The sequence below is a fragment of the Xyrauchen texanus genome, chromosome 38 (assembly GCF_025860055.1).
Source record: "Xyrauchen texanus isolate HMW12.3.18 chromosome 38, RBS_HiC_50CHRs, whole genome shotgun sequence".
Taxonomy (NCBI): domain Eukaryota; kingdom Metazoa; phylum Chordata; class Actinopteri; order Cypriniformes; family Catostomidae; genus Xyrauchen; species Xyrauchen texanus.
This window is the reverse complement of record NC_068313.1, coordinates 1,223,325-1,295,413: the sequence shown is the minus strand read 5'-3', so window position 1 is coordinate 1,295,413 and position 72,089 is coordinate 1,223,325. Positions and strand designations below refer to the sequence as shown.

Genomic DNA, 72,089 nt, shown 5'->3' with positions numbered 1-72,089 from the left:
TGGTTGGTTCCCAGTGAGCTGGTTTATCCGACCGGCGTTACCGACGCTGGCCGTATTTGAATCTCGGATTCTTCTGTCTCTTTTCATTGGTGCGGCACGCAACGACATCAGCAATTTGGCACTCCAAAGGAAAGTCAACCCCGTCAGTCGACACACACGGCAAGTTTGGAATAATTACCTAAACCAGGGCCTGAAGAGGGGCCACTCTTACGAGGGTTCTAGGGAAAATCCAATCTTGTTGTGCCGCCTGACAGTTGACACCTTGGTGTTGCCGGTTGTGTTTAAAGTCAAGTTGTTTGAGAGGGCGCACCGTGATAGTAACAGAGGGCCTGGGGACACTGCGGTCAAGTGTTTGGAACCGTTAGAAAGATTGACCACGCGCTGGTCCCCAGCAGAGTGACCTCGATTCACCCCAGGCAAACTAAAAGAAGGTAAAATCCATCCACCGGTATAGGCCACATAATAGTAGACATTCCCCCGGTCATTTAAGCATTTGGCCCATTTCCTTTCTTTCTCTCCCCTAAGCCACACCATCTTCCTAGGGTTTATACCTCGATAGCGCCCCACCCTGTTGGTCCTATCATAAACCCTAGCAGTGGTGGTAGACTTAGGCCCATTTTCTCCTGCCTATCTATTCCTAACATTAATTGTGTTCTACTTTATTCTGCTGTTCTGTTCTGTCGTAGTGTGTACTTCCAGTTCACATTAAGACAGAGCCCACAAGAGCCATCAAGGAAAACTGAATAAAGAGACAAACAGGCAGCCCACATCATCAGATGACCCTTGTGGGCTGCCGCCTTGTCAAATCCTTTATTTAGACCTGCACTGACCCGCGAAATTCGGCCCACCTAACTGTCTAACTGTCTACCCCAGTTAGTCAAAATTACGGCTTATAATAGCCACCTCATTGTAGCTTGCTAACCCTACGCATACTTGCATTGGCCTCTTTGTGTGTGCTGTTCTTTTCTCTCGCCTACAGTAAGCCAGTATGTCCCGTTCGTCCAGTCCCACAGCCCACTGGGATCACCTCGAGGCCTGGTTGAGCGCAATGACGGACACCGTCCTACCCAAGGACGCCAGGGACCTACAGCCCCTAGGTCGAGAGCAACTGGACGCCGAATTGGACAGCCTGATGGCCCACGATCCAACACAGAGCTACAACCACAAAGAATGGACCAAGATCATCGGAAGTCTTGCCCACAATCTCGTCGCCCAGGCACGGATAAGTGAGAAAAACAATCTCGACCTGGAGCAGGAGGCCGCAGCACTAAAACTCCAAGCTGAGGAGGCCCGTAGGAACCAAGCCAAAACTCAGAGTCGTCTAAATCAGCTACGCCTCGAGACCGAGGAACAGCGAAAGGAAGAGGATGAAACGGACCCAGAACAGAAAAAGGAAGTAGAAAGACTTCAAAATGCCCTGGAAAACCTTCGCCGAGACCCAGACCAAAGAGAAAAGGTCGGAGAGAAAAGCCAGAGAGGAACTCGACGAAAAGCTGCAACAAGCCGAGTCTCTCCTTGCAAGAGCAGAGACTGCACTAAAAGACAGAGATGCTAAAGCCAGAGCCTGTGAAAAGCACCTGAACATGGCCCGAGCTAAAATCCATGAACTTATTCAGCACAGAGACCATCTCCAATATGAACTTGACACTGTTCACAGAGAACTGAAACATTCTTATAGACTGCAAAGTAAACAGAAAAGGGAAACGCACAACACAGAGTTTCCCCTGACCAGTGGGCCCAAGCTTTTCAGCCAAGAGCTCAGGGCTGAAAAGGGGGGCGAAAGCCCACCGTTCAACATGTCACCAGCCAGCCTCCAAGAACCCCCGTCAGCAACAAAAGGGTGGGAGCCCGCACACAAAAGCCTGGTCACTAACCACGGCATGGCTCCCGAAGAACTTGACAAGCTGGCCAGAAACTTACTTTCACCACAAACCCTGCAGGAGGCCACGATGTGCACGCTTACCTGCAAGACATTGACTTTCACTTGCACACTGTTCCCCATGTGACCACGTGGGACAGATTGTACCTGCTCAGAATTACGTCTAGTCGTGACGTATGCAGCTTCCTAGACCGTCAACCAGAGACTGTCAAAACAGACTACCAACAGCTGCGGCAGGCTTTCATCAGAGAATTCTCTGATCCAGAAACTGATCAAGGACTCATCGCTGCCATGAACCTCAAGCAGGCTCGGCTGGAAATGCCACAGGCCTACTACGGACGAATCCGACGAGCCTACTTCGGAGCACGAAATGAACCGGGCATGGAAGAAGATGTCAACTTCAGAACCTTGGTTCTCCGAAATCTGCATCCCACAGTGATCCATCACTTAGGGGTCCTGGCCTGTCCTCACACCATGACTACCCAACAACTGCGAGACTTAGCCCATAAAGCTTTCACCAAGCAGAAGATTGCTTCTGAAAAACTGTGAAAAATCCCACCATTTGCCCTGTCACTGATCAGCGCTCAGAGCTGGCACTAGAGCGCACCCAACAGCACCACAGTAACAGAACTTTTAACAACGAGTCAAGACCGTTGCAAGCCGGCAGAGGGCAGCGCAGCTGTGATGGTGCTCATCCTAAGCACCAGAGCGGGTGCTTTGAAAGATCCTACGGCAGCCCACGGCCCCCCACAACCAAAAGGGTGGAGCCACGTGGGAAGCCAGCCGACGGCCCAGAAAGAGCCGAACCCCATCGACTAAAACGTCCAGCCCAGACAGCCCGCAGCGGAAACCCTTCCGGCATGCCCCAGCCAAGTCCAAGTCTGAGCCTCCCTCAAAGAAAAACAGTGAGGCCACGTCAGAGACTGCAGAGCTCTTAAAAATCCTGAAAGAGCTTCTCCATAAGAAACCTCACAAGGAAGACAAAGAGGACAGGTCAGACTCCTCATGACTAAGTGTAAGGCCTGAAACCAACACCCTTCCTGACTGCCCTCCTACTGAACCAAGCACCCAGAGCACCGCTCTTCAGACACAGACTACCGAACTAGCTATCACATCACCAAGTGACAGCGACACCCACTCACTGCAGTTGACAACCACACATCCTGCAGCGGACAACCCAATCCGTCACACCAGTGACCAAGCCCCTAAGATACCAGAAAGTGCGGTTTTGGTTGTGTGTCTCTGCACCGAGTCACCCGAGACCGACCCTAACTGCTTATCGATCACCACACAAGCCCCAACACCAAAACTCCTGGGGAATCTGATCGAAAAGGGGGTAGCACGAAAACTCTATCTCGCCATCACTGTGGAACATGAGGTGAGACTCGAAGCCCTGGTAGATACTGGAGCAGACCTCACTTTGATATCAGCTGAACTTTTTGAAAGACTCAAATTTGAAGCTAAGAGACAAAATCGAACTTTAAAATCTCAGAATTGCTTGCTAAATGTCCAGTCATACAGCCAAAATGACATCCGGCTTGAACAGGTAGCTCCCATTCACCTAACGATTGGTCCCATGAGCCTGGTACACCCTGTGTACATCTCACCAATGGACACATATCCCCTCCTTATCAGCAAAGATCTGCTAGACCGCTTCGAGCCCCTGCTGGACTTCAGACAGCTGAAGATTTGGGCTCAAGTGCGTGAACCTCACCCTCTTCAGCCACCCCTAACACCTGAACCAGACTGTCAGGTCACAGAGGTCACAGGAACTCTCACAGCCAGCCACAGGGACACAGCATCAGCACCAGAACGAGATTCAAGTTCGCTACTCTGCACATTTCAACTCACCCAAGACTTTGATTCCTTCTGCCCCAAGGTCACAGCTGACCTGCACTTGAATGGTGTAACTGCCACTGACATCATACTTGCACTATGGGCAGACAACTCAGCCATCAGTCTCTCACTATACAATGCTCTCATTGAAGACACACCAAACCTTCCATCTGCCAGCAAGCGCACCCGCTTTCCTTTGAACTCATGCCCATCAACAATGGTGACTGCCAAAAGGATCTGCGCTTTGAACTTGAAGTGGAACTACCGATGTCTGACCCACTACTTCCTGGTCCTTCCAGAACTGCCCCATGATTGGAGTCTACATTGGAGCAGACATTCTGATTCGCCTCAGCGCTCATGTAGACATTATTAATGAGGTCGTGTGGGCCCCACTGACTTTACAGCCTCCTGTGATTCCAACCAACACTGCGAACCTCCGGTCAGGCCAGACCATTCCAGAGGTCTGCACCTTGGTCAACGAACAGGAAACTGTAGTACCAGCCTACACCAAAGGGGTCACTGTTCGGCTCAACATGCGCTGTGGTCAAACCCTAAACCACACGCTGGGTTTCTTTCAACCTTCACCCGAATGCGTTGAACTTGGACTCACGCTGGAAGGCACGCCCCTCACTGAAGTGTCATCCCGTGCTGTTTACATCCTCTTCAACAACTGCATGGCAATGGACATCACAATTCCAAAAGCCTACCGGGCAGGATGGCTAGTGAGCCACGACTTTCATGACTTTGAACTAACATTACCAATCATTGGGCCCATCCCAGCTTCAATGATACCCGAAGGGTACACAGACAACACAGTGTTCACAACCCCCTTCAAGATCATCTCCATAACTTCAATCATGCCAGTGGACAAAGAACAGGTATGCAGAACAGAACTGACAAAGGACCAACACCTTGCAGTATACACAATCTCCAAACAGCCTACCTGCGAGATTGATGACACTGCCGCACCTCTGCCTGCCAACACGACAGACGACACACGACAGAGGAGCCGTATCCAGGGTTTGAGTCTCAAGTTCAGCAAATTCTAAAAGACGCTGATGCAATTAATAATGATGCAGATTGACAAGAACTCAGACAAGTCCTTTATAAGTTCAAAGCATCATTTGCCAAAGACTCTTTAGATTGTGGTCTCACCAAGCTCCACACCGTGCGCATCCCAACGCACCCTAATGCTCCTCCCACTTTTGTCAGGCAGTACAAGATCCCCATTGCGTCGCACGAACCGGTGCAAGAGATCATCGAATCCATGCTTGAAAAAGGTGTCATCCGGCCATGCAACAGCACCTATTCTGCCCCCATCTGGCCCATCCTCAAACCAAACGGCAAGTGGCAACCTACCATTGACTACAGGAAACTGAATCAACAGGTGCCACTGTCACGATGGCCCATGACTCAGCTGGAGCAGGAAATACCCAGAATCAGAGGAGCCACCATCTTCTCTACACTCGATGTGGCCTCTGGATTCTGGACCATACCAGTGCATCCAGAAGATTAGCACAAGCTAGCTTTCACGTTCGGCAACAGACAATTCACTTTCAACAGGTGTCCGTTCGGCTATGCCAACTCACCTGCTGAGTTCAACATTTTCCTGAACAAAGCATGCCCAGATGCCAGAACAAGAGGCAATCTTATCTACGTAGACGATATTCTCATGAAAAGCACAACAGTAGCTGACCACATGAAAGAAATAGACTATGTTTTGAACCAATTGTCAACTGCCGGCGCCAAGATCGCCCTCCACAAAGGACAGTGGTGCCAAACCAAGGTCAACTATGTGGGCCTACTCATAGGATCACAGGGCATCGAACCACAGTCCAGCCGTATTCAAGCCATTCAAAACATCAAGCCACCCACCAACATCTCAGAGCTGCAAAGTTTTCTAGGGGTGTGCAATTACTCGTGGCAGCTCATCGAGAGCTACTCAGACATTGCAAAATCTCTAACTGCCCTTCTGAAAAAAGACTGCCCATTTGTATGGACAGAGGTCCAAGAACATGCCATGGACGAACTGAAATGACACCTATGCACCGCTCCGTGCCTGGCCTACCCGGACCCACAAAAAGAGTTCTACTTAGAAGCTGGATTCTCCAGCCACTCTCTCAGTGCTGGCCTTTACCAACGGCATGACCAAGACAAAAGAGTAATCGCATATGCCAGCAAGACACTTCATCAAGCAGGAGCAGGTGTATTATGGGTAAATGACCTGCCGTGCCCACCACAACACTTCAAGCTGGGCCCGCAGTCATCACAGTATGTGGAGGTTGCAGCCATTCTCATAACTCTGCAAATCGCATCGACCCATAACATCAGAGAACTCCTGATCTGCACAGGCTCCAACTACGCCAGACTCAGTTTCACATGCCACCTTCCAAACTGGAAACATAATGGCTTTAAAACTTCGAACGGCAAGCCTATCAAACACCAACACCTGTTCCAAGAATGTGATGATATCACAAGAAATCACAACATGATTGTCTACTGGAAGAAGGTGAAAGGACACTCAAGGCAACCAGGCCTTGACAAAGACTTGAATGACCAAACCGATGCACTTGCCATGACTGGCGCACTGCACGGTACTCTGTGGTCACCTCCAACCCTCCCACCCACCTTGAACGTTGCAGTGATAACCCGTAGCAAAATAACTTTTCCTGCAACAGTGCCACCCTCACAGCCTCTAACGCTGGCTCCGCAAATGTCAAACAATGACATAGCGGACATGCAAGCCTCTGACACATCCATACAGACTTTCCTGAACCACCTCTTAGACCCCACCAACCACCCTCTAGCGCCGTCTGACCTCACTGACAACCCGTGCCTCAGAAGGCTGCATGGCATAAAGCACATGCTGCGTGTGATACACAACATTTTGTGGTATGCACCTGATGACATCACAGCGCCAAGGCTTGTGGTGCCACAGTGCCTAAGGGGGGTCATGCTAAGTTATGCCCACGACGCACCATGTGCCGGACACCACGGCGCCAGAGCCACTTATGAGACACTGAAGCAAGTGGCATACTGGCCCCGCATGCAGGAACATGTGACAGAATATGTCAGAGAATGCCTGGTTTGCTGCCAGTTTCAACCGGCAAACCCAAACCACATAGCTCCACTGCAACGCAGGAGAGTCACATTCCCATGGTCAGACCTCCAAATTGACTGGGTAGGACCTCTGCCCAGGTCGACAAGGGGCAACAAATACTTCCTCACAGTCGTGTGCCAGTTCACAAAATGGGTAGAGTGTCTTCCAGCACCCAACGACACTGCCCAGACCACGGCATACCTCCTGATGAACCACATCTTCTCCAGGTTTGACTGCCCCTGAGAGTCAACTCAGACAGAGGCACTCACTTTACGGCCGAGATTATGCAACAGATCTGGAGACTCCTGGGAGTCCAAGTTCAACTACATGTCAGTCATCATCCAATCTCATCTGGCCAAGTGGAACAATCGAATCGAACCGTGGTCAGTATGTCGAAAAAGTACGTGTCTGCCAATCAGAAGGACTGGGATGTAAAACTCCCGCTGGTGCTAATGGCTCTCAGAGCCACCCCGCTGGACTCGACTCGCGTGTCTCCCTTCGAAGACACTGCATCTGCTGTATCAGCCAGGAGACTCCAGCCTCGTCACAGCCTACGCCACTCACCAGTACCTCGACGAGCTACACCGGTACCTGAAAGCAACATTTGCTTTTACCCAACAACAGCTAAAAGAGCAACTCACCACACAAAGTGCATCCCTGCAGACCATCGGCAAGACCTTGAGAGGAACTGTGGTAATCCTCAACACTCACAGCGTTCTACTGAACCAGACAGTGAACTCCATGAAACAGCTGTTTACTGTCTTCCAGAATGACTTTGCTCAAACGCAGCTGGTCACAGCCCTGATGACAGACATGCTGCGGGAGGTGAGCTCCTCATTGACAGCCTAGCCATGGGTAGAATTCCACCATACCTGATACCCTTAAGCCTTGTACAAAACGTGCTGGCTTCTGCCATCACCACGACAACTGACCCGTTACAACTACACCTTGCCTACTCTCTGGGTAGCGCCATCCCACTCTACATCGACCCCTAGCAGAGGGAAGTGGGTTTTCTCCTGAACCTACCCATCATAGAGTCAAGCCAAATCTACCGGCTCAAGGACATCGTCAATATCGGGTTTTGGAAAAGTAACACGCACATCAAAATCCACACCCCAGACGTGGTGGCCTACCACGACAGCGACCCACGGCTGTACCTGGCCCCGAATCTGCACATGTGCACATTGACCAAAGACATTCACTACCTCTGCCCCAGTAAACCCTTCCTCAGAGACAACACTGACGGAATCTGTGGGCTGCAACACCTGGGCAGCGATACCCGCTGCCCCGCCGATGCCAAGCCTCGCACTCAAGTCACCGAGACACAAGCCGAGATCGTAGGCGACAGGTGGCTCTTTAACACTCCTGTGCGCACAGCTACACTCACCTACGACCAGCATGACACCACCACCCGTCTCACCTTGCCCAACCAGAGCATGTGGATTCAAGTCCCGAAAGGTGCCATCCTCCACCTCGATGACCTGGCACTATACCATCTCCCAGGCGAAGAGTACGAAACAGAACTGGAAATCCCATCTTTTTCCCAGAATCAAAACCTCACCCTAGATCCAGAACTGGAACTGTGGATCGAAAGGGGGGGCTCCCAGTTAATTGACATTGCTCCTATCGACACAGCCCTCCAAGCCTTGTCTCGAATGCCCATCTTGACCACCTCACCTGTTGTCCAAGCCTGGACCACAGCTGACACTGCGCTGTGTATCTCTATGGGAATCAGCCACCTCCTGACACTAGGCCTGGCTTTCATCCTGTACAGGAGGCTCAACGAGATGCAAACATCCACAGCCAAGCTCACGAAAGCCATGTCTGTAGGTTTCCGATGGAACCCCCGGAAAGAGGGGACCACGACAGAGACCACTTTGAACCTCATCGAATTGAGCCCTCCGTCCGAATAACCACCTGCTACAAAACCCTCATGATTCACCTGCCATCCGCCATTGTGATGATTGTCGTCCGATGATGTCTCCAACAGGGACTTCACCTGACGAAAAGGGGGACTGTAGCGTATGAAGGATAATCATTAACCCATCAGATTCTGAATAACAAAGAACCCACTGTTAAAACTCCTAATCACGGAAATAGCGCCAACTAGTCTCCACGAGCACAATGCTCGGAATATTTCCTAGTTTCTTCATTGGCTACCACCCTTCCAGGGTGCACACCAAGGAGCACCCTTAGAACAAAGAGCAATAAACCAAATTCCCGCCTGGAACTTCCACCCTTCTTATTGGTCGAGCCAATGAGAGGTGGGACACGTTTTCTAAGGTTTTAAATTGCATCCACACTGGCCCTTCGCTCTCTTATTTCTTCTCCTCTTCTTGGCTGCTCCCAACTCCCAACTTCATCTCTCCTCCCTTCCCCTTGGACTCCCCCGGCACCCCTCTCTCTTCTCTTCTGCTGAACATTGCAACTTCTCGGAACAACCCTTCAACTCTCTCTTCAAGTGAGTTTCAACTCCACGCGCTGGAAACACCAAACCAAGATCCTCCATCTCAAGGACGCCGCGAAGACACGACATACACGCAGTCTTGCTCAGCTACACACAAAGGTTTATTGTGCAAGTATTATTTCATCTGAAATTCAAACGTGTTAAAGTGTGTAATTCCATTTGCTGGCTCTTAAGGGTTAATTGTTGTAATAAGTTGGCTATCCTTATAATAATCTCTTTATTTTCCTTATTGCTTCTACTCTGTTTATTTTATGTTTATTCTATGTTACATGTTAAGTGTCTGTTTGTCAAGTGTAGTGATATATTCTAGTTCCTTGTATTAAATCCAATTATATGCTTGATTGTCTGTGTTTGTTGGTCATAAAGCAAAGCCTCTTTAATGTGCGATTTTAAGCTACAAGCTGATATTATCAAAGTTAACGTGCTTTGATGAGTTAGCTTATAACTAAGAATAAACCTTCAAGGGAATTGATCAGAAATATTTAGCAAAGCGGTTCGCTGGACAAACTGACTGATTGCGGTAGCCTACGGGTCAATTCCATTGAGGGTTTAATTAAATTAATATAGCCTGTCTGCATATAATGTATATTCCTAATTAATTATAATTCATTGTGTTTAATTATCTATATATATTTGAAGCAGACTCTTGGACTATATAAGCCCTTTTTGGGGCGTTTTTGTATGTATTGGTATCCGGGTCAACCCGTATGATTAATCATTGATTACGATCATTGAAATTAATTGTACATTCCCCAAACCTGACCTGGATACTCAACATAATTTATCATTCACAAACTCACGCAGATCATTTGTGATAGCATGTCAAAACATTTGAAAGATCGGCTTGCACTTATTTGCCAAGGATATATTTAAGGCCATTCCTTATTGCCGGTCATTTGCTTGTCAGTGCGCACACCTGATGACAAGACGACTAGATATCAAGCTGGTTTGAAATCCATCGTAGCATCTGTGAGTTATGTGGGCATGTTGCAGGAGTGCGTACACTACATGACAGTTCATTGTAAGATCAGAGATTTCTCATCGCAGACCAGTCGCAAACTCAAAACTTCAAAGGAGATGAGCTTGAGTCGTGTAGGTGCACTAGGCTTAAGTGATCATTTTTTAAATCATTGTGATTTGATTTATTATTGATAGATATATGTTTAGAAAAAAATAGCCTTTTGCAGATTAGTAATCAGACAAGGCCATGTTGCCATTTCAATCTTAATTCAATCAATCATACATTCTTAATTGACAACATACAATGTCTCAGAGGTCAAAGTCTGCAGGCTTCAAAGCAATTTAAATGTTTTTCCCTTATTTCACAACTGTCACATCCATAGCAAAGTGATTCCAAAAAAAATTTGAACACACATGTGTATTTATGAATCATATTTTGTGAAATTGTTAATTTTATTTTGTGAATGTGAAATATGTTATGAATTGAATTTTGTGAATACAGCTGGTGTTCAGTGGGAGCAAAACTTGCAGGAGCACCTGTTATTTACCTTTTTTTCCTGTATGGATTCTTTATGGAAGTTCAATTAATTAGCAAGCAGGTCATCTAAGCATAAACTCTTAAACTGGCATTTTTCTGTGTGGTCAGAGCCAATTATATACTGTAACTCTTTTAGTAAAATCCACAGCAACTTCGATAGATGCTTTTTGGTAAAATACAGAGCAACTGTGACATTCCATACTTTTGTAAATGCACTGCACTTTTATTAAACCTATGACTGATAAAAGATTTTGTAAAATGCACCATGCATGTAATATATGCTCTCTTTTTTTAACATGCATTTTTTTAAATGCACTGCACCTATGATCTATGCTCTCCTTTTCTGATGCACTCTTTTTTTTAAGTGGACTGCACCCATGATTGAAAATCATTCCTGCGATGAGTCCTCTGCTCTTGACACTAGATGGTGTCTTTTCAACCTTGGGGAAGAAAAAGCAAGTCAATTTCTGACTGTCTTCAGTCAGTCTGCCAAGTCTTTCATCATATTTACAGTCAGTCAGTACTTCATGAAAGGTTTCAGGCAGAAACTCTGACTGTCAGTTAACCAGAACATTAATAATCACCTCCATTCAATATATTCTATATTTTGATGCATATTTGAAAATCTCACTACACATTCAGTAATTCATAATGGAATACATATGAAAAGAACGATTGTAAATTATCCTCACGTCTGACGCTTTTGATAAACAGAATCGCCTGTCTTCCTTAATCATGATCTTTAAACCATTCATGCTGTAAGAGCTGGTCTAGTGTTGGCCGTCTCATTTGGTCTTTGTTCATGCACTGGTAAATCACATCACGGCATGCTGTAAAGAGAGAGCTGGTTAGTTATAGTGACACACTAACGCTGACATGAAATAGCTTCTGAAATATGTGATTTATAGTAAACATTCATTAGTGAAATGCATTGTTTCTATTGAGTCATGAACATGTTTTTTGTGATCAATGTTTCTGTCAATACTGCTATTCTCTCACCGCTGGTTACGTTGAGGTTCCAAAACTTCAGAGCGCAAATAACATCGAGGACATTCTCAAATGGCAAACACCCATTGACCATTTCATACAGCACAGAACCTAGGGACCAGACCGTTGATGGGACGGCGTAATATTTGAGCTGTGTGAGGACCTCAGGTGTGCAGCAAGCAAGTGGTCCTGTAAGCAAGACAGGAACGGTGTTGTGAAAAAGAGTCACTGCACGTAGGTTTTCCATTTGATAACACAAAACACCTACTCACCTTTCCATGTCTGGGAACTGTAGCCAGCAGTGTCAAGGAGCTTTCCGCACCCAAAGTCAATCAGTTTGAGCTCCAAACTCTGCGTGTTCACCAGGATGTTTAAGGAATGGATGTCATTGTGGAACACGCCGCGGTCAAGACAGTGCTGTGCTGCTTGTATTGCCTGACGTATTAATCTGCATGCCATCGCTTCATTCAATCGACCATGACATTTGAGGAAATCAACCAAGTTCTGGCACGGATGAGGGTTCTCCATAATGAGGATGAATTCGTTGGGCTCCTCAAACCACTCGTACAGTTGAATGACGTGAGGGCTTATGGGAGGTTGTCTCATCATAAGCATCAATGCCACTTCTGCATTGAGAGGTTTGGAATGTCCAGGCTAGACAACAAACACAGAGAGAAAATCTGAAGTTTAGGTTTGAAGAACACGTATTATTGTATTTCTTTCATCTTTAGTTATTTCAGCTTGAAGTTATCTGGTGCTTCTAGCCTTATTTGTCTATTTCGGTTGTACTTCATGTTTCCTAAATATGAATTACATTAATCGGCACTTTAACATCCAAATATAGATTTACTGAGTTCTGCCAACTTACAATAACAAGACAACGGTCATTTTCCTTCTTTCCCATACATTTGATGGCAACTTTTTCGCCATCAAGTTTGCAAGTGCCCTCATGGACCGTTCCATACGATCCAGATCCAATGATCCTTCCCTGGACATACTGATGATGCAGTATTTGTGCTGGTTATAGCAGAAATAGTCAATATCAAAAATGTGGATCTGTTTTGTTTATATTCAGATCTGTTGCTAATCTGGTTATTGTATGTGGTTACTTAAAGTGAATTCAGAATTACAACTGACAGTAAAACACCAAAATCCTCATCGCATCGGTCACAAATACACACACTCACTACATTAGTTAGACATAGGTGTGAAGTTGACAAGCATAACAAATACAATAAAAACTACTAGAAAGTAAGTACAAATCAAAAACAGGGCAGAAGTAACATGAACCAGAATAATAATGACAGCAGACTCACCATCACTCGGCTCGATACCGGACAGAACTGGGACAGACAAATCAGTGTCAGGCGTTTTCGCTGGAATGGCTGGGTCATCATCAAGTGTTTGTTCGAGGCTGGCTGAAGACGGGTCAGAGGTTAGTTCTGGATCGGCCGGCTGTGCTGGAAGCACTTTATTCCGGCGGAAGCAGATGAAGGGGCGCTTTATGGCCTTCCATGTTCTCTGGAAGAAAGCACAAATTGCTTTCTTCTTCCACCCATTTGTGGGGTTTCCTACAATGAAGAATCACAAATATTAAACTATCTCTGACCAGCGATTAAATGTCAATGATTATTACAGCAACAACACAAACAAATGCATAATTACAATAGCTATCAGTGAATGTCATTATCAATTATTTGGCTGCAAAAACCTTCCTCAGCAGTGAAAAGAAATGCATTTCTTTGGGAAAGAACTAAACATGAAGAACTTTAAAGACTTTAAGGCCAGATCACAGTGATGTATGTTTAACAGAGTCCTTGTGCTGTTTAATGTGATGGCGAGTTGTTTTTCACTTGGATATAACTTACATTTTATTCTAATTTGTAATGTTATAAATTCTGAGTAATTTGTATATTTCCATTTTTGCAACTTCAATATATTAAAATTCAATAAACACATTAACATAAAATGGCTTATTTTATCTGATAAATTGATGAAATGCTAAAAAAGTTAGTAACACTTTATTTTAGTGTCCATGTTTCACATTACGTTACAATTATTATTATAATAATAATACCAATATGTATGTACAAAATAATTGCACAGCAAATACATTACATAGTTGATTATTAGTCAGTAATTACCTGAAAATACACATTAACATGAACACTGTCAAATAAAGTGTGACCAAAAAGTTATTTATAATTACATAACATTTAAGACAATCCTCATGCAGCCTTTACATTGCTGACTTTTGTTCACATGAATTATGTGCAGTTATTTCAATTCATATATTTCTGGAAGATTTCTTATGAAAATGACAAAAACTAATACTGAGGTGGATAATATAATATTGCTAGAACACAAATTAGAAAAATACTACAGTATTATTCTGATGCTGTGCTAGATTGTCTTAAATGTAATTCAAATTAAAATATGATCTTTATGTGTTATATTAATAAATGTCCAGTAAGTGACCTGTTGGGCTCTTCAAAGTGCTGACAACAGCAGAAGCTTCAATGTCAGTCTGACCTTCTGAACTCATAATGTTTCATGTAATAATATCAGAAGACTCGTGCGAGCGATTATATAATGTGTCTGCTGTCGCGTGGCGTCACTACAGCCATCGAACGGCAGTATTATGACGTCATAGAAGTAGAGTTGCTGGCGTTCTTCTGACGCACGTGTAAATTGAGCAATAAAATACTGCAGATGCAGCTGAAGAATCTTGTGAAATTAGCGGAATGGAATTATAATATAATTTCACAATATTAATACAGTCATTTCAGTAATACATTTTGCCGTTTGTGCCACTTTTTTTTTTTTAAATTGAGAAGATTATATTTGCGATTTATTTCAAATCTTACCCACGTCAATGAAATCTCAAATTCATTCGCATGTCTCGTGTATTTGGATAATTCTACAAAGTATATATTTCAATGCTTTTTAAGATTAATTTAAAATATTTATGTCATGTTATGGTGTTAATAAATATTTGTGGACATCTCAGTAGAAGCATTAGATCACACTGGTTTAAATGCTGTTGATAGAAAGGAAAAGTCACATGATGCCATTCAAACTTCAGCATTGTCTTTGACATTTTTATGAACTTTAATAATAATATGTATGATTATAATTATTTTTAACTTCATTTTTAGTCTCTAAATTGGCTAATACAGTATAAACCCACTGATATTAATCTAAAAAAAAGGGGGGTAGGGGGTATTTATTACAGTGTTTTTTGCTCACACATAATGATAAATATATATCCTGTATAACGATCCATTAAATAAATGCATAGTAAATCTGTCCTAACTTGAACTTTACTGATAAATAATAAATGTGTTCTCTTGTGTTGTTGTATTTCTCATCTGTAAGTTGCATTTGATGAAAGTAAAAATGAATAGGCTGCATGTAAATTCTCTCAAGTACAGTGTACATAAAGGTTTTTTACAGGAAAACAATAAAAACGTATTATCAAGAATATGATTTTTGCCCTAATATCAAAGGTCTTACTAGAAAAAAGAAATTATGATCAAACGTGAATTTTCTTGATAATAAATATGATGGTGTCTGGTCACATGTGCATGTAAAATGGCTAGAAATATCATTTTAGTTTAGTGTAAAGCTACAATTTACACAAGGTTTATTTCTATTTCTTCTGCTCCAAACTTACTTCAAACGTACTTCTCTGTCTGCTCGTATGAATGAACACATCATAAGAAAGTGTTTCACCGCTGTTCAAATGCACTTTGGATCATTTATATGTTTAAAGGACTCAATATTGAATGAATCAAATGACAATAAAATTCAAAGTAATCTCTTCAGTAATAAAAATAAATTTTGAATGTAACTGTTTTCTAAAAATCAATGATTTAAATTGTAACTGTAGTAGAATACAGTTACTTATATCTTGTATTTTAAATATGTAATCCCATTACATGTATTTAGTTACTCCCCAACCCTGTATATATATATATATATATATATATATATATATATATATATATATATATACACATCACACACACACACAAACAACAGTTATTTTCGGTCCTCGAATCTGATTGGACGAGAGATGTACCATGAGCACTGATGGTCTGACACTATCATCACACTGACACTTCACTGTGTGTGTTTCATTCCGCTTGTGTTCGTTCTACACTAAAGTGTAAGAGCAGTGCAGATGTGTTAAGAGACATCTGTCTATTTACATGTAACTTTGTGGCATTACATATGTTAGCCAGCAGGTGGAGGCAAAATAAAATTTTTGTGTGTAATATGAGCCATTTGGTGACGTGAAGTAAGTCAGCATCAGTCAGTTTTTATATTCAACACTCTATGATCGCTCGTATTACTACTACACTACTAAAGCTAGGAAACAGCTGAGAGACACCGCAGACTGATTAATTACACAAACTCAAGGCACTTACTTCTTACCGGAGTTTTCACATCAGAGAGGACACACTGTTCAAAATGGCGGAGGAGATGACGGTTTCTATAGTGAAAGACTCTTGCGCACCAGCTACCGCGACATGTGGAGAAATACCCCCGCTTGGCTATTTTCCCACTAAGAAATTAGGATGCATTTCACCAAAATGACATTATCTTCAGAAAGATGATTAACAGACTACAGCAGGGGTCGGCAAGAGTGCCAGTTTGAATTTTTCTGGTCAATGGCTGACCATTTTAATAGTTTATTTCTCATTACAAATGATATTATCAGCATAACAGTTTGAGTGAAAAATGTGTGCAAAACCCATATAAATTATTCTATAATCATGATCCTGCATGTGAATTTTCATAGAGCGTCTTGTGAAAGTGCTTTAATAAAAGAAAACCTGTCCTGTCCAGTTAATGTCTCTTATTTGATTACTGATCACGAAAATGTGTGGAATCTCAAATATTTCCTAAATGATGTCATTGTAATCATATAATCACGAGCATGCGAGCAACAGCGAGAGAGGTGCAGGCTATTTTATTTAAATGCAGTTTTTGGCACCTGTATTCCAATCTACATCTTGATGTAATCCTTCAGATGAATGGGAGGATAAACACTTTTAAAGTGTGACGAGATACAAGCCGATCAACTATTTAACACTTTTCTGTGAATCGCACCTGTAAAATCCTAAAACTTTATTTCCAGGTTTAATTCATATTTTGATAGACTCAGATATTTGAACCTCATGATGTGGGTTTATGTTTTCTCTTTTAATGGTTTAATGTAATGTTCAATGTGATGATGGTTTAAGGAGGGTGATCCAGTATCAGGGTTGGACATCTCAAGGGTTAATAGTGGTGTTTATCTTATTACATCATGTGTTGTTCTGAAAGCAAAAAGAAAGATTATAAATATCTTTGTATCATACTTAATAAATCATTGTCTTTTAAAATACATATTTAAAGAAAACACTTCAGTTAAAATTAGGGGTGTTTATTTTTCAGAAATTAGTCTTGTTTTTCATTTGAAGCCAAAGAAAAAAAAAGAGAAGAAATAAAGAGGAAGCTTGCCTCTGCCAGTTTTCTGCCAGTACTTGACAATAGGGGTGTTGTGTAGAAGTCTGTACTCTCTTACCTTTCACATTCTTTAGACACTGTTATCATGGTGCACTAAGATTTGTAACAAATGCTAAACAACTGCTCATCTGTTCATGTGTAGGATTATGCACTGGTATTTGATATTTTACAAATCCATTCTTGGTGTGAAGTGGCAGACGAGGAATGATTATCTAAATGCAGCATTTAATGAAACTAAATATAAACAAGGTAACTCAGAATAAAAGGAAACAAAACACAGGGAACCAGGCACACATGTGAAGCCTGACAAAGAAACCAGGGGAACGAGGGCTTAAATACACAAGGGAATGAGGAACTTCGATGAGGCTTCCGTCTGGCCCCTCTACAATACAGGCCTGATTGGTGGAGTGCTGCAGAGATGGTTGTTCTTCTGGAAGGTTCTCCTCTCTCCACAGAGAAATGCTGGAGCTCTGTCAGAGTGACCATCAGGTTCTTGGTCACCTCCCTCACTAAGGCTCTTCTCCCTAAGGATGGCTGGCGCGAAACAGACGTTCCGAAGCTTTGCGAGATCCCGAAGCAAAGATGATTCGAAACACTGATCCGAAGCGTGATTCAAAACACCCACGTCACGTGACAACGGCTAAATGAAGCGTCTAAGTGTTTCATCAGGTGGAGTGCTCCGCCGAATCAGGGTTTCATTGATTGGTCGGTTCGGGAACAAATCACACAATCACACAGTATAAAAGTTTTGTCAACGCATTTTCATATCGTGGGTTTTTGTGAGAGGAGTTTGGTTTTGAGATAGTGGATTTTTGGTGATATAGTGACATTTATAGTGCGATTTGTTTAGTTATATTTAGGATTTAATTTACATTTACACATTGACTTAGAGACACACAGAGTACATATAGTGACACATGAATAGATGCATTGATAGAAATATATATATATATATATATATATATATATATATATATATATATATATATATATATATATATATATAGATTAATAGATAGATACATATATTACAGATACATATAGATTATTAGATAGATAGGCTACATATAAAATAGATAGATAGATAGATAGATAGATAGATAGATAGATAGATAGATAGATAGATAGATAGATAGATAGATAGATAGATAGATAGATAGATAGATAGATAGATAGATAGATAGATAGATAGATAGATAGATAGATAGATAGATAGATAGATAGATAGATAGATAGATAGATAGATAGATAGATAGATAGATAGATAGATAGATAGATAGATAGATAGATAGATAGATAGATAGATAGATAGATAGATAGATAGATAGATAGATAGATAGATAGATAGATAGATAGAAAGAAAGAAAGAAATAAATGGAGGCTCCACAGAAGAGATGCCGCACATCTGTGGTGTGGGAGCATTTCCATTTGGAAACCCCAAATAAAGTGAGATGTGTGTATTGTGATCGGCAGCTCAGCCTACTGCAACAATACATCATCCATGATGCGCCATTTGAGGAGCATTCATCCTGCCATTCTGCAGGGTGCAGAGGATGGTAGTGTTCCCCTGTACCAAGGCCTGCTACTGACACTGCTGGGCCATCTAAGCAAGGTATGCATTGTTTGAAATATAGGCTAATTATAAGTGAAATATAATAACTAAGTGTTGGGCCATTGTTTAGAAAGGCCATGGACTAAGACATGCCTAACATCCCAATCACAACTGCCAATCACTTTAAAAACAAATGTTGTCAATATAATATTATACTTTGTAAATATACATTTTATATGTCTACATATGAGTACCCAATCTACAGCCAAGACATCATTTTGTTTTTTTGTAATTGTTGTATTTCTATAATGCACTTTATCTTTCTCTGCACACTGAGCATAAATATTCATAACATAACTTTGTTTAGGAAGGTTTCCAAATGAACCAGTAGACTACTTTCACGGTAGGCTACTATTTTTCCAATATATTTGTCTGAAAGTATGTTTTATCTTCTCTTTTAAAAGGCAGACAGAGGGAATTGGATGAGGCTCTTCTGAACATGGTGGTGAAGGATCTGCAGCCCTTCACCATCGTGGAGGATGAGGGTTTCAGGGCCTTTGTGAACAAGCTTGATCCAAGCTATGTCCTCCCATCCCGGAAGGTGCTTAAAACAATGGTCAGCTGAAAGGTACAACACAACCAAGGAGAAGACAATGGAGGACCTACAAAAGGCGGAATTTGTTAGCCTTACGGCTGACATGTGGTCTTCCATTAATATGGATGGATATCTTGGTGTAACATGCCATTACATAACACCAGAGGCAACAATGGCAACTGTTTTACTGGGTGTAAGGAGGTTTTACCAAACCCACACAGCCCAGCATCTCATGGAGGCTAAAGCCTTGCTAATGGCTGAGTGGGGAATAACCTCCAAAGTTCACTGCATGGTGACTGACAATGCATCCAACATGATCCTAAGTGCCCAGCTACTCAACCTTCGCCATGTCCCATGTTTTGCTCATAATTTGAATTTGATAGTGAAAAAGGCCCTGGATCAAACCCCAGTCATCAATGAAATTCGCCAGAAAGCCAGAAAGATAGTGGGGTTGTTCAGATCCAGCTGCAAAGCAAAGGACAAGCTTGTGGAGATGCAGAGCTTGATGGGCAGACCAAGTCTGAAAATGATACAGGAAGTTGAAACGAGATGGAACAGCACATTTGACATGCTACAACGCTTGTATGAGCAACGTGAGCCAGTGGCTGCTGCACTTGCCAATTTAAACAGTGATACTGCTCCCCTGACAAGTCTTGAGTATGACATTATTCAACAGTCATTGACACTTCTTCAACCATTCAAACTAGCAACAACAGAGATGTCAGAGGAACAGAGAGTGTCTGCTTCAAAGCTCATACCATTGTACAGGATGTTGCAGCACAAGCTTGCACAGAAAAAGGAAATGCAACGCAGGAATCAACTGTACAATTAGGTAGGACACTATGACCATACGTGTAATTGGCCATAACTCTCATATTGTTGTCATTATTTTAATTAATATGGTTTTCTCTTGTGTTGGCTCATAGGCTCACATCTACAAGAAGGTCTGCACTCCAGATGTGGAGGGTACGAGACTTTTAGAGCCTTGGCACTGGCTACACTGCTGGACCCAAGGTTTAAAAATGTGGCTTTTGGAAATCCTGCCAAAGCCCTGGATGCTGAAAAGCACATCACACTGGAGTGTGCTTCACTGATGCGTTCAAACACAACTCCTGGTGAGTTTCAGTCTATGTTATCTTATGTAATGTGATTCATGAAATTTATACTTCATATGTGTTGTCAGTTTATGATTTGTTACTAATTGCCGTTTTCTTTTAATTCAGAACCACAAATGTCAACATCAGGCCCATCATCAACACCAGTTGAAACACAAGACAGTTTATGGGAACATTTTGACAATCATATCCGTGAGACCCAGATGATACACAATCCTACAGCTGATGCCACAGTGGAAGTGAAAAAATACCTCAGCGATGCGTTTTTGCCCAGAACTCATGATCCTCTAACTTACTGGAAAGAGAGAGCAGTAATCTTTCCTCATTTGTATGTCCTAGCTAAAAAATATCTTTGTATGCCAGCAACAAGTGTCCCTTGTGAGAGAATTTTTTCAAAGGCTGGAGAAATTATCTGTAAAAAAGAAGTAGGCTGAGTCCTTCAACAGCAGAGAAATTAATATTTTTGAATAAAAATCTATAAGAAAGGGAGACATTGTGGCTTGATTTATTTTTATTAATATTCATTTTTCATGACCAAAATCACATTATGCAATGTGAAGAGACTACAGGTTACAAGCTTCATATATTACAAAAATACAATAAAAAAAAAAAAACCAACACATTTTTTTATTAGCTCTTTGTAAAGGTTGTTTCAGATCAACACCTGCAAGTGACCACTAGGTGTCACCGTGGAGACGGGTTTCGGATTGATTCGAAGCCTCGAAACAAAATGGCACATTTGCTTCGACTGTTTCATTGCTTCACGAAGCCTCGATCTGCCCATCTCTACTTCTCCCCCGATCGCTCAGTTTGGCCGGGCGGCTCTAGGAAGAGTCCCGGTGGTTCCAAACTTCCATTTATGGATGATGGAGGACACTGTGCTCATTGGGATCTTCAATGCTGCTGAAATGTTTCTGAACCTTTCCCCAGATCTGTGCCTCGATACAATCCTGTCTCGGGAGGTCTACAGACAATTCCTTGGACTTCAGGATTTGGTTTGTGCTCTGACATTCACTGTTAACTGTGGGACCTTATATAGACAGGTGTGTGACTTTCCAAATCATGTCCAATCAACTGAATTTACCACAGGTGGACTCTAATCAAGTTGTAGAAACATCTCAAGGATGATCAGTGGAAACAGAAAGCACCTGAGCTTTTGAGTGTCATGGCAAAGGCTGTGAATACTTATTTACATGAAAATAATGAATTTAATACATTTTGGAATAAGGCTGTAACATAACAAAGTGTGGAAAAAGTGAAGCGCTGTTAATACTTTCCGGATGCACTGTATGTTACACTTGGTCTTTTGCCATCGTAGCTTTGCCGCCTCATTCAACAAGAAAGTGCTGGGATGTACTGTATTCTCCACGTTCTTGTAATTTTTATATTAAAACTGAATTGGGGAAACAAGCTTTTAGGTATGCTGCTCCATCTGATCAGAATACTCTTCAACTTGGTGACATTGAGTACTTTTAAACTACTACTAAAATTAGTTATTTGTGAACTGGAGAAAGATCTATTAATTTGTAAATGTTTTTAATGATTTATATGTGTTTTTTATACACTTAATCAATTTGTTTTTAAGTTTTTTTTTCCCCTCCTTTTTTCATTCACCTGGGCCAGCACACTCCTGTGAAAGAGATTTTTAGTCTCAGTGAGGGTTCTTTCTGGTAAAATAAAGGTTAATAATAAATAATAATAAAAATGTACCCATAAACTCATAGTTATGTGGCATTAGTCAGGTCTGTCAGAACCGGAAACACTTCTCACATTCTATAACTCTTTAAAAGTGAATGGCTTCTACATCAATATTATTCTCTCTGTTTCCCTGTGTCAATCTCGGGAGACATATCCTGAGGTTGCCAGAGCCTGCCAGTTCCTGCTTCGGCCCAGCCCGATGTCCTACTCCCAATGCTATGTGTCGCTGAGTGATGACTACTAACTGCAGTCTGTGCCAGCCAAACAGCGAGGAGTGCTTTGATGATCACTAACTGCATCACTTCAGTCTACTACGATGGACTTCACAGAGGATGAACTGCTGCCAACTCCAACCATACTGCTACTGAATGAACTCATTGTTGAAATGCCTAAATTGAAAGAAGACCATTCTGGTATGGTTTGCTGATTAAACTAACTGTGACCATTTCATGTCACATCAACCTTGTGCTCTAAAACAGTGATTATGTGAGAGCAAACATATACAGTCCTAATGAAAGCATGATGATAAGTTTGAATGCATGACACAAGTGTGATAAAAAAAAAAAAACCTCTGTGTTAAAGGAGACCTATTATGCCCCTTTTTACAAGATGTAATATAATCTCAGGTGTCCCCAGAATGTGTCTGTGAAGTTTCAGCTCAAAATACCCTACGGATCATTTATTATACCATGTTGTAAATGCCTCTATTTGGGTGGAATCAAAAACACGCTGTTTTTGTATGTGTCTCTTTAAATGCTGCAGCTCCCCGCCCCTGGTCTCCGTGAATACAAAACACTACAGATTGAAGAAATAGAACAAAGTGATGAATGATGTATGGAAGGTTTTAGCCACGCCTTGGTAGACCTATGTAAGCGAGTGCAAACTCAAGACACATCAGTTGTATCTGCAGGACAACTCGGCTTGTTGTCTCTGATAATAAAGTCTTCTGGCATCAAAACTCCAAGTCTTTGAAAGTGATTTTTCTCAGAGATGGCAGAATCCTCAACATAAGAAATAGCAAACTTATGACTAGGTAGTTCACTGTTAGGTAATCGTCATTGAGAACTATCTAACTATCTAACTATGGCTAATTTAAAATAACTATTAATACATTACTAATATATGTTAAACATGTGTCTAAAATGTGAATGATTATGTTTTTATTGTGAACAATATGGGTTCTTTGTTGAAATAAATGTATGAATGTAACAGGTCGCTAAATCAAGGCTGTGTCTGGTAGAGTATCATCGTTAAAGATGTAATCACATATTCAGGACTGATGGGGACCAAATTGAATAACGTAATAATCAATGAAAAAAACCCATATCAGTAGTCTAATATTATTGGGGGTGGGGGCTATGACCATTAAGACCATGAGAACGCAGTTCTTGTAGCACGTCGGGATCAGAACTACCCTCGTGCAGCTCTTTTAGAGCACTGGCCTGATGGATCTTTAGGAGCGCCATGGCATGAAGGCAAAGGCGGCCTGACCGGTGGCGCTATAGTCCTACAGGCATGGGAAGGGAGTGCAAGGCCATTCCGCCAGGTGGCAGCGCTCAGCAGGCACAGGTGTGACACGATCGCTTTGTCCACCTGGGATATTGCGGCATAACCCTCGACCGCTCCGTCGTCGAGAGTAGTGAGAGCGGACGAGCTGAAGGATTGTGTTCAGGCAGTGAAAGGTGCCCCCCACGACCTCGTCAGATCGTCGTGCACCTCCGAGAACAAGGGGACTGGGGGGGAGTGGAAAGATGATCATTTGCAGAAATCTGGTCCACTGCTAGCATGTACACACTGGCTGTCAATGGGTTCTCAATCAGTTGAGTTTTTGTCGCCGCAGGGGGACGCCCTCGGCGAACAGACGTGGTCTGACTGTTGGTTCATGGTTGAGAACTGCTGGGCGAATTCCTCGATGGTATCGCCGAAAAGGGAGAGATGGTTGCATTCAGGAACCGTGCCTTATCAAGCTTGTCTGCTATCTGGGCATAAGCCTCAGATTGGGAGTGCCGACCCGAAGGCAGCAGTCCAGTTGAGTCTTCCGCGTCTGACGCCGGAAAGCTCTCCGATGCAGCGGCGATCTCATCTAGCTCGGGGGACGGAAGTCAACGAGTGTGCCAGTGGATGGGTGGTTCGTGGGGATCTATCTGGCGAAACCGAGCCTGCTGCCATCCCCAAATGGCCTCCATCACCAGCCGGGTCATCCTGTGGGAAGACACAGGGGCAGCTGGAGTAGCATTCCTCTTTAAGAAGGAAAGCCATGACCGCAACTTTGCCATGGTTAGGTTCTCGCAGTGAGAACCCGAACTCTCCACAAATGCCGCCTCAGTGTGATCGCGGCCCAGACACATGAGGCAGCATCTGTGACCATCAGGAGCAGAGAGAAATCAACCGCATCCAGGAACTACACAGGGGCAGAAGGGCACTTCCTGAAAAGGACATTCAATGCCAGCTGTGTATGTCACGACCCGGCCCAAAACTTGGGTCTCTGGTGTAAGAGCTAGACAGTAATACCACCGAGCCACCAGAAAGCAGGGGTAGGATCCAATCGAAACACAGGATACGAGGTCTCAGGTAAGATAGTTTAATAAACAAAAGATGATTACAAAAAACTTCAACAAAGAATCTCCTAAAAATGTAGGTATGACAAAAACACAATAAAAAAAACTCCACGAGGGGAGAAAAGTAGGCAGAAGCAAGAGAACTGCTTGAAATAAATTAAACAACAACCCTAACTTTTTACAGGGTCTCAAAAAATCCTAAGAACTCAAGTAGCCAGGCAGACATCTCATACAAAGACCAAGTAACCAGGGAGAACAAAGACAGAGCTTAAATACACAGGGGGAAACGAGGTGCAGATGGAGATGATTACATGAACAAGAGGCCACAGGTAAGTGGAATGACATCTAGTGGCAGAACTAAGGAAACAGCAGTCCCAAATGCTGACAGGACCCCCTCCCCTAGGGACGACTCCTGACGTTCCTTCCAGAACACCCCGGTCTCCGGGCATGAAATTCCCAAATCAAGCTGCGGTCCAGGATGTCCCTGGTTGGAACCCAGGAGTGTTCCTCTGGCCCGTAACCCTCCCAGTCCACCAGATACTGCAAGGAGTTCTGGACCCTTCGTGAGTCCAATATCCGGCGGATCGTGAAGGCTGGCTGGCCGTCAATGATCCTGGGGGGTGGAGGAGGTCTGCGTGGGGGGGGGAAGGAGAAGACAAAACAGGTTTTAACAAAGACACATGAAAGGTAGGGTTAATTCTAAGGGAACGAGGAAGGTACAAACGGAAAGACACAGGGTTTACTTTCCTGGCAATACGGAAAGGGCAGATGAACTTCTGGGCAAGTTTCTTAGACTCAACTTGAAGAGGTAAGTTCTTTGTAGCCAGCCAGACCCATTGGCCAGCCCGGAAGCTAGGAGCCCTTTGTCGATGACGGTTAGCCTGATGCTGGTATCTCCTGGAGGTCTGGAGAAGCGCACATCTAGCCTTCTTCCAGGTCGACTGGCAGCGTCGGATGAAGTGTTGAGCAGATGGGACACCGACCTGTGCCTCATCCTCAGGAAACAGTGGAGGGAGACACTCGAAGGGGGACAGTCCCGTGGCAGATGATCGGAGGGTGTTGTGAGCATATTCTGCCCACACGATGAAGGTGGACCATGAGGTGGGGTTGTTGGCCACCATGCAGCGCAGGGTGGTCTCAAGGTCCTGGTTGACCCGTTCTGTCTGGCCATTAGACTCAGGATGGAACCCAGATGACAAGCTGGCAGATGACCCGACCAATTTACAAAAGGCCCCCTAGAATTGAGATGAAAACTGGGGACCTCGATCGGAGACGACATCCTGAGGAATTCCAAAGATTCTGAAGACGTGATTCATCAGGAGCGCAGCAGTCTCCTTGGCTGAAGGCAGTTTGGGTAAGGGGATGAATCGGGCGGCCTTCGAGAACCGGTCCACAATAACCAGAATGACAGAGTTGCCCTGAGATGGAGGAAGGCCTGTGATGAAATCCAGAGATATGTGCGACCACGGTCTATGGGGAACAGGCAAAGGGTGCAAGAGTCCTAAAGGCCGCTGGCGCCTCGACTTCCCTTGGCAGCACACTGGACAGGCCTCCACAAAGCTCCTTACGTCCTCCTTGATGGAAGGCCACCAGAACCACCGCTGGAGGAAGTCCAGGGTACGTGCAATACCAGGGTGGCAGGTCAGGGGAGAGTCAGGACCCCACTGTAGAACCCGGGCTCGGATGGATCGAGGAATGTAAAGGCGACTTGGGGGACCACCTCCTGGGTTAGGTTCTTGGGCTTGGGCCTCACGTATCTCCCTTTCCAGTTCCCAGCGCAGCGGTGCGACGATCCTAGCCTTAGGGAGGACAAGTTCTAGAGGCCTCTCATGTGACTCAGGAGCGTAAGCTCGGGACAAGGCATCTGGCTTGACGTTCTTGGTCCTGGGCCTGAATGACAGAAGGAACTGAAAACGATTAAAATATAAAGACCATCGAGCTTGGCGAGGATTGAGTCGCTTGGCCTGCTGCAGGTACTCAAGGTTTTTGTGGTCTGTGAGAACCTGAAAAGGGTGTTGAGCCCCCTCAAGCCAGTGGCGCCACTCCTCCAAGCGAGCTTCACTGCAAGAAGCTCCCGATCCCCGACGTGGTAATTGCGTTCCGCTTCCGACAGGCGACGGGACATGAAGGCGCAAGGGTGCATCCTACCATCCTCCCCGATGTGAAGCAACGCTTGAGGTCACGGAAGGCTCCCTCTGCCTCTGTGGACCAGCAGATCTTGGTGACACCTCCCTTAGTCAGTGCAGTTAAGGGTGTAGCCACTGAGCTGAAGTTCTTGATAAACCTCCTATAGAAGTTAGCAAAGCCGATGAAGCGCTGAACCTCCTTGACTGTCGTAGGGGTAGGCCATTTCAGGACTGCCTCGACCTTCTTGGGATTCACCTCAACATGACCTGGGGTGATGATAAAACCGAGAAACTGAGCATGAACTCACATTTCTCAGGTTTCACATAGAGATGGTTATTCAGGAGGCATTGGAGAACAGCACTGACATGCCCTTCATGCTCCTCGAGAGATCTCGAAAAGATTAAAATGTCGTCTAAGTAGACAAAAACAAACTTGTTTAGCATGTCCCGGAGTACGTCATTTATTAGGGCCTGGAAGACCGCTGGAGCGTTGGTGAGCCCGATCGGCATCACCAGGTACTCATAGTGACCCGTGGGAGTGTTGAAGGCCGTCTTCCATTCATCCCCTTGCTGAATCCGCACAAGATGGTAGGCATTACGTAGATCCAGTTTGGAGAAAATGGAAGACCCTTGAAGCAGCTCAAATGCGGAGGCCATCAGAGGAAGGGGATAGCGATTAAGAACCGTGATTTTATTAATCCTCCATCCTTCTTTCCCACAAAGAAGCCTGCTCCTGCTGGGGAAGTGGCAGCACGGATGATGCCAGCCGCTAGGGACTCCTTGATGTACGTGTCCATAGCGATGTGCTCGGGAGGAGACAGGGAAAAGATCCGGCCTCTAGTGGGACAGGTGCCAGGCAGAAGGTCGATGGTGCAATCATAGGAGTGGTGTGGTGGTAAGGAAGTGGCTCGGGACTTACTAAAAACAGCCTGGAAGCAGTGGTAGACACTAGGGACTCGAGACAGGTTGATAGGTTCTTGAGACTTGGGACTCGGGGCTGGGGGACTCGAGAGGGGACAGGTAACCTGGCATGCAGTGCCCCAACTCAGGATGGTTCCAGCTAGCCAGTTGATGCAAGGGTTGTGTTGGTGTAGCCAGGGGTAACCCAAGATCACAGGGAACTCAGGAGAGTCGATTAGATAAAACTCCTCCATATTTTGATGTTGGAGAACAGTGAGATGAAGAGGGTAAGTGATCTCCATAATGCAGCCCGGCTCCAAGGGTCTGCCATCAAGGGCAGTAACGGTTTGGGGTCGAGGAAGTAATTGGGTAGGTACTCCAAGCCTCCTGACCACAGACAGATCCAGGAAGTTGCCAGCAGCCCCGGAGTCGATCATGGCTCGGACCTGATGTTGATGGCCTTCCCAAGAAAGGGTAACAGTAACGGAAAGCACTGCATTGGGAGGAGGAGCACTAATATTCCCCATCACAGCCCTCCTGTAACTGGGCGGGGACGATCGTTTCCCGGAAGCTCGGGACAGAGGAGACGGAAATGCCCAGATGCACCGCAGTATAGGCAGCGCTTCTCCCTCATGCAGCGCTCCCTCTCGGCAGGTGAGAGTCTGGAACGCCCCAACTGCATGTCCTCCGGGGGCTCAAGTTTCTCAGAATTGGGTGAGAAGCGTGCAGGATAGGGTTGTCTGTTTCCAGACAATCGGGATGGAGACGTCTCACGACGGGTTGACTCTCTCTCTCTTAGCCGATTGTCCAGACGGATAGCTATGGTGATCAAGGACTCGAGATCGGTCGCGGGTTCGCGAGTAACTAGCTCGTCCAGAATAGGTCCGGACAATCCTCCCTGGAAGCAGGCCATTAGAGCTTCGTTGTTCCATCCACTACCGGAAGCAATGGTCTGGAAATCTATAGCGAAGTCTGCCGTGCTCCGTGATCCCTGCTTAAGGGTGAGTAGTTGCCTTGAAGACTCCAGGCCACTCACTGGATGGTCGAACACCCGCTTGAACTCCTCCACAAAGAGGGCATATGTGCCACAACAGACATCCTGAGATTCCCACACTGCAGAGGCCCAGGAAGAGTGCCTTATCTGCCAGGAGAGTGATGATGTAGGCAATCTTAGAGCGGTCAGTAGGGAAGCTTGAAGGCTGGAGTTCGAACGTCAGGGAACACTGAGTCAGAAATCCTCCACATGAAGAGGCATTCCCTGAAAAGGCCTTAGGGGGTGGAAGCCGAGGCTCAGCGATCCACCAATGGGATCCACCAATGGGAGGCGGACGCGGTGCTGGAGGAGGTGAACTCTCTGGGATCCGGTGAAAAAGCTGACCAATGGATTTCATCACATCAGCAAGAAGGTCAGAGTGTCTGGCCATCAGCTCCACCTGACGGGTGAGAACTGCTTCATGGCATTGGTATGCTACCTCATGCTGAGCCATCATGGCCACCAGGTCCTTATAGGTGAGTGTTTCTGGATCCATGAGTGACTTGGTCTTTCTATCACAACCTGGCCCAGAACTCAGGTCTCTGGTGTAAGAGCTAGACAGTAATACCACTGAGCCACCAGAAAGCAGGGGTAGGATCCAATCGAAACACACGATAGCCAGGCAGACATCTCATACAAAGACCAAGTAACCAGGGAGAACAAAGACAGAGCTTAAATACACAGGGGGAAAGGAGGTGCAGGTGGAGATGATTACATGAACAAGAGACCACAGGTAAGTGGAATGACATCTAGTGGCAGAACTAAGGAAACAGCAGTCCCAAATGCTGACAGTGTATTGCTCTTTTAGAGAAAATAAACTCTTTTACAAAATATTCTCTTTTAGCAGCGCTGTCGAAGCGCCCAGGGTCAAAGCTGCACTACCGTGCAGAGAAGGAGAAAGCCGCAGATATGCGCCATAGATCGCAAAACCGCTCGGCCCCGAAGTAGAAATCTGAATTAACTTTATACCCATATGTCCGGGGGAGGGACATGTAAATTCTCTCTGCCAAATTCTCATTGGCCTTTTCTCAAGTTCAGAGGTAACTGAGGCCTTCAAGAAAGTTTTCACTGCTGCATTATAGGAATCAACTGTCTGATTGGGAAATTTACATTCTGAAGATCACTGCATGGTACCAAGCAATACCTACAATAATTTTCAGTACTGAAGTTCTCTGCAAATTCGATTCAGTGAGAGCCCAAATTATCACCAACAATGGCTACAGTTGTTGCTTGCGCTATGCTACCTGAAGATGTCACAATTCCATGCTCTTCAAGTTCTTTAACATCTGCCAACTACTTTTAAAAAATCTTGGTATGACCAAAAAACACCAAAACCAAAAAGTCTTTCTCATAGTACAAAAGTAACAACTGAATATTGTCAATGCATGACCTGTAAAACGGCTCAAAGTTGGCAAGTGTAAAACAGACCCCAACCAATGTGTGCCTCTTTTTAGCTGACCCAAGTGGGTTCATGATCTCAAAGGCTTATCTTGATACAAGATAAGTTGGAAACTCATCTCAGGCTCCTTAAACAAGTCATTGGAATTGAACACTGATCAATCACAAATGTCACATAACACATTAGGAGAGTCCACATGCTGAGACTTGGCACATTACTCCCACAACACTTGGTCCCTCAACGTGGTTTTTAAAGTGTCCTTCAATGGAATATATTGTGTATGACAGTATTTTCTGTTCTCATCATGACCAAGATAAATACTTTGTGGATGCACATAGGAAAAGTTTTTCTGATAATACTGCCTTCTTTGATATTCAGTTGAAATAAATGACTACAAGCCAAATGCAAATCATGATCCTGCAAAGCCTGCACAACAGAATAAATATCAGACTCTGAGAGGTTTGTTTTAGATTGAAGTATGTTCTCTTTGACAAATATCATTTAAACCATTGATCTAATCCACAATCATCTAGGGCACAAGATATTTGGCTTGAAGTTGCATGTAAATCATGCACAGATATTTCATGTACAGAGACAGTGTTATTTTCAGTCAGCGTGTTTTCGGTGCTGCCGAAGAATGTTTTTCGGAAAAAGTCACTTTTTATTGTGCAGATGTTGAATTATGGTGCTTCCTCAATACATGGGCAGTAAAGCTTGATCTTAACCTAAAAACGTTGTCACATTTTTTTAAATGGACAACATAGTACCTCCCTTGTGACCCGAGATGCACAAGGAGTTCGTTCATCTCTGTATATGTTGCCTGACAATTTTCACAAACAAATGAGCCTTTTGAATCATCTGAATGAGTATGTGGTGCTTTGTGACAGTGATAAACATGTGCTTTGAGGGCACTGTATTTTGTCAATTTAAGCTTGCAGTCTATGAAACAGCATGGATATTGAACATTTACAACATGTCTGTGTAAGATCTGATGATTAACGTATCCCTTTAAGGGAGCAATCTCAAAATGTGCACAAATACATTCATTTGGTTGAAGGTAACACACTTATATGAAATCCTTTGTCCATTCAAACAAGTATGATTCCTTAATGTTTGTGAAAGTAAGTGCTAAAAGATAAATAAAAATAAAAAGACTACACTAAAAGGTGAAAAAAAAGATAACTAGGCAGTTATATATTTAACACTCATTATGACTTTTACAACGACCAGTTCAGCGACTTGATACTAGTTGCTTCAATGAAAGGTTTATGATTTAATCTACAAGCTGACTAGGCAACAATTTAAAACTAATCTAATTAGCCACGTCCAGCTGTTTGAAATGTATATTTCAAATTATGATGGATGACAGGTCACTTAATAACAGAAAAGAATAAAAAAAGAATGATATTTTACCATACTTACCATGCTCACCTCGACTGCATTATCCAAGGTTGTTTTTTTGTTTGTTTGTTTTTTTGTCATTCTGTGCATTGTGGTTGAATTCACTTTAGCATGGAGAGCATGCAAAATCTGAAGAAGGAAAACCTGGAAAGGGAACAGAAAATTTATTGAACTGAAAAAAGTAAAAAAAGTGTGCCATGAAAGATTGTCAGGTGTGCCGTGGAAAATGATAAATAAATGCATGAAAGAAAATTATAATATTAGGGATCCAAACCCCTCACCTTTCACTTTTGTGATTGTTCAGAGCAATGATTCATGTGCAAAAGTGAGTGATATTTATACGTGTAAAGGGTCATCACATGACTCGGTTTTTTTCTCTCTTCCAAATACATGTTTTCAATGTATATTGTGCACACCTCACGCTTTTTTTAAATCGCTTTCTGCAACTCTTGTCATGTGGTGGGCGATGCGGCGCTTGACGCTGGCGTTGAACGTGGGGCGTTGACGACTCGACGGCTTTACAATGACGAAAGAACATTATTGAAACTCAAAATGATTTTTATTTGTCTATTATCGTGGTCTTTTCTGATAAAAGTCATGCCCAGCAGTTTAAATACTGTAGGAAAATGATCCCGTAGATCTGCTTTGTGTTTATAATTCTTATACTGAAGTCAATAGATTTGTAGCCATGTAAGTTTTAATAAAGAAGAAGGACGTTATTGAAACTCACTATTATTAGACTATTATTGTTGTCTTTTGGATGAAAAATAATGCTCAGACTGAAGGAAGACTTTAGATCTGCTTAAACACTATAAAGTCTCTTGGTAGATTTCGGTCATGAATGACTAAATGATTCACCGACTCACTCACAGCACATAAGACGCTCATTTGTCGCCACCTAGTGACTTTTCCAGAAGGGGTCACTGAACTAATCAGTTCATAAAATTGAACACATTTGCGAAAGAAGCAAGCCTCACCAAAATACTCTTTATTTTGCAGCTAATTCTGCACAATTGTAAACTTTAATAAACTTGAATGGTGCTTTTAGCTTATTCTTTAAAAACAAATTAAATATCCCCAGAAAAAAATGTTATGGACCAGTGATTGCCTTATCTTTTTCGCCCCTCATGAGTTTGTATCCCTATAATTTGTTGTGGCATTGCAAGAACAAATCTACAAATTAGAAAAGAAGCAAATTTGTTGTTTTTTCATTACGCATTCAGTTATTTATGAGATCGACATCAGCATTTTATAACCAAACTCACACCCGGAAATAATCAGGAGTCACAACCGCATTTTCGTCGAGCCACTGCTGTGTGAACTAAACCGCACTGATGAACTAGTTGTCTGTCACGTCATGCAATGAAAGCCGCTGCGCGTTGCGTTATGTGGTGCTGATAACTCGCAGAGATGGAGATATGACGTGTGTCATTTGAAGGTTTTAGATCCAGTCACTGTCTAACGCCAGAGCTGCTCCCGTCAGTTTTGTGGTCCGCGTGCAACTCAAAAGCTGCGCTCTCCACGGTTGGTTAATTAAGATTTGACGGATGAACTCGCACCTCGATTGGGCCCTTGTCACGTTTACTGTGATAATGGTGCATTCAAGTCATGTCGGAAAGATAATATTTATGAGTCAAATGCACATGAACGCAACCACAAAGCCGTATTTACCAGTGTGAAACTGTGGATTTTCTTAAGCACAGAGTGTCTGAGTTGGGGCGGATCAATTAAAGAATCAAGGCGCAATCAAATAGTTTTAATTCTCGGTATATTGTAATTGTGAATGCTGACAGTACAATGTAGTTTGTACAAATTTTGTGAATTGTTAATGAAGAGTAGAGATGACCTTTAACTAGTGACAGTGACTAAAGTAAATATCAAAGATGGCGGCGTCCATATCGCTGAAAAGCGATTAAGTGCTTTCCTGTCAAACTGAGGGGCAACAACAAGCTACAGATCATAGAGTTGTGTAATTGAATTACCCAGTAATATTTGTGTAGCCTATTTATAAGAATACATCCTCTCCATATTCAAAACAAGGTCTGAATTTACTGCACAGCCAACCTGTAACAGCCCCTACTCCACTCCTCAATGTGTTAACCTGTTTTATGTAGTGAAAAAACCTTTCTCAAGGAAAAGAGAAAAGGGTAAACATGTTTAACTTTTACTTCAAATTTCAATTCTTTACGATTCTTTTTAATATTTTTTATTTTATTTACACTATACAATTAATGTCTTTAAAGCGCGTTTATGAAGAATGTCATTTTATGTGCAGAGTTGCTATGACAGAGATGCATAGTGCATTTGAGGAAACACCACGTCTCAGAATTGGGTAAGAATAATGACATGTAATATTGATTAAAAATAATTTAATATTTAATGTTTGTTCTGCAATTTTCACTTTTGCTGTAGCTTTGCTCTACTAAAGTTCGATTTTGTGGTACTTCTAATATTGCTGACTCCCTTATAATAAATAGTTTTTCCCCTCATGTATAAGTCACTTTGGATAAAAGCATCTGCTAAATGAACACATATAAATGCAATTCTGTAAGTTTTTCACTGCGAAACATTGTGATATCAGGTGGCTCTTTCCATATACTGTAGGTCTATCACCTCAAAGAACACACTAATAAATAACACAGGCAAACATTATTATGAATGCATGGACAGGTCATATAATAGGAACCATTTGTCATGCTGAACAATTCTCTCTCTCTCTCTTACTGAACATTTTAGATTTTAGAGTATACCATCATCAAAATTAAGTAACACAAATGTATGGAAATTATGCATTGACCAAAACATATTAAATCAGAAACATATTCTGTTTGAACGTCTTCATTGTAGTCTTTCTTCTATTCCAGCTCTGCACTAGGGACGGGCGACACCACTTATTTTCTTTTCCATCCAATACCAATCATTTCCAATATCCTCGATACTGATACCAATACTTCTATTAAATTCATTTTTTTGTGATTACTTCGGATAAAATGGGTCATTTAAAATAACATTTTTTTTGTCATAATTCGTCATCATTTTTTTAGTTTAAAAATAAAATGATAGACTTATGTTTTGTTTACACTTACAAAAATTAACCATTTCACTACAGGATCTATAGTTTAACCATGGGATTTAGTTAATCCATAGCACACAATTAACCATGGTTACTACTACAGTATTACTATAGAAAAACCATGGTTAACAATTTTTTTAATTACTTATAAACAACAATTACACACAATTATAAGGTATAAGAAATGTCACCTTTAGATATGGTGTAATTTTATCGTGAATTTGCTCAAGAAGCAGTGGTGGTGTAGTGTGTAACGTTTCTATTTGGGGTCTCAGAGACACAGGTGTAGAAACATGTCACATGGTAGAAATAGTTCAGTACATTCTTGCCAGTTGAGTTACTTTGGATGATTTTATTTTATGATTTTCTACAATTTGTATTTGCTCAGGTCAAATTTCAGAGACAATGTTACTATATTGAATAACAGAAAAGTTCATGCCTACTTTGTGATATAATCATAGAGGATTAAAACTTCAATTATATCTGTCAAATTGGTTTTGATGAGGCAAAGGAACATACATACTGTCATTTGTTAAAGGTACAGTTGCTGTAATTTCAACAGAACACAAAGTGAATGCTTTAATGCTGCACTAATGCTTTGATTGTTACACTAATATACAATAATAACGTTTCCTGGATCATGAGATTACAGTTCTGTAAACGTGAGGGAATATATATCTGGATGCTTCTAGAGGCTCAAAAAGAAACCGCGTTGACATGACAACACATACACAACACTGCGATAATGAGAGAGGCGGGGCGAAGCCTCCAGACTACAGCCAATCAAACCTCACATAACACGTCACGTGTTCACAGTCTCCGCCTCCTGTCCTTGTGACGTATATGGAGTTTCGATAGTAACTGTGAGCGCGTCCTTGATCTGTTCAGCGATCATCATGTTCAACAATCTCCTCACGCAGTTTGAAGAAGACCCGTTCTTCTCGTAAGTCTCACAGGGACGTTTATAACAACGCGGGTGCAGTTTTTTTATTTGTTTAAAATTGTGTGCACATTACATAAATTTTTATGTTATTTTTAAAATGCATCATATAAGCAATTTTGTTAATGCACTGTAGTCATGATTTAAAACGTTAATATTATATTATATATTCATATTTAATATGAGATTATTTTGCTTTGGCTTAAAATGTATGTGTGAGTGTGTGTGTGTGTGTGTGTGTGTGTGTGTGTGTGTGTGTGTGTGTGTGTGTGTGTGAGTGTGTGTGTGTGTGTGTGTGTGTGTGTGTGTGTGTGTGTGTGTGTGTGTGTGTGTGTGAGTGTGAGTGTGTGTGTGTGTATGAGTGTGTGTGTGTGTGTGTGTGAGCGTGTATTTATCACTTTGTGGGGACCAAATGTCCCCATAAGGATAGTAAAACCCGAAATGTTTGACCTTGTGGGGACATTTTGTCGGTCCCCATGAGGAAAACAGCTTATAAATCATACTAAGTTATGTTTTTTGAAAATGTAAAAATGCAGAAAGTTTTCTGTGAGGGTTAGGTTTAGGGGTAGGGTTAGGTTTAGGGGATAGAATATAAAGTTTGTACAGTATAAAAACCATTATGTCTATGGAAAGTCCCCATAAAACATGGAAACACAACATGTGTGTGTGTGTGTGTGTGTGTGTGTGTGTGTGTGTGTGTGTGTGTGTGTGTGTGTGTGTGTGTATTCTATATATACTTTATTTTCTATTAAATTTTTATTTATTTATTTTACTTTTTATGTATTTTTGTATTGTTGCCTTGTTGCCGTTTTGTATTGTTGTGCGCTGGAAGCTTCTGTCACCAAGACAAATTCCTTGTATGTGTAATCATACTAGACTATAAAGCTGATTCTGATTCTGAAATGCACTTTTTTTCTAAGGCTGGTATCTAACCCTGTTTTGCCATCTTGATGTTTACATGAACCTTTATTAGTTTGTTATATATACGACAAATCCCATTGACATATATATAACGCCTCTTTCATGCATGAGTAAAAGTGATTTCATCTGTGATTTTATCCATGCAGCTGGCAGCAGTGTTATTAGTGAACTATGTAACATAGAGACATGCTGCTCAGTGGATTTACAGTGTGAGCTGCTTATATTTCTGTATGACAACATTTACTCTTATAAATATTGTGTAATGAAGGGTCTTTTTCTTCTTTCTGTTCCAAAATAGCTCATCAAGGTAAGATCTTCTCAATGTTCTCAATGCACGATGAAGTCACCACTAACTTTTGCTACATGAGGCAGATTTGACATCCAGTGACCAACACAATACTAAAACTTTTTATCTTACAAAATAACAAAAATGTCTAGTATTACCATGAACTGCACAGACCTAACAAAATGCAAAGTTATTGGCTGTAAGTCCACCTTTATTTTATATAGTCTGGCTGGTATTTCTTTGTAGTTTTTTCAAAACAGCCTGACCATGTTGACATCTGTCGAAGTCAATAAGCTTCTACCAAATGACGTGGTGTGATGAATTTACACCATACTGTAGAGTTTGATTGAACGCACATCCTCTGATGTCAACAGCAAAAAGATATGTGAGGTGTTTTCTTCTCCATTTTAATGGTTGATAAATTGATTTATATTGACATCCTAACAACGCACGATTACATGTTTTATTGTGATGTATTATTTGCATGTACCATTGTTTCCCCCCCCCTGCTATTTTCATCCCAGTCAGAACTGCGACCCATTTTTGGGTAATGATAAATATGACAATAATATAAACATGATTTATGTAATATTAGTTTATTTTCTGCTCTTTCAGTGATCCGTTCCAGGTGCATCATGAGCACATGCAGCAGATGAGGAGGTGTTTCTCTGACCCCTTCAGTCACGGCTTCATGCCCAGCATTACAGATGGCAGACAGAGAGGTCACAGGGGTCATGGGGGTCACAGGGGGGAGGGTCAGCCTAAAACGAGCACAACCCTTCGCAATGACAGAGTGAGTGTTTGTTTTTTAGTTTGTGTTTCTTCACATAATTCATGACATGAGTCTTCATTCCCAACCCATTTTACTCATAATTTGACATATTTGAGAGTGAAACTGAGTATTCATTGAGTGAAAATGCTGACAGGACTTGATTTTATCCATTAGAAATTGATTGGATGGTGAAAAATGGTCTTTGTATGACGTGTGGATGAAAAATAAGAGGGCAAGGCGGAGTAAGTGATTACATTTTGATGAAAGATTATTAAGGCAAATATCTATTTTTTCCACTGGAATAGCGTGCACTGATGAATCACTCACAATAAGACCAGAAACTCACATGAGGAAAGTAAATTGTGGATTCACACACAAATGGGGCCACAGAAATATTTACCCACAGTTATTTTTGTTTCAGATTATTTATCGCTGTTAATCTCTTTGAGCTCAGTATAGATTACACACTTGGCTACTAAAGCTGGTGCTTCTCATTCTAGATTCTCATGACTGTCATAGTGAAGATACTGCAGTCCAGATCCGCACGCACACACACACACGCACGCAAGGTTATGATTGGCAGTGTATAATACAGCTACAGAAGTGTCGTTCTGCAGTGGAGGTGACCGCTGACCCTCAACACTACAGATCTTTTATTTGATGCTGTATTTTTAAAAAACAAGGATGCTTTGTTCCACTGACACACTTCTGACACTCTCATACAGAAAGCATTAAAGTAAAATAGAATAATTGTAGATAGTTCTTCAAGAATAGTGAACAATATTAGTGATAAATTGGGAATTCTCATAGAGCTGGATTAGGTTTGCCACTCTGACCACACTGAGAAAAATCATTTATTTATTTATTGTTTTCCATTAAAAATATCAAAACTTTATTAAAACAAGACCCATTTCTTAAAAACATACTTTTTTCTTATCATTGGCAAATGTTTTTGCTTTCTTTCTTTTTGTTTTAAACATAAATCCCATAATAATATGTTGTGATTTCTGTAAATACAAGTCTTAGAGCTTTATTTTTGTGAGCGCTAAGCACAACATTATGTGCAACAACAGTGCACTACATCTTGAAAATGTTTGTGCCAGCGCAAAGTGCAAGTGGGCATGTGTGGGTGTACATGCGCATACTGTGGGTGTATTGTATGTTAATGAAGTGCAAAGTACAATTTGCCATTTTCCTGTGAAATTGATCAGTGCACTAAGACATTTCAAAAGCACGTTTGTTTTCAGTGCAAAGTTTAAACTCAGTTCCTACATTTGCAGTTTGGAGATTCCACCAGCAGGTGGTAATCAAGTCAAGTGAAGTCATATTTATTTGTATAGTTCTTTTCACAACACACATCGTTTCAAAACAGCTTTACAGAAAATCATACATTAACAGAAAACTGTAATATCTATAATGTCTTTGAGGTAATAAAGTTCATATAAATATAGTGGAACATAAATGATGTCCCTGACAATCAGAGTTGTAGCCGTTTTCTGAAACAAAAATTTATGAAATGTGTGTTAAACTATCTATAGGCCATGGCTTTCTTTTAATGATTGTTATGTTTATATAAAAATATATATATATTTAAGCAAATATTTATCACACTCACAATTGTGCTATATGGCCCTACATCAGCACTGCTGTGATTCAGCGGCAGGTCGAGTGCTGTAGGTAATTACAGAAGTGCTGATTTAGGGTCATATAGTATGATTGCAAGTGTGATATTACTTATATACAACAGTTCAATGAACAAATAAATGTAATGAAAAACTGAGTACGGTCATAAAAAAGCATTTGTGCATGGAACTACTTTATTACACGACGGATCAGAATCTGCCGTTGCTGGTTCAAAACAAATGATTCATCCAAGCCTTCATTAGTAATTCAAAAATGTCACTTCAGAAATAGTATCACGGCTTGTGTTGTTTCTAACAAGTTATTGGATAAACAAGGAGGGGTGTGTTTGTGTGTGTGTGTGTGTGTGTGTGAGAGAGAGACAGAGAGAGAGAGAGAGAGAGAGAGAGAGAGAGAGAGAGAGAGAAATGCACAGAGTGTGTGTGATCACCTGTTGCCACACCCAAGCAGAGATGCTGTCAGCTTTCTGAAGATCAGCTTTCTCAGTGGAAAAATAGCACCCAAGCGGGGTATTTATCCCTATTTAGTGGTAGCTGGTGCGCAAGAGTCGATCACTATAGTCCAATGTGGAAACTCAGATAAGAGGTAAGCACCTTGTGTTCTGTAATTAATCAGTATGTTGTGTCTCTCAGCTGTGATGAGCCGTAATGCTGAAGTTGTTCATTTAAAGCCGTTTCTTAACTATTCTATTTCTTAGCTTTATTTTAGTAGTGTAGTAGTAATATGAGCGATCACGAAGAGCTGTTGTATGTAAACAATGACGGATTCACTTCATACCACCAACTGGCTCATATTACACTCAAAAAGGATCTTTTTGGCACCACCTGCTGGCTAACATATGTAATGTCAAAAATAAAATACATGTAAAAAAAAGACAAACAGTATCTCTTAACACATCTGCACTGCTCTTAAACTTTAGTTTAGAACATCATGAACACAAGCGGAGTGATGCACACAGTGAAGCCTCCGAGTGATGATGGTGTCAGACTATCAGTGCTCATGGAACATCTCTCGTCCAATCAGATTCGAGGACCAGAACTAACTGTTATATATATATATATATATATATATATATATATATATATATATATATATATATATAATTTGTGTTGGTATTTTTCTACCTGTAGTATGATTTTTATGGCCACTTTGTTATTTTAATTATATTTTCATTTCTTTTGAATATTATTTGAATTTAGAAATATTTTTGGTTGAATTTTTTGTGTCTTGATAATTTAATGAACTTTTTAAATATCAAAATCAACTAGTTGAAGGAAAGTGTGTGTGGATACAATCACTGTTAATACTAGCCAAGATTTGTGTCTGTATGGAAATTATTAATAATACTTACAATCTCTATAATTTAATGGACCGGACATCAAAATTCACATTTTCCATGAGTATAAAAGGAACGTAAATTTGCATTTCTAATCTTCTAATTCTCTGCGTTCAGTTCGTTTACTCTACCAACTTCGTCTGAATGTGATTATCTTTGTTTATATTGCTGGTGCGTGAGGCAATGGACTTTAATAGGATGCAGATGGTGCAATAACCACATAAGAACCTCAGAATTAAATTGCACATTAAAGCCCATTAGCGCTTTCCGTGCAATATTTCTCCAAGCCCAATTGCGCCTAGACTTAATACCAAAACTCCATGGTCATGCCCACCGACGTTGCCCATATCACTTCAGATAGGAACAAAATATTAAATTTTACGCAGCTCATCAGTTAACAGTGACCAATGTCAAGCTGCAAAAATGCCAAACATCATAACAGTCTCATAAAATGCCATACAACTTGTATGCTGTATTCCAGCAAGCCTTCTGAAGTCATATTTAAAGAACAATTAATTAATCTTCCCCTTCAGAGCAGCTTTAAATCTCATTCTCTATTCCACATATTCAAACCCATGTATCGTGACTGGCTACAACACACATGTGGAATCTGGAGTGATGGGTCCACTGGGCATTTTTCTTTTCTGAATCAAACCGCAAATGAGATTTGAGAGAGGGCAACATTTTCAGCGAACTGCGACATTTGGATCTGTTTCTCACACCAAGCTAATGATTGAAAGCTGGTTGACGTTCTTCTGAAAGCAGTGTGCTGGCTGTTTTCTAACAGCGTGTCAGCAGTTCTAGAGTTTCACAATGAGCAGCTGGTTGATTTGGCAGCTCAAATCGCTAAATTTAGAGTTTGTGTCTGCCTGTAATCCCCATCCTGCTCCCTGTGCTCAGTATGTTTATCCCTGCTAATTACTCTCATCTGATGCCAACCTCCTCACTGCTAGGCGAGGGGCAGTACCGCATTCTCACCCTCAGGTCAGGGCTGGATAGTTGAATGTGCTTTGGGTTCTGTGGAGATTGGGAATTGATGGCACAGTCTGTATGCTGGCAAGCACTGGAGGGCACTCCAGGATTTTACTAATTGATCTAGTTTTTGCAGTTAGCTAAGAGAATATTAAGGTGTAGTATGCTAGTAGTAGTAGGGTAAATAGTGAGTAGAGTAGATAGTAAGGATTTACATTTCACATTTCATGATCACATTGCTTTATGGTTGCTGACTTCACCTTTATGGTGAACAGTATGACCAAAATCTTATACCAATGTAAGAGTCATTTTTAAGGCTGTTGATTTGTTGGTTTAATGCCTTCATATAGTGCGATTAGTTATTTAAAAAATTATGTGTTAATAAACTAATGCAACTAATCATGCCCCCTGGCTGTATGTATATTTTGTAATAAGAGTAATCAGTGGAACATCAATTCAGCTTGACTAGACATCTTCTTGTTTTTGCGAGTTGCAGTCAGCTATGGCGAAGTCAGCTCAACTCCAGCTGTACAGACAACAAACAAAATAAGTAAAGGTGCCTCACAAATCACACATATGCAGCAATAATATAATGCATTTGCATGATCTGAATTATTATATTTAGAATTATTTTGATTATGATTTATTGAATAATCTGTAGAAAGGCGATGACTCATGTGCAGAATTAGAATTGGCTTTATTTAAATGTAAAAAATAAAAATAAATCACAAAAACACAAAGAAAAACAACCTGTAGGGGAGGAACAAAGTTCCAAAAACCGGAAGGAACTTAGACTACGTCTACATTAATCCGGATACATTTGAAACCAGCGATTTCCTTCCAAAACGCTCTCCGTCCACACTAAAGTTTTCAAGCATTTTCCAAAAGTTGCTCGTCCACACTGAAACGTATGAAAATGCTTAAATCGTGTTACTGCGCATGCGGAAAATCCCTGCTGCATGTACGGTCTGAAACACAATTGTCCACATGTTCCGTCGCCGGACACCAAATCCAAGTAAACTTCCCTTCGCCTTTGAAGGAATGCAATGTGAAGGTTGTACAAAGTAACATTTATTTTTAACAACGCTATTAAAGTAAGTATCAGTTACAACAGAACCACTATAACATGGGCCTCCATCTTGATTGTTTTGGTTGGATAGATCACATGACTGCGTCACATGACAACAAATACATAATTATTTTCAGATATATCCATTTTCGCAGTCCACACTACAATGTGAAAAGGTGACGGGGCCTAGACGTGAGACAGGAGAGCACATGGTAAACAAAACCTGGCAGAAGCCATATGCTCACACTAAACACAAATGACAAGACAGAAGAGCACATGGCGAAGGAACACAATCATAAGCCATGTGCTCAAACAAATAACACAGCACACAAGACTGACTGAAGAGTGCATGGCAAGAGAACCGAACCTGAAGTCATGCGCTCACAAAGACGAGGCATGGAGCATGAGTATCCGGATCCCGGCGCCAGAAGCAAAACCAAATGGAAAGGTATTAATGGAAAGGAGGAGGCGAGAACCGGCTTGAGAATATAAATAATAGTTTAATGAAGAACTTATCCAAAAAGACAAACACACAAATGTGTCAGACAGCTGTCCGTAAATCTCTGTCTCTGTCCCACTGCAGTCTCCAGTCGGCCTTTATCCCTCTCTGAGGCTTGATTAGCCTGATTAGGGGCCGGGTGTGTAGAATCATGACCCAGCCCCGCCCTCCGCCCTGCCTCATTCCTCCCTTGTTCTCTCAGGCCAGGGAGCCCGTGGAATAACCTACAACCCCCCCCCCCCCTTCCCTTGGGAGGGGCGTGCCTTCCGTACTGTCTGCTGGCCGGTCATCCCCGTCTACGTGGATGAGGGAGGGGACAAGTGGAGGGAAACCAAAAACATTTTGGCACCTAAACACTGTAATGCTGATCGTGCCAAATTAGCAAAACATTTTTGCCAACACAGAGCGGCAGTGGGAGAGAGAGAGAAAAAAAAACACTTACCGTTTCTCTGATATGCCTTAGCTTGGTCCCCGGCCACTCCTCCACCCTCTAGCAGACAACAAGCAGTCCTCCGGCCCCTGGTGGACAAAACGCCTGCCGTGTTTTTGGTGGATGGTAGGGGTCTCCCCTGCCCCTGGCAGTGGTAACTGCTCCAGGTGGTTGGTTGGGAGCCCCTCCTCCCCTCGCACTCGGCGGCCATTCCTCCTCTTCCAGGTGGCCGGGCTCCTCCGGCGGATGGCCGTGGCTGCTCCGTTCGGGTGGATGGAAGCAGTGAGAACTCCACTACGGCGCATTCCTCCTCTTTCCCAGATTTTGGCACCAGTGTAAAGGGATTAATGGAAAGGAGGAGGCGAGAACTGGCTTGAGAATATAAATAATAGTTTAATGAAGAACTTAACCAAAAAGACAAACACACAAAGGTGTCAGACAGCTGTCGGTAAAACACTCTCTCTCTCCCACTGTAGTCTCCAGTCGACCTTTATCCCTCTCTGAGGCTTGATTAGCCTGATTAGGTGCCAGGTTAGTGGAATCACGATCCCGCCCACCCTCCGCCCTGCCACACCAACTGTAAAGACTGTCTCTTTGTTTTGAGTAACCCATCCAGCCCGACACAGCAACACTGAGTCAGCCAATGGCATGAGTTGGGGGTGGGACGGTTTGTTTGATCAACAGAAGACAAGGGACGTATTCATATTTTATATTCTGACACTACACACGTCAGCTTTAAATACATTTGAAAGTGAAAAGTACTTAATCTCATTTGATTATTTTCTTTTTTTATTTAGATTTTGATGGATGCAAACCAAACATAAGATTATTCATAACAAATGAATGATAAGTCTGCAAAAGCATGTTTTTATTAACTACACGTTATGCTGCGCATTATCTGACCATTGATAAAAAACAAAACTCTCAAAACAGTAAAACTAATATTATAGTCTAAATTGTGATTGGATTAGCTTGTGATTAAAGCTGAGTTAATAGCTGATATGTCACACCTGTGACCTCACATCAACTGAATTCTATATAAATGCGGTAAGTTGGGATGTTGCTCGGCAACCATAAACAACTAAACTCTGCTTCACATTGAGCCTAACAAACACTTAATAACAAGTTTATCATCCACTCTGTATTTTACATTACTCTGTTTCTTCACTCTCACCAGCCCTGGCCAATGATACTTGTTCTAATATACTGTTTCTACTTCAGTATACACAGTATCGCTTTTGGTTGATAACTTCACATGGCTCTATGTAAAATATTTCTACACTCTTGGTAACATCGCATACCAGCTTATGTCATATGTATGGTTTAATAACAGCCAGTGTCTGTCTAGTAATCTGAGAACTGTTTTTCTATGTTAAGATCGCGTCCGGAGCCTTGCCAGAGTTCTGATTATTCTCAGAAGTGACTGCTCTTCCGAGAGCTGTCCTGTGCGACTCATTCGCTGAAATCAACAGTGTTCTCCCCAGCGAGACTATTGAAACATCTCTCTATCCAGAAAGAGACACAAGACCTGCAATCTGAGAGCTGGTGCTCTGATGGCATGAGCATAAATGGGTCTTGACCTCAGGACTGTGTCTTCCAAACACAGTCCACCAAAAATAGTGCTCACTTAAAAATAGCCTCCTGCGGCAAGCAGATAAGGGTGCTGTGCTCTCCAGTGCTGTCTTTGAGGAGTGTTGATGGTTTGACATGAGCTCCTGACTCAGTGCTGTAGAGTAACACAAGCCGCTTCTCCATTATTAGTCCTGATAACCAGAGGTGACAGATACCAATTCTGGAGTTATTCGGAGCTCTCACTTTTATCAATGGGGACTTCTAGAAAGTAATGTCTCTTTAAGATATTTGTCTCACTCAGCACACCCTTTGAACTCGTGACTCCAGGGGAGATAGTCAGCATCAATACTCGCTGAGCTACCCAGACCCCTAAGTGCAGATTTTAGCACAGCAAAATAAACACGATAATCTAAGAAACAAGAACACAAACATTACAACATAAAAAGGACAAGAACAGACCAAAACAATGAAAACACAAGGACTTAAATAGACAAAAGGGCTTTTTACACTTGAAATCATATTTGCGGTTTCGATAACAATGATTGGACGAACACAGCTCGTGACGGACACGCAACCTCTCAATGGAGCTGCTCTGCTCTTCTGTGCAAATGTCACCAAACAATTCATCTCTGTTTGTATTTCATCTTCTGAAATATGCCACATAAACACGGAATACTGTCACTTCATCACGGCCGTTATCGTGATTGCCACCACTGTTCGACACTTTGCCAGATTCCCTCAGACAGAGAACATAAAGAGCTTGTGAAAGTCTCAGCGACTGTAAAAAGTGCATGAATATATAATGAGGTAAGTACTGAGACTTTATATAATTGGTTGTCTGTTGCTAAACAACTTTCTGAAATGTTAATTTCACACTGCACACCTTTGGCACCGCAACACAGGGTTAACACTGCAAATGCGGTGCTAACACTGCTCTGGAACAGGGTTTTATAACTGGGTAAAAAGCGGTGCTAACCCTCTTTCAAAATTACAACTGTGAAACATTGCTTTACCCGGAGTTAAATGCGGGGTATAGAATGAATATAACCCGGGGTTACGCACAGGGTGAAAAGCCATTCTAGGTAACATGGTAAACAAGCAATCATGGAGAATACAGTGAACAGAGACAACAAGAGAACTAGACAAGCATTTCAAAATAAGAGTCATAACATAAAACATTACCAGCACCCCTTACTGGCCACTAGGGAGGTCTCACATGTTAAAGAGCCCCCCATTTAATGTGCGGTTCCTGGCACCCAAAAAAGAACTTGCAGGGGTGGGCAAACAAGCAGGAGACCAAGGACAGCCCAGAGACCAGGGTGCAGCCAGCAGACGGTTCGAGCATGGGAGATCCGGCGGACAGCCAGGAGACCACTGGAGAACCGGCGGACGGCCGGGAAACCACTGGAGAACCAGTGGATGGCCAGGAGACCACTGTAGAAAAGGCGGATGGCCAGGAGACCAGGGTGGAACAGGCGTGGTAGCAGGAGATCACTGAAGATCTGGTGGAAGGCCAGGACACCACTGGAGAACCGGTGGATGGCTAGGAGTCCAGGTTGAACCAGGAGGAAGGCCAAGAGACCACGGACAGCCTGGATACCAGGGTGAACCAAGCAGCAGCAAGGAAATGAGAGATGGATTCAGAGGACAAGGTCCAGGTGGTCGGGGACTCAAAGGAGCACCAATTTCATCCTTACATGAATGGAAAACTCTCTCCTAAGGGATGTTAAAATATTCCCTTTATGTGAGTTCTCCCATCTCTGGCAAGTGCACATTGTTAAAAAATTACACCAATTCAATACATAGATTTTAAATGTGAGTGCTCCCAGTTTGACTGGCTCAGTAAAACCAGAAAGTGTGCAGAACACTCCTACAGTGGAAGCCCTGCCCAGTAAAGTTTCACAAAAGCTTCTGCTAGATCCATGGATTTTGAGAGATGAGACGAAATAACGGATCTAAGTGCAGATTTTACAGTATCATTAATATGTGCAATTAAATAATATTTTCACACCTTTTGCATTGTTTTGAAATTATGACCAAAAAGATTTTTCTCAGGTCATAAAATCCTGTTATAGACCATTTCAAGGACTGTTCATTGATGATTTCAATTGACGTCATTGTTCCATGAACATTTCCTGCTTGTCATTACAGAGACTATTTAGCAGAGACGGCCCACTTCCATTATAATAAATGGCAGAAATTCAAATGCCCAACAGCAGCAAAGGTAGAAGGATGTCCTGCCTTACAAATAAAAGAGCCAATCAGCTTTTAGATACAGAAATAACATGTCAATCAACTCAAGAACACGCAGTTTTTTATCATAATCTGAGTTAAAGACACAATTTATTATACCAGTTGTGACGGAACAACATGCCCATCCCACCTCTCATGGGGCTCGTGTGATCCCACTGAAGAGCCTCATCACTGCTGCCTTTCAACACCGAGGGCTTCTCTGTTTGGGAGACAAGTCTCTACCTGCTGGCATCTTCGCAGGTCCAGGAACGGAGCGAGGAGGAGTTATGCGTCGCTGGACCCGCACTCAGGATGCCGGGCCGCTATTCCCCTCAAGTGCCGAGCTGCCACACCAGGCGCCTCGGACCAAGGAGGTGAGTGCTTTGCGGCCGCCGGGACTCTGCCCACTATCACCTGGACCATCCTGTCTTCATTACTCTTCCTTCACATAGAAATGTCCACTGCGAAGGTGCCAGATTCCCCTTTGTTTTGGACACTAACTTTCCCCTTTGGACACTTTATTCCCCCTATTCTGTTGTTTATTATTTTAAATAAATGCCTATCCGAGGCCTGACGCCCTGTATCTGCCACACAGTGTTTTCAGATTTTACTGCTGATTTGAAATATGTTCTTTTATCGTAATCTTGACCAACCATTTTGGAGATTTCTGTCTTTCCCCATTCAAGTAGACTGGAGCGGCACTTTCATGATGCTTGTTTACATAGAAAAATAGCTACCCAAACTGTCCATGTACGTTTCAAAGACAGCTACCGAGTGGACTGACTTACCTTGAAAAAGAGACGTTGTTGAAAGGCTCCGGAAATACGTCTGGACCGTTCTAATTTCTTTGTTTTTTTTTACATTCTTGAAATGATCTATAGAAGAATATTAGTCATGTCGGATTAAAATATATAAAGTGTACATTCAGCACTTTGTTTTGGTGATTTCACCATTTCCATACAGAATAACAGGGTTTGTAAAGGGTGCTTTAAGTTCTTGAATTTGGCTTTTTCAAATTTAAGTCCTGGAAAACCCTTGACAATAGCAATTTTATCAAGAGGTGCTTAAAAAGTTCTTGAATTATAGAAAATCTTACAATACGTTGCTTAAATCATTTAATGAAATGTATTTATTTATTTTTGTAAAAACACGACGACAGACCACAAGACCACTGCTGAAGCAGCACGTAGACGGCGCTGTCACGTGATACCAGTTACTTTAGGCTGCGCTGTTCAGAATGGGCCAATCACAATGCAGTGTTTTTAAATATATATATATATTATAGATACTGCTGTTGCGGATTTAATAAGTATGCAACTATCAGTTTTAATTACAATTTACTCTCCAGAGTGAAAACATTATATGAGAAGTAAAACGTTTTGAATGATTTGAGTGCAGATCAATGGAGGATTGAGTTTTGAGAGTCGTCTAGCGCCCCCTCCTGTAAAGAAAGCTTTTGTCTCACAAAATAGATCATTTCTGACAACATCTGGGTCAATATCAAAACATTTTGACAAACATGGCCCTTGACTTTTCTAGCAAAGCTAATAAAATATATATAATTGAATAATCTAATCTTTAATGATATGAAATGAATCCAGTAAAAGCATTAGTGCAAGGCCAAACAAGTGGGCAAAAAAGCAAAACAAAATGATTATTAATAATATAAAAATAATGTTTGTCCCTTGTTTTCATGTTGTTGGTTTATCAATGTTAAAACTTTTTTTTAATGTATAAGTTATTCACATTTGAATTCATGTTTTCACACACAAGTATTTGGTGTTGAACCCCATTGAACCCTCGTTAGTGTTCACTTGCTTCGTTCAGTGAATCAGAATGAAATGATAAATGAAATCCTTTATGAATAAAAATGAATGTCGACATGTTACAAAATATTCACTGTCAGCGTTTATAGGCAAAAACTGAACTGAATTGAAAAATGCAATATTTTGTCAAATGTTTTTGAGAATGACCCATTTGCAGTTTGGGTCAGTTCTTCACATAAATCTGCTGTGGGACTTTAGAAAACATGAATCATATGAGACTTCTGTTTTATGGGAGCACATCGATTTCATCATGAATGAACCAAGAATTGATACTGTGAGAATATGAAGTTAAACATTCATATACAAATAAATGAACTGAATGCTTGAAATATCTTTATTTAAAATGAACAAAAATCATTTGTTTTAATGGCATCTCGAGCATAGTCCTTGAAAACAAATGTGCTTCATCTGAACCCTGGATTAAACCCATTTTATTCACAGTGCTTTTATAAATTCAAATTGATTTGAAACAATGTTAACAAATGGAATCTTATTGTAAAGTGTGACAAAAAATGTTTTGACTTGGAATCGTTTATCACAATGGAATTTATCACTTCTGCCTCATTTTTAGCTGACATCATCAAGACTTCTTATTTTTCAACCATCTGTTGTTGAGAGACACTTCAGTTCACTGCAGATAAAATCAAATCCTGCTCTTCGTTTTCTGTTCTTATTAAATATCCTGTTTCACATTGAGTTTAAGGAGTCACTCTGATGTCCTGTTGCCCTCATAGTAAACATCTCAGCATCACTGTGAGGATGCGTGCTCTTTTGTGAGAGTCCCTGACATGTAATCTGAGGTTTATAGTTGTCTCTGTGGGTGCTGTGCAGGGATGTTCTGGTGAACAGATGTTTCACCGTGTAGCTGTTATTGTGTTTTAACACAACTGGAACAATGTCTGTTTTATCATTTCAAAGATTTGTGGATTAATTATCTTTTACAGTTCTTCTTCATTTCCTTTGAATGGATGTTGTTGAATCTGTGTTGATTCTAGATGATACGTCACATGTACCTGTATCTAAAGGTTTGTTTTCTGTGTATGTGATGAATATCTACAGGAGCTGGATTTCTTCAGCAATCCTTTCTCTATGATAGACAACATGAGGAACAGAATGAAGGAGATGCACAGTAATGTTGTGAGTCTGATTTAAAGACTAAAGTCTGTAAAATAAATAGCATAGTTTACAAGCAAATCAGTAAACCAGAAACACATGTCATCATGTCCATTCAATAAACTGACAGAATTGTGATAAATGTGTGCATAAAATAACTTTCACAAAAAGTTAATCTCAGTCGACAGCATTTGTGTCATAATGTTGATTACCACAAACATTAATTTGGTCTCGTTCCTCCTTTTCTTTAATAAAAGCACAAATGTGTGTTCCAGTGAGACACTTCCAATGGAAGTCAATGGGGTTTAATCTGTAAACATTCAAATACTGATTCAAAAGTATAGACACAAGACATAAACAATATGTGTGTTAACATGATTTTACTGTCATTAAATCACTCACTGACCACATCTGTGTGAAACTATTTTACAACTTCATCACCATGATGATATAATGTCAACAAACCCTAAAATAACTAATCATTTAAACAACTTTACAGCTCAAATAATACACAAGTTTAACAGAACAATTCATACAAGTGTTTTAATTAAATTATAATCTTCACACACTGTCTTTACACCTCCAGAAATAAACCCCATTGACTTCCATTGGAAGTGTCTCACTGGAACACACATTTGTGCTTTTATTAAAGAAAAGGAGGAACGAGTCCACATTAATGTTTGTGATAATAAATATAATGACACAAATGCTGTCGACTGAGATTAACTTGCGTTGAACCCGGAATATTCATTAAACACATTCCCTGATAAATAATGTTTATGGTGTGACTGTCCAGCCGTTGTTGGAATGTTACATATAACTATGATACACTCAGAGAAAGTGTTTATCCTATTTTTGAGATTTACGCATTTCAATTTCATGACATAATTCGATTAAATTGAAAAGAGTCATCTTTAACTTAATGTAATTCATTAAACTAAAATGTATTCAAGTATTTGTCCTTAATTTTGTTGTTAAAATTGAAATGTGTAATTCTTTTGAGCGTAAGATTGCACATAAACACAGACAGTTGCTCTGCTGGTTTCAGGAGAACATGGCGTCAGACTCCAACAGTCACTCCTTTTCCTCCTCTGCTGTCGTGACGTACTCGAAAGTTGGAAATGAGCCGGCAAAAGTGTTCCAGGCGTCGTCACAAACCCGCTGTGCTCCTGGAGGAGTGAGTACTGCTGACTGCATGAACACATGTCCCAAAGAAAGACAATTAATCCCATTTGATTTTGCTTTAAGAAAGCCTACTTTTCAGACCACATTTGTTTGCATTGTGTCCTCATATTCATGGCAATTCAACACATTTCACCCTAAACTATCACAATTAAAACTAAAAATCTCATTTTCATTACTGCAATGTGTTCAGATGTTTGACTGTTGAGGGATTTTTGTCATTCTCATTACTGTCACCTTAACTATATTACAGTAAAATAATAAAGAGTTATGTTTGTTTAAATAAGCAGAAATGACAGTCAGTGAAGTGAATGCTACCGTGATGTATAAAGACTTTACAATGTAAATAATACATCAAATCTTAAGGCTTATTTTCTTTAATGCAATATATATATATATATATAGTCTTTTTGGGGTGAAATATGTGCTGGATGTGTTCTTGACAGGTGCCATGAGATTCACTCAACTCCTTTTTATAACGATTAACGGTTCATTTATCCCGCTAACCTTGTATGATGTATGTGTGTGTGTGTTAGATCAAGGAGATGAGGAAATCTCTGCAGGACTCTGAGAGTGGACTACAGAAGATGTCCATCGCTCATCATATTCAGGACAGAGGACACGTGATAGAGAGGAAAGAGAACAGAAAGACCGGAGAGAGAGAACTCAACCAGGACTTCCAGAACATGGATGAAAGTGAGTCTGTCATTTCAGCAGTCAAAACAGACATTAATAGGAATTGCACAATTATTTGACTGTGGCTCATTTCCTGAACACATGAGGCGCCACGACAACAACGTTTAATCACTTTCACACAAATCACGAGTTCACATACACAGACAACTATTGAAGAAAAACGATTCTGTTCAATTCATCGATTCTCATCATTATAACTTATGCCGTTGGCTCCATGTTTTGTCAGCGGAGGCGCAGTCATTTGATGAGGAGTGGCAGAGGGAACTGTCCAGATTCCAGGTTTCTGCTCCCATTCTCCGTCTGGAGGCCCCGAGACATCGATCGGCCATCAGCGCTCCACCGCAGACACACAGGTCACTTACACACAACACCGTGTCTGAGGACACACGCTATAAATAACTGAACTATACTGATACACACATAACCATATGTCAAAGATCACCTGAGAGATCACATTAGAGATATTAACATCTGTGCAGTTGAGTGCGAGAGTCGGTTCATGGTTATTTCTGTGCTTTTGTGTTCACAGAGATATTAAAGCAGCAGCAGGAAAAGACACACATTGTAACCAAGTCAACATCGAAGGCTCCGGTGTAAAGAAACAATAAAACACACGTGTGCATTGCTGTAGTTTTTATAGTGTGACTTCTCTTTCTCAGATACATCATTTGATTTCTTTTCTCTGGGAGACATTTCAGTATGAATGTGTGTGGAAGCTCTCTTTTTCTCAGTTCTTTCTCTCTCATTCTGTCTTTTCTTTTTTTCTACGCCTACATTAGGATGAAATAAAGCGACATGGATGATGACACTAGTCTAATGCACTTACTGATATTGTCAATGTGTTATTATACAGAAATCATCACTTATGTGCTGTAAAGATAACAGACTTTTCTATAAATGTTGCTTCACTCTTCACTGTCTTGCTTTTCAGGAGGTAAATGATATGTAACTAGTATGTATGTTTGATATTAATCATAGTTAATCATATTAATGAGTTAACTTGGGCAAATAATAAACTCTTTACTGGTCTTTGAACTTGTCTCAATAGTGTCGATTCAGCAAGAAAATCAATTTAAAATGACTTTGATTATGTGAACTGTGACAGACAGTAGAAGAAGAAAAAACATGTCCAGGTCACTTTTCACCCCAACATTTCATGAGATTCACCGCACTTGTATTGAACCCGGAATATTCCTTTAAGAAGAATGACAATTTATATGAAAATGAATCATCAGACAGATGTCTTAATCACAAGAGCCCTAGATTTGATTCTGTTTGTTCTGATGTTTTTGGATGTCAGGGTACCCAAAATCAGGCAATAAAAGATTTTCCAGACTGACACTCTTGAAAAGTCCACAATCATTTCCAGTATTGATCAAAAATGGATTTGAAAATATACTATAGCTTTTATTGCATTTCACCACAGAAGCTGGCATGGCGTTAAATCACAAACAAGCATAACATTTTCCAGGTCTAGCAGCATTTCTCTTGTGACTATACAGATTTCTAGTGGTGTGCCGCTGCAGAAATAGCTCTTAATCCAGTAAACATGATCTGGCAGTTGTTCCTCCGTTATAAGTGACATAAATCTGGATTTAACGAAGCCATAAACTGACATGAAATGCTCTCCAACGTGTTACCATTCATGTCCAGAAGAATATTCATTTATATCTGCACATGTCCACGAGATATCATTCTGGAATCTAATAGATGAGTTGCAAGATGCCAATAGATATAGGAGCAAGTAGAGATTCAAGGGGTTTTAACTTTGAGATGATTTCCAGTGAATAAACTGCACACAGATGACATGTTTTACCTCTCTTTATTCAGCTCGATCAGAAACCGTGGGTCATTAGCACACAGATATAGTGCATGTGAAGTTATAGGTATGCACGCAGTATATATAAAAGAGCTCAGTTTGCAGTGAAAGTTGTTGTTGGTACAGTGCTGTTGGGCAGGTCGGCATTGTGGGGGCATTTGGGCTGCCGTTCAGTCTCCAGCACTCTGACGCCACCGTCTGGAGACCAGGATGCCAACAGCTTCCAATGAATGATCTCCTACAAACACATAATACATGAATACACAAGACTAGAGGACTTCCTTTGAGCACATAAGAGTGCCTATACAGTGTTTGTGGTGTTGTCACCTGGGACGGCAGATCATGAAGCAGAACGTGATACTTCAACATCAGCTGGTTGTGTTTGCTCTCCTGTAACAGATAATGATGTAACATGCATTTAAACAGAAGGCTTTAGATGGAAAGCTTTTAAAATCAGAGAATTAAGTTCAGTCAAGTGTGTTCAACCTATTACTCATTAATTGATTGATTGAAGCAGCTCTGATCAGTTCTGATCACTTCGTACTCGCCTGTTGTGTAACGCTGGCCACCTGTGCCATATTATACTCAGTGTTCTCGTTGGATTCTTGTAGCATGATGAAAGAAGCGGCCACATGAGCCAAATGCCAGAACGGCTTTATCTCTTGACTCATGTTACCATAGCTATCTACAAACACAGTGAGAAAGACAGTTACTCATCTGGACACTTAAGACACACATATAAATGTCTGAATATCACTGCATAGAACAAAATACCAAAGCACATGACAGTTATTTCAAAGGGAGATCGAACAAGCACACGTTTGCAATCATTCTGAACCTTTTCAAGAGGAGTGTCATGCATGGGTATTCTCATGAACTGATCTTACAACTACTTGCTCATTATCAGGCATTGCATGATGATATCGTAACATTTTATAAATATTGGCCTCATGTAAATTTGCATTATAATAAATGTCCTATCCTACATTATATTGAATAAAAAGCTGTGAGTGGTATGGAAACATTTCATGCAATTGACCCTTCGCTAAGCTCCGCCCCCCTTGGCTCTGACAGGCTCTGCGGAACTCCCCATTGGAATGAATGGGAGACTGCCGTGAACGGTGCAGATTTGGACAAAATATTCTCATAAATGGAATTGATGATTCCTAATGAAGAGTGACATTGTAATGCATATTTAGCTGAAGATTATTTGTAAAATAAATTATTAACTTGATTGAATCAGAATTGAGGAAAATGATTATCATGGTCACTTGAAAAGAGGATAGCATCATTTGTGAAAAGAACAGCTTATAACATCTTAACACACACACACACACACACACACGCCTCTTTATTTTCTAATCGTCTTCACTATGACCTGAAACAATACATACATTATTATAAGTTATTAGCTCTGATTTAACTTGTAGAAAATGTAGGTGTTCATGCTGATGTTATTCATGTTTATTTGGGAATGAGGAATGACACACGTCCATAGCATGCTCTTCTCCATTTTTGTTTTAAAAACATTTTTACAAGAAAGAAAAAACACTGTGTGTATCCTCTCTGGGTAACTTGTATCACTATTACAAGTGACCCGTCAACAATGCATTTGACATATTTTAGATCATTTTCATAAAATCCCACTTAAAAGAACTCAAACACTCATTACTCCCATATGCTCTCATTGGAAAATAGTAGCGTGTGTCAAGAGTAATGGCAGCCCGGTAACAGTTGCTAAGACAGAATTAGCCAGAAATGCTTTTAAGGAGGGGCTTAGCGAAGTGTCAATTACCACATATAAAAGCCTCCTTTTGAAGTGTCCACTACACACTTATCCTTAGCAAATCACCTGCAACACGCCCACAAAGTGCACATGCAATTTGATTGATTGCACGAGTAAATTAGAAGCTGTTATTTGGGATCTCAGTAACTCAGCGTCTTTGTGTGTTGCTAGTGAATGTGTTGAACTAACTTCATACATCCACTAAAAATGACCAACACAGCTGTTCAGTCAAAGTCAGAGCAAATGTCTCTCCAAAAACTTGAAGTGAGTTCTGCTGCATTTGTGTGATATTCTACATGCAATGACATTCAGACAGTTTTACATTTGCATTTATGCATTTGGCAGACGCTTTTATCCAAAGCGACTTACAGTGCACTTATTACAGGGACAATCCCCCCGGAGCAACCTGGAGTTAAGTGTCTTACTCAAGGACACAATGGTGGTGGCTGTGGGATTCGAACCAGCAACCTTCTGATTACCAGTTATGTGCTTTAGCCCACTACGCCACCACCACTCCAGTTTTCAGTGTGACTTGAGAACGAACAGTATTTGTGGCCGCTGAATGTGTAACGAATGAAGCAGCGAAGGCAGAGGAGGAGAGTGGATCTAAATGCAACTTAACTTTATTCAAACAAACAAACAAATAAACACAAAGGAAAAACCCACAATGGGAAAACAGGAAACTTAAACACGATGAAACAAAACTGAGAACTCGGGCAGGGAACACATACCAGGCTTAACAACATTCAACGATTGACAGAGGGGAGTGAAAACAACCGGGTTAAAATACATGGACATGGGAAAACGGGAGCCAATGAACAAACAGAACTCAAACAAGATGACAGGGCAATAAACAGAAACCAATGGGAAACTAACGAGGGCAGGTGAAAACAATGAACAGAGAACACAAAAGCTTACAAGGACACTATGGAGCTACAAGGGTGACAAAAGTGACAACTAAGGAACTCCAAAAGTGACAAAAATGACCAACAAAGGGCAACAGTGAGACAAGACAAGGTATACATAACAGAATGGATGTAGATTGTTGCATTTAATTACACTGGTGCAGTTGAGAACATTAGTGCGAGTGTAGTTGTGTGGTCTTGGTACCTGGTATATCCTGAGCAGAGACGTGGTGGTCAGGCGTGTTGTGTTTGTGGTAGAAATCTTTCTCGTCAGACGAGGTGTTGAGCTGTTGAAGCCCCTCACATTGGCACTGAACCTCAGGCAGATTGTGCTGCTCACTCCTGGAGAACAACACCTGCGCTGAACACCGCAACACTGACCCCTGACAAACAACAACACCGCCACAAGTCAGGACAGACGTACTAGTAGACCTACAAGCCCAAAGACAATGTTCCAGCCATCTGGCTTCCCTGTTGAATTTCTAATGCTTTTGAATTAGAGTAAAATATGGTCTGAAATATTACTAGAAAAAAGAAAACTTGATTTGCTAACTGCATAGACTTTCGTCCACTCAAGTGCTTGTGGTAGTTCTTGTCTTTATTTAGCTTTAACTTGTGTTTTTCTAGCACACAATGGTTTCAATGACTGGACGTAACTCATGTTGCAGAACAAACTGTGAACGCCTCTTCAAGTAATGTTGTAATAACAGACCTTATTACAACAGAAATTCCAAAAGGGGAACTCGATTAGTCTTCAGGGTTGGCCTACAAATAGACGACATGATTGAACAGACAGTACTGAGAGAGATTGTTTTCACATTAAAAAGTGTCAACAGAGGCCCAAAGCGCAATATACTAACACAGACTGAATATCACACGATACCATTATTTTATCCCCCTAATGTCGTTACATACATTACGTTTTCTTAAGGCTCCTTGTTTTTCCACATTCCGGGTCGTCTCGCACACAGTCGTTTGACCGAGAGTGTTCGATGACACGATGCACACAGACAAGGACTACCAGACTGTCAAGAACATGTTGGCCGCACACGGACAGTCCACGCAGACTGCGCTGATGATCAAATCTGCATCATGTATATTGTTAATGTTAAAATGTTTTTGCACAACACTAAAGTAGGAATTTATTTAATATTGTGGTTCGTCTTTTCAGTCCATTGACAGTTGATAGTGACTCACTTTAAAGCTTAAAAATGAGACACAAAAACATCATAAAAGTAGTCCATGTGAATCCTGAGTCATATTCCAAGTCTCCTGAAGCCATATGACAGGTGTTGGTGAGAATCAATCCAAAGTCTTTTTTCAGTGAAAATAAAAACTAAAGCATGTTTGCACAAATTGTTTAGCAATTAAAATGTTTTCCACTGAAACAAATAGGGTTGTTTCTTACCAAAACCTTTCATATGAAAACTTGGAATATGATGCACCAGTTCTGTTGACTGTAAATCTCCACTTTCACACTTTGATAGTGTATATACATATTTAGACATGGATTAAACCACTGCAGTCTTATGGATTACTTTTATGCTGCCTTTATGTGCTTTTTGGAGCTTCAAATTTCTGATCACCTTTTACTTGCATTATATAGATCTACAGAGTTGAGATATTATACTAAAAATCTTCATTTGTGTTCTGCTGAAGAAAGAAAGTCACACATCTGGGATGTCATGAGGGGGAATAAATGATGAGAGAATTTACATTTTAGATTGAACTGTCACTTTAAAATTCAATGATTCAATTATGAGATGAAATAAATGATTTATAATTACTATTATAACATCCAGTGCATTACAGATGTCCTCTCAGATTACACGCACACTGTCACAACAAATGCAGAGTACACAAAATGAACAAAAAAACTTCTTTAATATACAGTGGGTGAAATACGTATTGAACACATCTACATTTTTTTCAGTAAATATAATTCCAATGAGGTTATTCACATGTAATTTTCACCAGACTTTGGTATTATTTCAAGAAATGCATAAATGAAGTTATATGTAATAAAGAGGAATGACACATGCTAACTGAAATGTATTTAATAGTTAGTGGAGAAGCGTTTGTTTGTAATGACAGCTTCAAGATGCTTCCTTTATGAAGAAATTAATCGGCAGCAGTATTCAGGTGTGATTTTGGCCCATTCTTCTAAACATACTGTCTATAAATCTTGAAGATTCCGGGGGGCCCTCTTGTGAACCTTGATCTTTAGCTCTTTCCACAAAGGTTCAATTGGTTTCGAATCAGGTGATTGACAGGGCCATTCTAACACATGGATCATTTTGGGAGTTTCCTTTGCTGTATGCTTTGGATCATTGTCCTGGTGGAAGGTCCACCCACATCTCATCTTCAGCATGCTGGTGGATGGCATCTCCCGGTAAAGGGCTCCATTCATCGTTCCTTCAATTATATGAAGTCTGCCAGTACCATGAGATGAAAAACAGCCCCACACCATGATGCTTCCACCTCCAAACTTCACTGTTGGTATAGTGTTTTTAGGGTGATGTGCAGTGCCATTTCTTCTCCAAACATTGTGAGTAGTATAATTTTGCTCTCGTCTGCCCAGACTACACTCTCCCAGTACTTCATAGGCTTGTCCAAATGAGCTGTAGCAAACTTTAAACGAGCTTCGACATGCCTTTTCATTAGTAATGGAGTCTTGTGGGATGAGCGTGCATAGAGGCCATGGCGGTGGAGTGCATTGCCCATTGTTTTCTCTGTGACGATGGTACCTGCTGCCTCCTAGTGTTTAGCTCTTTCCGAGTGGTTCTTGGCTCTTGGGATACTCTTCTGGCTCCCGGGTCAGAAATCTTGCGAGGAGCTGCTGTGCATGGCCGGTTGGTGACGGAGTGATGTTGCTTCCACTTGTGGATAATGGCCCCAATGGTGCTTACTGGAAGAGTCAGAAGTTTTGAAATACGTTACTAACCCTAACCACTCCATCGATATGTTTCGCAACAATAAGGTTGCGAAGGTCTTGGGAGAGCTCTTTGCTTTTACCCATCATGACATGTTTCTTGTGTGACGCCTTGGTAACGAAAAGCCTTTTTAGAGACCATCAATTTACTAACAGCTGATATTAATTTGCACAGATAGGGGGTATAATTACTTTCTAACTACTTACGGATTCCAGCTGGTTCCTTGCCTTGTAGAACTGCTTTTTCTTAGCGTCTTTTTTCCTGTGTCATTCCACTTTATTACACATAACTTCATTTATGGACTTTAATGTTGTGAATTCTTTACATTTGCAGATTTCTTGAGTTTAATACTGATGTCTGGTGAAAATTTCATCTGAATAGACTAATTAAAATTATATTTACTGAACAAAATGTTGATGCGTTCAATACTTATTTCCCCCGCTGTAAATCGTACTTGGGTAAATGCACATGATGCTGGTCTGTGTTGTGCTCATTACGTCTCATCATCACTACTGAAGTCACATCAGGACGTGAACATCATCGCTCTGAGCAAGTCAGTGATGTTACCTGGATTAAACTTATCAGAAATGAGCAGAACTGGATCATACCCCACTGGCCCAGTCCGTCACAGAGAAGTCCAGGTCGTACTTCCTCCCTTCTGATGCAACATCCTGTCAACAGTCAAGAATTAGTGGTGTTAGGGGTATAACAGTTATGACCCGGATCAGATAAGGAGAAAGAAAAACCAGGAGTCAAGAAGTTCAATCAAAGAATCCAAAATTTACTGAAGAATAGTTTGCAGTGAAATTGGTAGAGCCAGAGGGTGCATTTTCTCAGACACTGAATTCAGAGAAGTGTAATCAATGGTCAAACGCCAGCTCCCAGGTGGCCACGACTGAGATAAGCGAATTGTTTCATTGCAGCCAAGCACCCACAGAGAATAATAAAGAGAAATAAACTCAAAATGCCTCCAGTCAATATTCATAATTAAAGAAACAATGAGCCGAATTGTTAAATCTGCACTTATCATCTGCAAAGTATGCAATACAGTGGCTTTTTACACAGTGTTAGAAGTGATCTCAAGATCGAGATCTGTAATTGATACAGTTGCGCCCGTGTCAGTCAAAATAAGGCATCCTTCACACTCATCATCGGCTAGCTGGAATACAAAATGAAATGTTAAGAAGCTTGCTAGAGACTGATCACCTCAGACCACATTCATCTTCATAAATGCTCCTATACTTTTGCTGTGTTTCACGCCTGCATTTATTTAGCTCAATCTGTTGCTTTAATGCATTCTCTCACACAGGGGCCCACATCTGCTCACAGCAGACCACATTCAGTTTCATTGTGTTTTTTTTCTCAATGAAAGTGAATGGTGACTGAGACTGAACGCTCTTTGGCCTTGATCACTGATAAAGTGTCTCAGTGTTCCCTGCTATCAAAATAGAACTGCATTTGTTTTTCTGTCAGGCAAGCTGAGCACACACACACACACATTTTCTGCCCAGAAAATCTTCTAAAATTTCACACTCTCATTTTCTGTGATTTTTTTTGTTGTTTACCACTTCGACAATGTCTAGCAATGTGGCCCTCTCTGTTACAATTCCTGCATCTGTCAACAGGCTTGGTACAATCTCTAGAGGTATGACCTTTTTCGTCACAATTATAGCAGGTTATGTTATGGCGGGGGCTCATTTCCACTTCAACTGACACAGCAGATACTTTACCCACATTAACATCATCCTCACGTGTTTGCAAACGGCTCCAGCTTACAGAGCACCAATGAAGCAAATCCTCCCAATATCTAATGTCAATGGCACTGTTCAACAACATGTCTCGATATTGTTTATTCAATCCGCCTGTAGCGGATTCTATCACTATGGCAGAATCAAGATCTTCTATGTTGTTGTTTGCAGCACAGTACGTTTCATAGGCTATGCGAAAGCGCTCAATGTATTCTAAGGGGTTTTCGCCAGCCCTCTGTTTAATCTGTGTCACACTGGTCCAGGGAAAAGACCCCTGACCCAAAATATCTTTCACACGTATCTTGTAATCTGAGTAAGCTTCACAAAACTCAGGCCAATCTGTGGGGACTCTGGGGTGGAAAGGAGCCATCTGAACCGCCCTTAATTTGCTAGGGGGAACCAAACCTTCAACCAAAGCCTGTATATCTGCCATCCCCAGATTCTGTTGCCTAGCAACGGCCTCTAGCCTGTCCCATAGAATTTTGTTTGGGTTATACAACTTAAACGGTTCCAACCCTGCAAGCAAACTGTTTGTCTCAGCAGCTGTGAGTCTGACCCATTGACCATCCTCACAGCCAGCCCCATCTCAGCATTCAATCCTCCCCTATCCTGATGTCGGATTGGGGCGGCGAATGCCGTCTCAATGGGTTTAGACATTTCTCTGGGGGACAAGTTAAGATTTCTGGCCCCCGGTTTTTGCTTAATCTGCTTTGCTTGCACGGCAGGAATCTCTGAAATGTCATACGGTGGGGGGCGCGAAACACCCACATTCAACAATCTGCGCGCCTCAGCATATGGCCCATCGTTCTGATTATCAGTATGATCAACAGTGCTGAAAGCAGCCGCTGCCTGAGCAGTCTGAGAAGGGAAGGTGGGGGCCAAGGGAGGATGGAGAACTGTCTCATCTTTCACAGCACTTTCTGCTTTTTCACAAACAGCCTCAAAACCCTTACTCAAACTACACAAATCACAGCCGACTTCCTGCCCAATAATTTTTGCCACTCTATCACGCTGGGCAATCAAACTAGACCATCCGTCCATCATATTTGGAATTGCCTTTTCATGGCTTAACGGTATACCACCCAGTTTACAAATCCATGAATAGGCAAACACGGATAGATATTTGGCCCTATCAGCGTCTTTTTTGTTCTGCAGACAGTCGATCTGCTGCATGACGTTCCAATCAGAATCAAACCCCTGACTGACCATTTTCTTAATGAGTTGTGCACATTTCTTTGATTTGAGCTCGTCAGAGCAGAGCTGTTTACAGCGTGTGCCCTGCTCGTTTTGGTCAGAACTACTCAGAAAATTCCCTTTATCAGACATTTTTCTTGGTCACAGTTGAAAATCACTACCGAAAAGATTTTAGCAGCAAATATTTTACGTGGATAAATTAACTATAGCAGCAACAATACTGGATTTCTACCAATTTCACCACAAAGTACTCTTCACAAACATCCTGGTCACATATACTGATCCATACCAATTAGGGTCACAATTTATTTACTTCCTTGGGACCGCTCCTGATGCATCCCTGGCAAAACAATCCCTATTGTATTTTATTTTATTTTATAACTAATATCTGAATCCCTAACTGCCTGATTCACTAAGCTCGGGGTACCCCTATCTGAGTTGGAAGAGACTGAGCAGGTTTACGGTGCCACTGGACCTCTCGTCCAGGGACGCACTCTGCCGGGGTGGTGCTTCACCCATGCCCACCTGGGCCCCCTCACAGAGCACTAACAGCTCTCTCAGTGACTTTTCTTCACACGCCTCATCGGAGTGAAGCTCTCCCGCTCCCCTTCAAAATCTCTTCCAGTCAGACAGCCCTAACAATTAATAAAAAGCTTCCTACCTTGTTTGCTGATTTGCCAGAGATGTCACCACGGAGTGATTGCCCGCTAAATCCTCCACCAAACTGTTAGGGGTATAACAGTTATGACCCAGACCAGATATGGAGAAAGAAAAACCAGGAGTCAAGAAGTTCAATTAAAGAATCCAAAATTTACTGAAGAATAGTTTGCAGTGAAATTGGTAGAGCCAGCGACAAAGTCTCACGAGAAGATCGAAAGCTAACCCATACATTACACAAAATCTTACATCAGTTATACCATTTGCAAGGAGTACATTCTATTATTTCACTCCTGATTGGCTAAAAGACCATAAAGTCACAACATATAGACAGCTATGTGGCCTATCAGCATTAATCAGCGCACTTGTCGTCAGAGCCCGAGATTTACATCTGAAGTGACCTCGCAGATGATCGCGGGCGTCTTCGAGTCGGCCTGGTGTGCCTTCCTGGGTGCAAAACCTGGGTAGAAGGTCAAATGCACACACAAAACACTGACGAACAACAGTTCTTCTCTGGGCACAAGAGAGCCAGAGCACACATTATCAGGTCATTTAAGCCAAAACTAGAGAGATAAAATATTCACTCCTCGGGCAGAGGAGAGGGGTAGAAATAACATACCTTTCTTCCCTAAAGAAATAATAAGAGAAAATCACACTTCTACTATTCAGGTAGTATTGCATAGGACTTTAAACCATATACTTAATCATAGAAAAGTAACGATCAAACACAGAACATATGTTTAACATTCTCCCTGCCCCCTCTCATCACAGCTAAGCTTATCCCCAAAGGATCTTCAGACTACGGGCAGGACAGAGAGAGAGACTCTGGAATGTTCCTTAAAAGACACTAGTTAACATTCCAGCACACACATGATTCAAAGTATATTTCAGTTATGCATAAGAAAATAGAATTGATTATGTGATCATGCATATAGTTAATTCATCACTTTATTAAAGAAGTTAAGCAACAGAATACAGATAGATATTGATATATGTATTCATATATCTGAAGAGCCAAGGGATTTCGACCCTCACCCTTCAGTGGTTTTCTCCAAAGTGACATAAAGTACACACTTATAACCTGAGATTGACATTACGATTCCAATTCTTCTTGTGTTTACTGCCCTCAGCAGCATGTTGCCAAACAATAAACTCATTGCCGATTTCATCAGAGCAGAAATAAATCCAATAATGGATCTGAGATATAATATATATATATATATATATATATATATATATTAAATAGCATTTCTAAAATAAATATGATTACACACTTCATTGATGTGTTCTTTAATATAATTCCACTGATCATCTTCAAGTGTGAGCCAGTAACTGCCTGATTGAAGTCTGAGAGACTCAACATCACACATCACACAACACGGGAACACTTCTCATTTCATTTGTGTTGGACATGATGAAAGTCATCACTGCAGAACAATTCAACAACCGCTCCTACTGAAGTGTGTTGATTCCCTGTAAGAATCATGAGTCATTTGTTCAGAATTCAGATTACAATGGTCCGATGTACAATGTTTCATGTGGAAGATTCAAAACAACCGGCTCATCTTTCCTTCAGGAATGATGTGCTGGCGTTAGTCCATCCACATCTGTGGAACATTGTATATTTGGGAATCATTAACAGAACCCAAAGTCATGAAACTGATACAGTTGTAGTATTTTAAATCAATGGAACTGGTTCACGGTTCCCAGCCCTAAAGCCACTTTTCCACTAGCAGCGCAGAGAACATTCTGTCATGATTTACTCACCCTCATGTCGTTCCAAACCCATATGACTTTCTTCTGTGGAACACAATGGGAGATGTTAGTGGAATGGAAAGTTAGTCTCAGTCAACGTTCACTTTCATTGTGTGGAATAAAGATGCAATTGAAGTGAACGGTGACTGACATCTCCAGACAGTTTTATGGGTTTGAATCAACAGTTTTGGGTGAACTATCCCTTTAAGCAGTGTTCCCACAATCATAAAAAATTGTGTTTTCTAGTCCTGTAAATGAATAAAATGTCACAGTTTCCCCAATAATGATCTTAAGTTAATGAAGTGCAGCGTGTGACTCACCTCTGCTCGCGCCCTGTGCACTTCCTTCAGTCCGAACACTCTGAAGGGCGAGCCGTGGCGTGTGTTGAGGTGGTGTAGCACGACTTGAGCTGCCCGGCGGGCTGGGTAATGTGAGGGCTCCAGATCTCCTGTAGACATGTCCACTGCGCTGCTCTCAGACTGTCATAGAGTCAAACCAAAGAGTCAAGAGTTACAGGCTGTGTTGTGTACAGAAGACAGATCATGTGATCAGTGTTAAACAAACATCCTGTGCGAGAACAGTTTCTGCAGCAATATCTGCTAGAGCTGCAGTGATTACAGGCACATGAGTGTTGCACTTCCTGTTGGACAGTTACAGTAATGTAGTCCCGCCCACTTTTAAAGAGACAGCTAACTGTTTCTCAGCAGCTACAGTTTCCTGATTGCAAAACAGTGTAAATTTTTAAAAGAGCAGTTTAATAGGCTGATTTTTATTTTTTAATCGGAGGAACCAACATTTCAACCATCAGACAATGTAGCCAATTATATTAAAAATGCAAAAAGTACTATAAAACAATCTATAGTTAAAATATTGAAGGCATATTTTACAAGGCATTTTGAACAAAAGGAAGAATGATATTCAAGCATTTGCGTTGACATGTACGGAAGCCCTGAACCGCAAGGTGAAAAAATTATAATAATAAATATTAGTCTAAGTCTTAATTTTCTTTCTCTTCCAAAATATTTTTTTCTCTCTTTAAAAAAAATGCATTCTGTACCAACCTTAGCCACCAGGTGCCGCTATCAGTAAACATGTGATCATGTTGCTAAACTACTTATAATTAAAACCACAAAATGTAAAATTAGACCATCATTTTATCAAATATATATTTTAATAAAAATCTTCCCCCGGCTAAACCCGATAGGCCTACAGTAGGTGATTCCTCACCAATTTGTTTGGGATGAGCATTTTACATCAGTGTAACTGTCTTGCTTATGTTCAGACACAAATTCCACCATGAAAGTGTGCACAAGACATCCCCGTTCAGTCGCAGGGATTTAATTTATAAATGATCTTTTCGTTTAGAAATTAGATTACTTATAACAATATTAACATTACCAGATGTACCCCTAACACTTCAAAATGACAGACATAATAATCATTTCCCCATGTTTACCGTTTTCTTCGATACAGTCCTTCACTTCCACCATGTAACACTGAGCAAACGGCATACGAGTGTTTAGAAAGACCAACAATTTCAAACAAAAAAATACCTCCAGTTGTTTCATGACAACGAATGCCATATCAAACATCTGTAACCTGATTTTGTCTTGATTAAGGTTTGCAAACACTGAAATAAATAATATATGTATTATTCACTATATAGCAGCAGAGAAAGTGTTAAAGCAGACGATCACATGTTTACTGAATTTACTGAATTACTGATAGTGGATACTGGTGGCCAAGGTTGATACCACATGCATTTTTTTGAAGAGAGAACAAAAAAATATTGAAGAGAGAGAAAAACAACATTTAGGAAGAGAGAAAGAAAATTAGGCTCAGGAAGGAACTGAGACACAATTTATTTAATTATTTTCCCACCTTGCATTTCAGGGCTTATAATGATAAATGATAAAAATAATGATACAATTTACTTGAAAAAGGGTTGGAAAATTCTTAATTTATTTTACAAACATTTTATTTATATTCTATATTTTTTCTATATATATATTTTTTTTTTAGAATTTTTTACATTCTATTTTTATTACCTAAATATCTTTTTACTTAAACATTTTATAGCGTGCAAAATACCACACAATGACTTCCATTAACATTGTTGAATGATGACACAAATGAATCTTTGAATTTCAAGTCAAATACAGTAAATATCTAGTTAAAAATAACAAAGGCATGATTTAACACACAGTGTTTCACTACATGAACACAATGAATAGTTCTATTTAATCATTTTTATTTATATACACCAATATAGCATCACACAAAACAACAGGACAAACACAGAACCACATGAGACTACACAGACTAAATAACATTACATGTGGTTCTGGGTTTGTCCTATGTTGTTTTGTGTAGCACATGGTCCTGGAGGAACGTTGTCTCGTTTCGCTGTGTACTGTACTAACTGTATATGGTTGAACCACAATAAAAAACACTTGACTTGACTTGAAATAACAATACAAATACAGTTAGAATTTTTTATTTTGTATTTTATTACATTTTAAATAAACATCAGTATTTACACCATCTCATCCCTCTTGTCTTTACATGGCATGGTTTTCCTTTATAACATGGATCATTCTGTGTACAGTGTTGTTGTGAAATGCATAAACACACACATGTAAGCACACAGTCTGTGCTCATTTGCATGTGACATGTTCTATATGACTTGGAAACGTTGTTCATTCCAAAAATTATTATGATGCTTAATAATAATAATGTAACTGTTTACTGAACATTTGTGTCTTTTATCACATTTCTGTTGTTCAGATTTAACCACAGTTAAGAGAGGTTTACTCATTCTTGCTTTAATATTCTCTCTCGGATAGAATATTTCAGGGAAGCGTGTGAGAAAGGTCCTCCTCACAAGAGTGTTGGATGATGGTGGACTCTAATGAAATGTCCTTCATTGGGACAGGAGAGGGCACTCTCAAACAGGGTATGAACACTGTCAATCACTTGATGCTTGATGTTTCACATTCATCATTATTCTCTCTGGTCAGCCATGGACAAACTAGAGCTGTGATTCTGCAGCCGTCATGTCAGTGGAGGTCATGGCTCCAAATGAGTTCTAGCGGACCGGGGTCAATCGTCATCATGGGATCATTTTAGATTTAGTAGTAGTATTATTTATTATACTGCTTTTTAATAAATTAATAAAAAGATATTGTATTAAATTAGTCTAATGGAAATAATCATCATTGAGAATAATAATAATTACAAACAAACGTATTTCATTACGGTAGTGACAGTGAGATTTTGCATTTCAGTTTAAGAATTGGGAATGAACAAAATCATAATAATCCTTAAATGGCTTAATTTTCTTTTTGTAAAATACTATCTTATTCCTTTATATTTAAGTGAAAAAGAGCGATCACTAAGCACTGTATTGCTTTTTCATCTGAAATGGTTTTAGTGATTCTACAATGTTTCTTAAATGAGAAATAAAGAAACCCTCGTATCCTGATCACCCGTCTGTTCTCTGCACTCCTGCGCCGATGTAAAACACCAACATACTGAACAACATGCTATTCATATTATTACAACAGAATTTCACTAGTTATGATAATACAGACGTCAACATGAAACACACATTTACATTTCAATAAAGTGAATGACTTACATTGACGTATTTCATAAATACTATTTGTTTAGAAAACATATAAAGCATGAAACATGTGCATATGTACGTGTGTTTGTGTGAACGAGGAGGAAATATCCACATTATTTTGAATTCACTGGACAGAAAAACTTTTAGAGAGCATTATACAAAGTAACTTAAAAGTGAAGTAGTCAGTAATGCAATTACTTTCTCCACAAAGTAATCTGATTACCATTTTTGAGTAATTCACCCAACACTGGATGTGTCACAAGTACAAAATGTCATTTTAAATCTAAGGGGGAAACAGGTTTAGCATTCTTGAAGAGATCATAATAATACTGTTATTCATAGTCATTTGAAGAAAGCCCAAACCATAACCGATGTGCTACACAAACAGATTGTTTACCTCAGACTGTTGAATAGTGTTGAGATGATCCGCAGGTCCAGATAACCATCCTCTGCAAGACACTGGAGGTTCCTGAGAGACTGGGAGAGCTGGACTAGGCTGGAACAGAGAAATGAGAACCAGTGAAACCCAGCAGAACATGATCCTGATCCACAGCGCTGGAGCTCACGGAGACGTGTGAAGAATGCTGCTGTTAATAAAACAGTTACATAACAGCCGTCAAGATAAGCAGAGAGCTGACACGTTCCAGATGAGTTCACTCTCTCACAGCATCTGAACAAACTTCAGTCAAGAACAGTATGTGCTGGATCATCTGGTTTCTAGTAGATGAAAGAAACTCATGCTCACATGTTGAGGAGTTGAAGATGGGGTGATACTAAGAAAAAATACAATCATTTTTGTCTTTCATAACAGATTAAAATAGCGTTAAACTTATTAATCAGTGGTTGTCAGTCCTGATGAGCACATGTCTTCATTATCAGACACACACAGATCAGGCCTCAGATTCTCTTCTAATGAGCCAATGATGTAAATCCAGAATGTGGGGGCTGATTTTAACAGTGTTTAAAAGTGACGTTTTTATCGAAATATGACTCTCTTTTTTACTTCCCAAGTGATTGATTACACTTTTTTCCACAATTGCTGAGACATGTTTCTTGAAACCTTCACCCATCAATAGAGAATGCCCTAAATTGCTTCACTGATATTAAGTGCTGGCTGGCAGAGCAAAACTGAAGTGCTGATTCTCAGCCCCTCCAAGTCCTCTTACCTGGACTGGTCGACCAGCTAGGTCCACTGTCATTAAATGTGCAAAATCATGCAAGAAGCCTTGGAGTGATCTTGGACTCATCGCTACTTTTAAACAGACAGATCAGTGCAGTTGTTACGAGCAGCTTTTTCCATCTGAGATCAAGTGCAAAAGTAAAACACTTTCTGTCTAAATCAGATCTAGAAATTGTGATTCACTCTCTAATATCGTCAAGGTTAGATTACTGCAACTCATTGTAGACCGGACTGCCAAAACTGCTCTGTCCCATTTGCAGTCGGTCCAGAATCGGCCAGTATTAGCATCCCAACACTGGCTCCCCATAAAATGCAGGATAGATTTAAAAACTCTGCTATATGTATATAAAGCTCTATCTGGTATCACACCTCAATATCTCTGTGACCTTCTTTTCCCTTACTCTCCTTCTACAACACTTAGCTCAGCTGACCAACGTCTGCTGAAACTTCCTCGTTGTCGCTATAAATTGAAGGGCGATCGTGCGTTTGCTATTGTCGGCCAAAGCTTCATATCAGGACAGCTCCGGCGCTCTGCCTTTTATAATCTGCTTTAAAAACACATCTTTACCCATTTGCATTTGAATGAATATTAATTATGGATATAGATTTTTGGCTCAGGTATTTATTAGTCTTTATATATGGGAATATTATGTATATTATGTTGTGATTGAAATGTGTATCGCAAAGCATTTTGGGTCAACTCTTGTTATAAATGTGCTCTATAAATAAAGGTCGGGTAGAGTTTTCTCACAACTTGAAACACAAAACCAAATCTTTAAACTATATTCACTAAACCCTGGACACTTTTGTCAAACAATCACCTCAAAATCATTTCATACAAAATCATGATTGCAGGAATTACAATTTAAATTCATCCCCTACTGATAAACATAACACACCATAAGATAAAGTGGTAAAGAAGAGGAGCTTTTATTCTACAATATTTTATTAAGTGGAGTTATGATGGTAACAGGGTTGTCACAACTTTATGCTTTTTATACCGTGTAAATATATATACAGTGCATTCAGAAAGTATTCAGACCCCTTCTTTTTTATTTTCACATTTTGTGTGCACTAAAATGCTTTAAATGATTTAAATTATTATTTTACAATCTCCACTCCAAAAACAGATTTTTAATAAATAAATAATGAAATATCACATTGACATAAGTATTCAGACCCTTTACTATCATCTCTGAGATGTTTCTACACTTTGATTTGAGTCCAACTGTGACAAATTCAATTGATTGGACATGATTTGGAAAGACACACACCTGTCTATTTAAGATCACACAGCTGAAAATGCATATCAGAGCAAAAATAAGCCATGAGGTCAAAGGAACTGCCTGCAGAACTCCGAGACAGGATTGTGTCGAGGCACAGATCTGGGGAAGGGTACAGAAACATTAAGTCTGAATTGAAGGTTCCCATAAGCACAGTGGCCTCCATAATTCTTAAATAGAAGAAGTTTGGAATTACCAGGAATCTTCCTAGAGCTCTTCCTCAAACTGAGCAATCGGGGAAGAAGGACCTTGGTAAGAGAGGTGACAAAGAACCTGATGGTCACTCTGGTGGAGCTCCAGAGATCATGTGTGGAGAAGGGAGAAACTTGCAGGAGGACAACCATCACTGCAACACTCCACCAATCCAATTCCAAGTCATGTCTGGAGGAATCCAGGCACCGCTCATCCCGTGCAATACCATACCAACAGAGAAGCCTGGTGGTGGCAGCATCATACTGTGGGGGTGTTTTTCAGCGGCAGGGACTGGGGGACTGGTCAGGGTTGAAGGAAAACTGAACACAGCAAAATACAGAGATATCCTTAATGAAAACCTGCTCCAGAGTGCTCAGGACCTCAGACTGGGGTGAAGGTTCATCTTCCAACAGGACAATGACCCTAAGCACACAGACAAGACAACACAAGAGTGGCTACGGGACAACTCTGTGAATGTCCTTGAGTGGCCCAGCCAGAGTCCGGACTTGAACACGATTGAACATCTCAGGAGAGACCTGAAAATGTCTGTCCACCAACCATCCCCATCCAATCTGACAGAGCTTGAGAGGATCTGCAGAGAAGAATGGCAGAAAATACCCAAAGTTTGTCGCATCATACCCAAAAAGACGTGAGGCCGTAATCGCTGCCAAAGGTGCTTCAACTAATGGCACTTTTCTACTGCACGTTACGGTTCGACTCGCCTCGACTCTACTCGCTTCACTTTTGCCATCTCAACGTGGGTGGGATTATAGGCTGGTCGTCACAGT

At 41.0% G+C, this 72,089-nt stretch overlaps 2 protein-coding genes, 1 long non-coding RNA gene and 1 pseudogene across 3 annotated transcripts; 3 read left to right on the top strand and 1 right to left on the bottom strand.

Moving 5' to 3' along the window:
- Positions 1 to 988: 988 nt before the first annotated feature.
- On the top strand, positions 989 to 11,334 carry LOC127631428 (uncharacterized; annotated as a pseudogene).
- An 8,677-nt stretch (positions 11,335 to 20,011) lies between these two features.
- On the top strand, positions 20,012 to 20,946 carry LOC127631365 (uncharacterized). The gene is made up of 3 exons (XR_007968946.1): positions 20,012 to 20,263; positions 20,358 to 20,546; positions 20,655 to 20,946. It is a non-coding gene; the product is annotated as an uncharacterized LOC127631365 (long non-coding RNA).
- Positions 20,947 to 35,576: 14,630 nt separating this feature from the next.
- Positions 35,577 to 53,574, top strand: mlf1 (myeloid leukemia factor 1). Its single transcript, XM_052109719.1, has 7 exons — positions 35,577 to 35,677; positions 37,497 to 37,674; positions 50,290 to 50,367; positions 51,392 to 51,520; positions 52,062 to 52,221; positions 52,448 to 52,574; positions 52,751 to 53,574. The coding sequence occupies exons 1-7, from the start codon at positions 35,631 to 35,633 to the stop codon at positions 52,827 to 52,829; spliced, it is 798 nt and encodes a 265-aa protein (XP_051965679.1). The 5' UTR covers positions 35,577 to 35,630; the 3' UTR covers positions 52,830 to 53,574.
- Positions 53,575 to 54,026: 452 nt separating this feature from the next.
- On the bottom strand, positions 54,027 to 69,246 carry LOC127631554 (latexin-like). The gene is made up of 7 exons (XM_052109717.1): positions 69,044 to 69,246; positions 65,339 to 65,497; positions 60,273 to 60,335; positions 56,937 to 57,114; positions 54,589 to 54,725; positions 54,368 to 54,430; positions 54,027 to 54,278 (listed from the first exon to the last, which is right to left on the bottom strand). The coding sequence occupies exons 1-7, from the start codon at positions 69,182 to 69,184 to the stop codon at positions 54,135 to 54,137; spliced, it is 885 nt and encodes a 294-aa protein (XP_051965677.1). The 5' UTR covers positions 69,185 to 69,246; the 3' UTR covers positions 54,027 to 54,134.
- Between the last annotated feature and the right edge of the window lie 2,843 nt (positions 69,247 to 72,089).

Coding starts and splice junctions, on each gene's coding strand:
- mlf1 (XM_052109719.1), top strand. CDS start 35,631: ATGTTCAACAATCTCCTCACGCAGTTTGAAGAAGACCCGTTCTTCTC. Junction 37,675..50,289: donor CAACCCTTCGCAATGACAGA/GTGAGTGTTTGT, acceptor GAATATCTACAG/GAGCTGGATTTCTTCAGCAA. Junction 52,575..52,750: donor GCTCCACCGCAGACACACAG/GTCACTTACACA, acceptor TTGTGTTCACAG/AGATATTAAAGCAGCAGCAG.
- LOC127631554 (XM_052109717.1), bottom strand. CDS start 69,184: ATGTTCTGCTGGGTTTCACTGGTTCTCATTTCTCTGTTCCAGCCTAGT. Junction 65,498..69,043: donor ACACTATTCAACAGTCTGAG/GTAAACAATCTG, acceptor ACTCTATGACAG/TCTGAGAGCAGCGCAGTGGA. Junction 54,726..56,936: donor CTCTGCTCAGGATATACCAG/GTACCAAGACCA, acceptor CTGTGTTTGTAG/ATAGCTATGGTAACATGAGT.